The sequence below is a fragment of the Theobroma cacao genome, chromosome 5 (assembly GCF_053813885.1).
Source record: "Theobroma cacao isolate CCN51 chromosome 5, ASM5381388v1, whole genome shotgun sequence".
In the NCBI taxonomy this organism is placed as follows: domain Eukaryota; kingdom Viridiplantae; phylum Streptophyta; class Magnoliopsida; order Malvales; family Malvaceae; genus Theobroma; species Theobroma cacao.
Genome location: NC_142643.1, coordinates 7,202,493 through 7,274,581, shown reverse-complemented (window position 1 = coordinate 7,274,581; position 72,089 = coordinate 7,202,493). Strand labels below are relative to the sequence as shown.

General features: G+C 33.9%; 5 protein-coding genes and 1 non-coding gene across 7 annotated transcripts; all 6 read right to left on the bottom strand.

Annotated features, from left to right (window-relative positions):
- Positions 1–5,489: 5,489 nt before the first annotated feature.
- LOC148762400 (small nucleolar RNA R71) lies at positions 5,490–5,596 on the bottom strand. Its single transcript, XR_016026834.1, has one exon. It is a non-coding gene; the product is annotated as a small nucleolar RNA R71 (small nucleolar RNA).
- Positions 5,597–29,885: 24,289 nt separating this feature from the next.
- Positions 29,886–30,734, bottom strand: LOC18598326 (bric-a-brac protein). The gene has a single exon (XM_018122212.2). It carries the CDS (start codon positions 30,310–30,312, stop codon positions 30,124–30,126), a length of 189 nt encoding a protein of 62 aa, XP_017977701.1. The 5' UTR covers positions 30,313–30,734; the 3' UTR covers positions 29,886–30,123.
- A 136-nt stretch (positions 30,735–30,870) lies between these two features.
- On the bottom strand, positions 30,871–33,271 carry ILR1 (Peptidase M20/M25/M40 family protein). The gene is made up of 5 exons (XM_007027815.3): positions 32,713–33,271; positions 32,390–32,515; positions 31,981–32,295; positions 31,411–31,539; positions 30,871–31,309 (listed from the first exon to the last, which is right to left on the bottom strand). The coding sequence occupies exons 1-5, from the start codon at positions 33,064–33,066 to the stop codon at positions 30,935–30,937; spliced, it is 1,299 nt and encodes a 432-aa protein (XP_007027877.3). The 5' UTR covers positions 33,067–33,271; the 3' UTR covers positions 30,871–30,934.
- Positions 33,272–47,521: 14,250 nt separating this feature from the next.
- LOC18598321 (Pentatricopeptide repeat (PPR-like) superfamily protein) lies at positions 47,522–50,159 on the bottom strand. The gene has a single exon (XM_007027811.3). The coding sequence runs from the start codon at positions 50,123–50,125 to the stop codon at positions 48,476–48,478; it is 1,650 nt and encodes a 549-aa protein (XP_007027873.3). The 5' UTR covers positions 50,126–50,159; the 3' UTR covers positions 47,522–48,475.
- Positions 50,160–51,698: 1,539 nt separating this feature from the next.
- LOC18598320 (golgin family A protein) lies at positions 51,699–56,510 on the bottom strand. 2 transcript variants are annotated; one of them, XM_088806948.1, is made up of 4 exons: positions 56,446–56,510; positions 55,321–55,891; positions 53,897–54,019; positions 51,699–53,510 (listed from the first exon to the last, which is right to left on the bottom strand). In XM_088806948.1, the coding sequence occupies exons 2-4, from the start codon at positions 55,810–55,812 to the stop codon at positions 52,107–52,109; spliced, it is 2,019 nt and encodes a 672-aa protein (XP_088663074.1). In that variant the 5' UTR covers positions 55,813–55,891; positions 56,446–56,510; the 3' UTR covers positions 51,699–52,106. The 2 variants fall into 2 exon arrangements, with proteins under 2 accessions (XP_088663074.1, XP_007027869.3); XM_007027807.3 differs by lacking the exon at positions 56,446–56,510 and adding an exon at positions 56,286–56,439.
- Positions 56,511–68,067: 11,557 nt separating this feature from the next.
- Positions 68,068–70,212, bottom strand: LOC148762399 (uncharacterized). The gene is made up of 5 exons (XM_088806377.1): positions 69,664–70,212; positions 69,195–69,303; positions 68,996–69,091; positions 68,712–68,905; positions 68,068–68,412 (listed from the first exon to the last, which is right to left on the bottom strand). The coding sequence occupies exons 1-5, from the start codon at positions 70,210–70,212 to the stop codon at positions 68,068–68,070; spliced, it is 1,293 nt and encodes a 430-aa protein (XP_088662503.1).
- Positions 70,213–72,089: the final 1,877 nt, after the last annotated feature.

Here is a 72,089-nt window from a genome sequence, read left to right as displayed (position 1 = left end):
TGTTGAAGCTGAAATCAATTTCCACACCAATGAGTCCATCCACCAGACTTGATTTAGATGAACAAGGAAAGGACATTGTTCTTTAAAGAAAAATCACTTAGTTTATTTTTGACACACGAAGAAAACTTGTTTTTCAAAAAAGGGTTATTTTTAATTGAGCTTACAAAGAAAATTTTAAAATACCAATTTACCTCCCTCTTGGTATTTATTGCATTGAGCTTACTATACTAACAATTGGTATTAGAACAAGAGCTCAATTTTGTAGGTCTAACAGCCTTGGGTGATCTGTTATAATATCTTAAATAAAAAAAATGGAGGTTATGTCAACCGTGCTTAATGAAGGTAATCAATCAAACGGCTATCTCTCTTTGTAGGTGTTAACTATCCTTATTGGAAAAAAAACATATGGAAACGTTTATACAATCTATGGACCTAGATGTGAGGAATGTTATATTAGATGGTCTTCATGTTTCATATAAGGAAGTAGAAGGGAAATTAGTGATTAAGTCAAGGAAGAAGTGGAGTGATAGAGATAAAACTTAATTCAAACTAATTGTAAAACATATAATACCCTCTTATGTGCCTTGGGTGCTAGTGAATTTAACATAGTCGCTATGTGTGAAATTGCTAAACAAATATGGTATAATTTAAAGACCACATATGATGGCATAAATCAAGTTAAGGAATCCAAGATTGGATTGCTTCCTCATGACTATGGGTTCTTTAGGATAAGAAATGGTGAATCAATTAATGAAATGTTTGAAAGATTCACCGACATTTTTTGAGGTTTAAAAGCTTTAGGAAAAGAATTTCCCAATGCTCAACTAGTGAAGAAAATTCTTTATAGCTTATCTAAATCTTGGAGACCTAAAGTGTTGCCTATAGAAGAAGCTAGAAACCTCAATGATATAAGCTTAAAGAGCTAGTAGGATTCTTACTCACTAATGAAATGACTTGGAAACATGAAAGTGAGTTAGAGGAACCTAAGAAAAGGGTGTTAAGAAAAGGGAATAGCCCTTAAATCTATAATTGAGGAAGATAAGAAAAGCTCAAAGAGTGAAAGTAAAAATGAAGAGGACATGGCCATGCTAGCTAGAAGGTTTAATAGGTTTATGAGGAAGAACTTTAAAGCCAAAAGACCTACAAAGAATGATGTGCCTAAGGAAGAGCAAACAAGAGATTACTTAATATGCTATGATTGCAAAAAGCACAGTCACACTAAATATGAATGCCTCAACAAGAAAAACACTTTAAGAAACTTCAAAAAGAGAGGAATGATGGCAACTTGGAGTAATAGTGATGATTCACAATATGAGGAAAATGATGAAATTACAAACCCTTGTCTCATGGCACTTGATGGCTACAAGGTATATCCTATTCCTCACAATATTGATTTTTATGCTCATAATGAAAATGATTACACTTTTGATGAATTGCAAGATGCTTATGATGATCTTATATTTGAGTTTGAAGAGAAAATGTTTATATATAAAAGCATCAAAGCAAAGCTTAAGATTGAAAATAAGAACCTAGTTAAAACTAAGATTTAGTTGGAAAATAATGTAAGAAACATGCAACATGAAATGAATGAGATGAAAAAAAAAAAAACAAAAGATTGCATGATACATTCTCTAGATTTCAAGATAGCCAACAAAAATTGAATGGCATGTTGGAGTTGGAAAAGGCTTTCTTTAAAAAAGAAAGGTTAGGTTATGATTTCACACAAAAGAAACCCATCTCAAAAATTCCTTTGTTAAAGATAATGAAAAGTATGATGGTTTTTGAAGATGCATTTGTTGTTTTAAATTTGGACATCTTACTTTATCTTGCCTTTTGAGAGTTGTCTTACAAAAAGATAAAGTTTGTAAAGCATATATGGGTTGCAAAAGGAACTAATCTTACTCATGATGAGATGATAAAAATTGATAAGGTTCCCAAGGGAACCAAGGTTGCTAATCGTAAAGGAACTAAGAAAATTTGGGTACCAAAAATAAAAGTTTGAATTTCCTTTTTGTATGAGGAGCTTACATGCACAAAGTCAATTAGCACCAAAAATGGTAAATTAAATCTTTCGTTGTGCAAGAAGATTATTAAGGTATGGCATGTGCAATATTGATTATCAATGTTCATGTATTTTATTTAGTACGTGTTTTATGAAATTGAAAATATGCTCACCAAGGATACTTAATGATGCTCTTGTTAAAGAAATTTTCTTTTAATTGTCATTCTTATATGGATTAGAGAATTATTTCAAAGTGATTGATTGATAATGCTTAAAACAATGCATGATAAAAATTGAAAATGATAGTTCATGAAGAATGATATTTTGTCTATGCATTGGAACTAATGTGCATACATTCTTGAAACTACGAGTATTTGAAGCACGTATTGAATATTCACTTAAATGCTCATGCCTTTCTAGTTCCATAAATATGAGTATTAAATCAACATGTTGATTATCTATAGCAATACTCATTTATTATAAGCTCATGATTCGTCCCCACATTGGTTACATGATCCATCCAAGGAAAGGTAATATTATGCTATGGTATGATTAACTACTTTATTCCTTCTCATTGTAATGTTGAACTAATGGGTGCTTATGGAGGAGTTTATCATTGACCATGTTCCATGATTCTTAAGTAATTAGAGTTCACAACAATGAGCTAGATGATATATTAACAAATGGTGTTCTTCTTTATTGATAATATCTCTCAAACACCATTTTAATCTTGTGTTTAATGATGCCTCAAACGTGTGCTTGAATAATTGACATATATATATATATAATCACAATGCTCCTCATTATAATTATTATATTTTTGAAATTTGTGCTTAGCATATTTTGTTGATCATTTGATTAAATGTTGATGTGAATATATTTGTATGCATGTGTGTGTGTGTGTATTTGTTGATTATATTGTTTGATAGATCATGTGAATATATGATTGTATGTTTAATTGTGGCATGTTGCATTACACATTGTTCATATCATACATGCAGACACTATGCACTCAAGTCATCCAATCCTAAGTCCTCTCAATTACACATCATGATTTTTCAAAATGATTTTTGAATTTTAAACATAGACCTTTAGTCACACATAATTATGTATCAAACAAGCTTCATTTGTTTTTCAAGCTTTCTCAATAAGCCAAGTTCTATTTATGTGTATTTTAGAAGGCAAAATTTGCATTTTCAAACAACCATAATCGACTACCACATTTAGAAGGTCAACTATACTCGTCTTTAAAGAGCCAAAACGTATTTTTAAGAAAACCATAGTCGACTATGACACAATTGATAACTATATTATATAGAGTTATTTTGTAACATTTTGGGAGTTTAAGTAGCTAAGTCCTTGAGATTTTAAGTTCAGAATTAAGTATTTTAATTGTTTTTCTAAATTAAGTTCAATGCATGTTGAGTAGTTTAGTTTAAGTTATTTTAGTTAAATTTTATGTTATATTACTTTAAATTTCATTAAGTTTAGTTATTGTTGATCTTTTTTATTGCTTTTGTAAAAAAATTTAAAAAAAGGCCTTATTTGGTGATAATCCATGCAAGTATGATGATAGCTTCATTTGAATATGCTACAATATTTTGAGCATAACTTTTTTGTACAAAATTTCAATTAACATGATTGTTAAACCAATGGAAAGATAAAAGATAGGGCTACAACTTTCATATTTACCACTTTGCCCCATTTAGCTTGAAAGAAAGAGAAAATCTCATCACAAAATGAAGTAGTGTAGTAGAGACAACATAAGAGAAGACATCCCATACATTGACCTGAGCCTAGGGTGTCGTGATGCCCAAATGGGAAGGCTGCGACACCAAACATGTTTCCAAACATATGTTTTTATGGGAATTTTGAACCTAGGGTTTTTTAGGTGTATTTAAAGGATCTTTTTCAAAGGTTTCAAAGGGGAAATAGAGAACGACTATTTTGGAGAAAAAGAGCCAAAAACAATGCACAAAAGCAAGAGAATTTAAAGAAGATTTGAGATTTAAAAGCTTAAATTCATAGTTTCTTTCTCTACTTTTGTTTTTCTCTTACTTCCTTTTACTTGGATTAATAGTTAATTTTCTTTGGATAATGTTTTCTTTAGATATTATGAACTAATTTACTTTTTATAAGATTATGATTGAGCTCAACATGTAGTTTGAATACTTTATCTCTCTTTTCCTTATTTTCAATGGGTATGAGTAATTTATCCTAATTCCATGTTTAATGCTTTTAATTGTTCGACCACCAATTAGATTGATTTAGATATCTAAATACAACTTGACAAAGAAAGTTTAGGTTAGGCCAAGAATGGACTAGCATGTGTTCAAATTCACTTAACTGATTAGGTGATTTGATTTGCATATAAGATAGATATATACCTATGTGTCTCATATAGCCAAAATTAGAGCACAAACTTAATGAATCTACTTTCAATTAAATTTACATAGACATATAGCAAATTAAGGGGGAGAGATATTTTTATGTGCACATTGACAAAGACTTATAAATAATGTGGGACTCTAAGTTAGCAACTTAATCCATAGTAGTAAGTTTAGAGAGAGAAAGAGGATTCAGATGAAGTGTTGAGGGATATCATAATCCTAGGCTTTTAATCAACTGTTTTTCTAGTAACTTTTGCTTTACAACTAGAAGGTTTAGTTTGTTAGTTCAACTTTGCTTTTAATTAATCCTTTAAGTTTGATTACTTGGATAAAATTAGTTTCCTACAATATTAGTACTTAGCTTAAGTTGGTGCAATTCCTTGTAGGATTTAACACTCTATTTATCTCTATATTACTTGTTGCAATATGTACACTTGTGTAGAGAAATTCAACAACAAGTTTTTAGCACCGTTGCTGGGGAATTGTTTTCGTACTTCTTGCTAATATTAATACCAAGCAAACTAGTCTTACTTCAAGCTTTTTTTTTTCTTTATTTCAGGTAGTTTAAGTCATTGTATGTGAAAAGTAAGAAGTTTGGAGATTGTACCTTTTGATCTATAAATCGAAAAGAATTTTTGAAAACTTCAGAGAGAAAATTTACGAACTTCAACTCACATAGAACCAATGGTTGACCAATAAGGAAATGAGCAAATTCAACAGCAATTAGTGGACGATAATCAAGCTTTGAGAGATTACACCATTTCGTTTGTGTAAGCTCTTTACTCGAGCATTTGAAGGCAAGCTATCCAAGCTAATAACTTTGAAATCAAGCCAGCAATCATCTAGATGACATAGACTTTAATGCAATTTGGAGGACTACCAAATGATGACCTTAACACTCATATTATGAATTTTTTAGAGATTTGTGAGACATTTAAGCACAATGGAGTCACTATGATGCAATTAGACTCTTTCCTTTTTCATTACAAGATAAGGCAACGAATCGATTAAATTCATTTCCTACTAGTTTTATTGCTTCTTAGGATGATTTGGCTTAAAAGTTTTTAGCTAGGTTCTTTCCACCAGCGAAAACAGTGAAGATGAGGAATGACATCACACTATTCATGCAACTAGATTCAGAGTCACTATATGAGGCTTGGGAGAGATACGAGAACTTACTTAGATGATGTCCTCATCATGGGTTACCTAAGTGGCTGCAAATAGAGAGATTTTAAATGGGTTGATGGGACTGATTAAAACTATTATTGATGTTAAAGCTAGAACTGCATTCATGGCAAAATCTATTGATGAGGCATATGATTTGTTAAAAGAGATGGCATCCAATAACTATTAATGGTCATCTGAGAGATCACTATCTAGGAGAGTTGTTAATATACATGTGCTTGATGCTATTAATGTTTTGAATGCACAAGGAGCTGCATTATCTAAGAAATTTGAAGCTTTAAGGGTTCATTCTGTTCAAAGTCTGTTTGCTACTTGTGATCAGTGTGGAGAGGGCATTTTAGTGATCACTACCCAAATAATTCTAAATCAATCCACTTTGTTGAAAACCCTAATAGACAACAGAAAAATATGTGTTTCAACACTTATAATCTTAGTTGGGGGAATCATCCTAACTTTTCTTGGAATAATAATCAAGGATCTTCATCAGTTCCAAATCCAAATTTTCTTCATGGATTTCCACCTTAAGTTAAAGCTCCAATGTTTGAGAAAAAAGCCATTTCTGGAAGAGTTACTTATGCAATTCATGGCAAAGAATGGTGCCATCATTCAAAGTCATGCAGCATCAATTCAAAATCTTGAAACACAATTAGGTCAACTTGCCAATGCCATCAATAATAGCTCTCATGGGACCTTACCTAATGATACTGAAACCGATTTTAAGAGAAAAAGTAAGGAGCATTGCAATGCAATCACACTCAGAAGTGGGAAAGAGGTAAAAGGTAGTAGTTTGCAATCAAATTCTCCAAGTAATCTTGTTGAAAAAGAAATAGTTGGGAGAAATTTTGAGGAACAAGCTCAAGGTGCGAAAGCTCAATCAAATCCATCACAACCACCACCACCTTTCCCTCAATGTTTTCAGAAGCAGAAACTTGACAAGCAATTCTAGAGATTTCTTGAGGTATTTAAGAAACACCATATTAATATCACTTTTGTATAAGCTTTGGAACAAATGTCAAGCTATGTTAAGTTCCTGAAAGACATTCTAACTAAAAAAAGAAAATTGGAAGATTTTGAGACAGTTCCACTTGCACTTACTAAATAGTGCAATGTTATGATCCAAAATAAGCTTCCACAAAAGCTTAAGAAATTAAGGAGTTTTTCTATCCCTTGTACTATTAATAGTGTTAAATTTTCTAAGCTTTGTGTGATTTGTGTGCTGATGTTTCAATTATGGCTATGTCTATTGCCAAGAAACTTGGACTTAATGAGATACAACCTACTACAGTTTTTTTATAGTTAGTAGACAGAACAATCAGGTACCCTGTTAGGATTATAGAGGATGTGTTGGTTAAAGTTGGGCATTTCTACATTTTAGTGGACTTCATTGTGCTTGAGATGGAAGAGGATGTGGAAATTCCTCTAATCTTGAGAAGACCATTCTTGGCTACTGCAGGAGCAATCATAGATATGAAGAATGGCAAAATCACTTTCAAAGTTGGAGAGGAAGTAGTTGAGTTTAATATATTCAATACAATTAAGTATCTTTCCTCCACAAAAAGTTGCCATAGAGTTGATGCAATTGATGAGTTCGCTCAAGAGGCTTTTGACATGAAATATCCAAAAAAACTCCCCTAAAGTTTTTATAGGGAAAGGTGAGCAGATTCCACCACCTATAACTAATTTTGATTTTAGAGTTGGACAACAAGTGTTACTAATCCAATCAATCATGCTCTTTCCATAGAAACAAAAATCAGGTTGTTCATTCATTAAGTGCATAATTCTTCTTTGAGCATTGTTGAAAATCTTGATTATGTAAAATTGATTTAAATGTGATAATTGTTATAAATTGCATAATCTTGAAAGAAGTATGAGTCCATGAGATTAAAATTATGCACTTATATTTGATATTGAATTTATCACAATTTTACTTTTTTTCTTGAGTTTTATTTTTTAAAACTTGATTGTGGAAATTTGTTTCATAAAATTTCCTCATGATTTGCGAAAGTGTTTTCATGTCATTTCCTTGATGAAAAATGATTCTAAGCATTTAAGCATAAAAGGTTTGATGTTGATAACATGATGGCAATATGAGATTAATTGATAATTTGCATTCTAAACAAGGAAAATTGAGTTTGAGTGGACTTTTTTTATTTACTTGTGTCAAAGACAATTTAACCTTTTAAAAAGTCTTGATTTAAAATCTGCAACTTACTTGAATAGTTCAAATTGGTTAATAATGAGCTTGACATGATGGCCATGAAATGATCCGTGAGGTCGATGTTGTGGTGATGGGTAGATCAACTATGAGGAGTTCATCAAAGTCATGATGGTAGATAACCAAGATCCAAAAATAGGGAAAAAAATGGCAGATAAGTTTTCTAAGATTTCTATTTCTCAATTGAACGTCTATGTTTTATGTTACTAGTTTTTGTTGGGTGGTTGTTTGTTTCTTGTTTGCATTATTTTATGGACAGGACCTTAGTATATTCTACTTGTTTGCTCTGTTTTTTGTTCAGTAGTCTAGGTTGTTAGTGTTTATCTTTTACATTTGGTGTCTTCTTTCTATTCTCGGTGCTATGAACGTAAAACAATTCGAAAGATTTAATGTTTTTCCTTATGGGTGACTAATTTTACCATATTTCAAAAAACAATAAATGAGCTTGACATGACTTGACTACTTGAATTAGTATTTTTAAAACCTTTTATAAGAAATGCTTGCCATCCTTGAACTTATAATGATTTACGAACAAAATTGTTGCATAATGAAAATACTCTTAACTTGTTCTTATTAGATGTGCATAATTGTTTGCAAGCTTAAATGGATATCGAGCTCATTATTTGCATAAAATATGTTCAACTCAAATCTTATATGTTTCAAGAACAAAGTTTTGAAAAGAAAAAATTAAATCCTTATCAAATAATTTTCTTGCAAAATCTTTTTGTTCCTTTTGACTGAAATTAATTTATTAATTCTTTTACATTGATGATCATGATTGGTTGAACACATTACAGATATAATTCTTCAAATGAGCATTTCAACTAGTAATACTTGTAAACATGAGCAATAAGAGTAAAAATTTTGAGTTCACATATTTCTTTTAAAAATCTTAAGGAAACATGTTCAAAATGATTTTTCAAACATGGATGAATTGAAACTCCAACTAGTACTTACAAAATCCATGTTTTGGAATCCTTATACCTTGGCAACATGCATTATGAACACTCTCATTTCATTAGTGCAAATACATGCTCTTGAAATTGCAACTTCTTATACATTGCAATAAATTCTCTTGTGCTTAAATTGAAAATGAGAAATTGTTCATAAATGCTTGAGTTTGTTGATCTTGATGATTTTCATGTGCTTACATTAAAAAAAATCATTTTTTAAGAATTGTAAAGCTCTAATGCTTAGTCTAGGTGTTTGTCCCAAAAGCTCCATTCATTTTAACTGATTAATATATACTTCAACTGATTAAGAAATCTTTAAATTTGAATTTCTTCATTTGGCACCCTTTAACTGCCACTATCACTTTGAATTTGAATTTTGACGCTTCTGGGTACTTTAAGCTTAAGCTTTAACTAATTATCCCATTTGCTTAACAAATTAGCAATCTTCTATGCTTTACTTCCAGCACCCTCTTAATCAGTTAAGCCTTGTGTTAACTTATTAAGGCTTTTCTCTCTTACTTTCATGTGGCACCCAGCTTTACCTTAACTGATTGTGGCTTCACTTTAATCAATTAACAATGTTATGTTTTCACTAAATCCTTTCTTCATTGCTTCTTTAACTAATTAACTCATCTTCTAAGTGAGTAAGCTTCTTGACTTGCCTTTAATAATCAAATTTATTAAGGGAATTAAACCTTATCTTGCACACTGAAGTAGTGAAGTTAGACATCAATGAGTAAGGAATATTTTGTTATCATAAAAAATGCATGGAGTCAACATTCTCTCCCTTTTTTATGATGACAAAACACTCCTAGATTAAGAGTGCAATGTTTATGGGAATTTTACATTTATGTGCAAGTGAGGGATTGCTCCCCCTAAATGTAAACTCCCCCTTTATATATGCATAAAAATGATAAGAAATTTATTTCTTTTTCCTGAAAGTTTTATGTATATCTATGTACAAATATTGCTCAAATGGACACATATGTTCAAATTTCAACATATATAAACATATATAACCATGCAGCATAAGAGCATAAGCATTTAACAATTCATAAAAGGATAGATATAAACATTCAACAATTGTTCACAAACATCCCTCAAATCATTGTTCAAATAAACCAGTAGTAGCACCAACATTGTTTGACCTAATCTGACCTTCTATGTTCTCTCTTTTTTTGTGTCATCAATTAAAAGAGGGTTCTAAACCTTTATTTCCTTTATTTAGAGTCTGATGAAGACTCTTTGACTGATGATTCATTAGTTTCTAGGTGAACAGCTAGAGGATCAACATGGATGGAATGAAAGGATTCAAGTTCTGATAAGGTAGAAGGTCTAAATGATATGATTTCAAGTGATGTAGGTTTAAGGGTTAGCTTGATAGTGGACACAACTATCTTGGTAGACTTCCTTCTTTTGAGAAATTTAGTCTTTGAGGCTATTATCTTTCTGCCTCCACCCAAAGGTTTTCCAAGGGTTAAATCAAATACTACTATTTTGCTTTTATTTTGATTATTTTGTGCTACAATCTCCTCTTCCTTTTTCTGTGCTGGTTCAACTTCTTATTTCTTCCTTATATTTGCATTTGCTTTTACTTGATAAACTGAAGCCTCCTTAAGTATTTCAATAATGAAGTTAGAGAGCAGTATCCCTTTGGATTCTTCAAAGGATTCTACATATGTTTTCGCAACTTCTGGTCCTACTTCATTTTCCTTTTCTTACCTAGTTGCACTAACCCTTTCCTATTTAGCTTCATCATTCTCTTATTTCTCAGTTTATTTATCAACACTTATTTTTATCCTAGCATTATCAGCTATTTTTTCTTTCTCAAGTGTTGGTGCTAGAGTCTCAAGAGGATTCATATTAACATGTTTCTTTGCAACTTCACTTTCAAGGTCAAAGGCATGTATCTCAAACTCCTCTATAGCAATCCTCTCATTTGAGGCTGTAGGATTTTCAACTATGGTTTTTTCTTTGAGGGGTGGGATTTTACCTTCTTTTTCTTAAAGAAGTGAGTTCTCAAGATTTTGAATTCTTTCCTTAATTTTGATAACTCTTTCTGCTTGTTTAGTGAGTTTCCCATTAATTCTCATAAGAAAATTGAGAATCATTTCATTAGGAACAGAAGGTTTATTGGTTCTAGATGGGGGTGTGGAAAGAGTTTCAGCATTTAGTCTTGTTGGTGCACCCTTGAGAAGTTTAATGCATTCCTTAACAACAAGTTTATATCCCATCTTTTGCAGGCTTCCAAGAAAGATGCCCTAATTTTTATTCTTGGTCCAATCAGCTTGGAACCTAATGCTTCAAATTTTCTTATTCTTAATCAATAAGGAGATAATGTTTCCACATGGTAAGTTAGTTTTATCTCCTGTATAGGTTCCACTCATCCTTCCAATCATGTACCTAGCTACATTCAAAAGAATCTCATTTACTGCAAATTCCATCAACCATAGATCCTAAGAGCTAATATAATTGAAACTATTGCTCCTCCCATGCAATATGGAGGCTAAGAAATAATGAAAGGTTCTCATTTGTGCATTTTTTATATCACTTGCATAACTTTTTGAGGGGTATTTTTCTTTTCTCCCTGTGATCATTTCCCACATAAGTGATGCGTCATAGCTTAAAAGGATTGAGCATTCTCCTATTGATACTCTGTTTTTATCAGCTTTCCAATATCAACAGTAGTGATTTTAAATTCTTTCCCACTTAAGAACACATTTAGCCCATCTTTTAAAAAATCACCCGGATTTTCTAACTCATCCCTATCTAAGGCAATGCTATAGTAAAACTCCCTAACTAGGGTGAAGCTATAAAACCTATCTCTAAAGGTACTTAGATCCTTTATTTTAAGCTCATTAAAGAACCCAGATAAGTCAAACTTAATCGAAGGGATTTCATCAAAAATTACCCAATCAACAAATTTTTAACATGATATAGTGGCATTTTCTACTTTCTTAAGCTAATTAGCATGAGCTTTGTTTCAAAACCGTGAGGTTGAAAGGTTACCTTTTTTAGTTGAAATTCCTTTTGTTACTAGTTCTTTCGATTTTGTCCTCTTTTGGTTCAAATTTGAGGTTTTCTTTCTGTATGTTAACTGTCGATCCATCTTACCTTTCTTTAGAGTTTGAAGAATTAGAGACTCCTTTGCAAGTCTTTTGCCCTTTCCTTTCTTAGAAGTTTTACTGATTTGTGATGTTTTTGCCATGGGTATGGGAGATTTCGAGGTTTAAAGTTTCTGGTGCACTCTGAGAGTAGAGAAATACAAAGTGCTAAAGGAAAATCTAGGTTTTAACCTAAAAGGTTTGAAAGAAAATTCGTTTTCTGAAGAGTTGAAAGGTCTTTGATCGTGGGTATAATCGGTTATCCCACATTTTGAATAGTTTTCGCATACCTTTCATTCCTCATTTTTTTATTTTAAAATTAAGAAAAAAAAATCGCGCAACAATTTTCTTTTCTAAGGTGCTTTAATCGGTTAGAAAAGGCGTTAACTTATTAAAGTGTTACTAACTTGGGAGACATTTGACAACCAGAACTACTTTAACTGGTTAAGGAAAATTTTAACTAATTAGAACCTTACTGACTTAGGTTTATCGCTTCAACACATAATTGCTCTTATTGGTTAAAGAATTCCTTGACTAATCAATGCAAGTCTTACCTTTTTTTAGAACTTCTTTAACTAATTAGAACATACTTTTAACCAATAAAAACAAGAAGCAAAGTCAAATAACACTCGATATGTCATCAAAAACATGTTCAATTCAACTCAATCAAAGTTCATTAGCATCAAGCATTCCTAATTCTCTCCTAATTTTACAAAATTGGTCTTCACTTAATGGTTTTGTGAAAACATCAGCTAATTGATGCAAGGCATCCACAAATTCTATTGTAACATCTCCTTTAAGTACTCTAATAAAATGGTGCCTAAACTCATTATGCTGAGTTCTAGAATGTTGAATATGATTCTTCGAGATCTTAATGGCATTAGTGTTGTCACAAAATACAAAAACATTTTGCATGGACAATCCAAAATCATTCAATCGCTACCTAATCAATAAAATTTGTGCACAAAAACTACATAGTGAAATGTATTCAGCTTCAGCTATTGAAAAAGCAACTGAATTTTGTTTTTTGTAAGACCATGACACAAGCATGTTTCCTAGGAATTGACAAGTACCACTAGTGCTCTTCTGATCAATTTTGCTGCCAACAAAATTGGCATCGGAATAGCCAAGAAATTCAAAAGATGACCTTTTTGGAATACCATAGGCCTAAGCTTTGGTTATTCAAGAGGTATCTAAAGATCTTCTTCATAGCAATCAAATGTGATTCTTTGAGGCATGATTGGAATCTTGCACATAAGCATACACTAAACAATATATCAAGTTTATTAGCTATTAAGTAAAGAAATGAACTAATCATACCTTTATAGAATTTCTGGTCCACATCTTTTCCTTACTCATTTGTTTCAAGCTTTGTTGAGGAGCTCATCCGTGATCCAATTAACCTCACATTCATCATACCAACCTTTTCAACATCTCTCTAGTGTATTTAACTTGGTTAATGAATATCCATCCTCACATTGCTTGATTTGTAGACCAAAAAAGAAACTCAATTCTCCCATCATACTCATTTCAAACTCACCTTGCATTTCTTTAGCAAAATTCTCACACAATTTCTCATTAGTAACACTGAAGACTATATCATTAACATAAATTTGAACTACAAGTAAATCATTCTTGCTTTTCTTTATAAAAAAGTGTAGTTTTTACACTCCCCTTTAGAAAATCTGTTTTCTATCAAAAATTTTGAAAGGTTTTTATACCAAGCTCTAAGAGCTTGCTTTAATCCATATATTGCTTTGTGTAATTTATAAACATAATCAATCTTTTCAAAATCTTCAAAACTACGGTTGCTCAACATATACTTCTTCTTGAATAAAACCATTTAGAAATGCACTTTCTTACAAAGTTTAATAAGAGTAGATAATGCATCATCTTTGTGAGAAAAAAAGTATACCCAAGTATATATAGAATAATCATCAACAATAACAAAGCCATATGACTTGCCTCCCAAACTAGTGACATCAATAAGTCCAAACAAGTGCATGTGTAATAGCTCAAGTGGTCTAGAAGTGGAAGTTACATTCCTTGATTTAAAAAAGTTTTTCACTTGTTTTTCATATTGACATGCATCACAAACTTTGTCATTTTCAAAAGAAATCTTTGAAAGTCCAATGAGTAAGTGCTTTCTTAAAAGTTTTGAAATGGTGTGCATGCTAACATGTCCTAACCTTTTATACAACAATCAATTATCACAAACATCATTGGCCATAAGATAAGATTCATTATGAAATTCACCTTTATCAAGATAAATCACATACATATTTTTCACTCTTAAATCAATGAATGCAACGTTGTTAGTGTCAATATCAATTACTTAATATCTATGGGAATCAAAACAAACTCTATCCTTTGTCACAAAGTCAAGTAATGCTTAACAAATTATGTTTTAGACTTTTAACAAATAAAATATGCTTGATTTAAGTTAGAGAAGTATTACCAATGGTTCCAATTTCTTGGATGATATTTTGGAGTCATCAACAAAAGAAACTTGACAAACAAATTTTTATTTACAATTATGTGTTTTGAGCAGCCACTATCCAAGTATCAAGGTTACCTTTCCTTTCGTTGAGCTTTCAAACATTGTTCTTTTTGCTCTTGCTTAACCTACAAAGCAATTTTCATTTCTTTTTCAAAGTACCCACACTTTGATGGCCTTAGGGGTTAGTAAGCACATAAGAATCTTTAAGCACCCAAACCATCTTGGTTTTGAGGAGGTTATTACCCTTATGATAATAATCATAAGAGAGATGACCTCTCTTGCAACAAGCATACCAGTGAAATGAAGATGCATCATTTTTTCTTTTAAAAATAGCATTTTTTTTTTGTTTTTCTTCTTTGTTCAACTTCAACTTTGAGCACTCTTCTATTGAAGCTTTGAGAGCAACATTCTCATCCAATGCCTTTCGCAAAGCTTTATTTTTTATCTCTAGTTCCAACTTCAAAGATTCAAAATCTATTTTGGAACGCTCAAGTTCAATTTGAAAAATATTTCTTTAGTCAAAAACAAAATTGAAATCATGCTTGATTTCCTTTAATTAATTATCTAAAGATAAAGCTTTCTTTTCAAAACCTTACATTTTAAAGCTAATTTTTCAAATTCAGCATATAAGAAATCTTACTTATCTTGAAATTCATCATATGAAATATCACATAAATGAGATGTTACCTCGGATTCATCATCTTTGGTCATCAAGTAGAAATTTGCTCTCTCTTTCATCTTGTTTTTTTCATCCTCCGAGCTAGAGGAGTCACTGTCCAACCAAGTTGCAGCCACCATTTCTTTTTTTGGCTTATTGGTCTTTTGTGACGATTTTTCCTTGGGTAATGGACATTCAGATCTAAAGTGGCCAAGATTTTTACACTTAAAGCATACCATTTCATCTTTCTTGTTGTATTGATTTTTTCCTAAAGAATCTTGATCTTTTCTCTGATTTCTTTTTCTAAATCTTTTAGCAATCATGGCTAGCTCTTCATCATTATCACCTGTAAGATTTTCTAACTCTTCTTGAAGTGAACTCACCTTCAATGCAAGAGTTTTCTTTTTCTCCTTAGCCTCTTTCTTTTCTTCTTCCTTCATTTCCAGCTCATGTGTGAGAAATGAACCACACATCTCATCAAGAGTGATTGCATTGAGGTCTTTTGCTTCTCAAATGGTAGTCACTTTTGGTTTTTGATAACTCTATTATATATAGTTATTTAGCCACATTTTGAATGTTAAAATAGCTAAGTCTTTGTGTTTTAAGTCAATTTATATAGTTTTTTTTTCTTTTAGTAATTAGTTTTAAAGCATGTTAACTTAGTTTAATTTAAGTAATTCTAGTTCATTTGCATGTTAAAAGTCCAATTTTAAGCCAATACTGATTTAGTCCTTGTGTTTGTAGGTTTTCAAATGCAAAAAGTTAAATGGTGATAAATTATGCAATGAAGGCTGAGTGCAGATTTTCACTGAACATGTTTCGGTAATTTGAACATAACTCGAGATACAGAGATTCAATCAATGTGATTCTTAGACCATTGGAAAATTCAGAGTCATACCTACAACTTTTAGGTTTACATCTTTGCCTAGATCAGTCTCGAGGTATGAGAAAATCTCTTTTCAAGATTATGCACTTTAATAGTATGCACCAAAGTAGCACAATGAGGGGCAGTGTCGCGACCTAGTAAAGCTCAAGGCCGCAACACCCAGGAGAAGCAGCATTTTCCATAAAATTTCCTGAGAGTCCAGCACCACAGTTACCCAAGGAAAAGCACCGCGGCTCTAAATGGAAAACAAACAAAAAAAATTATATAAGGCAGAAGCGTCTCTGCGCTCTAACATGGATTACTAATTTGCAACCAATCGGGAAATGAGATTTAAGGGTTTTCTAGAGGCTATAAATAGGTCTTTTTCAAGAGCTAAGAGAGGAGGTTCAAAGTGGCAATGAACAACAGTTTTTGAGAGAAAAGAAAAGGGTCTCCAACGAGAGAAATAAGAAGAAATCGAAGACAATCAGAGATCAAGAATCGAAAGAGGATTTGATATTTCTTGCTTTTCCTTCCTTTCTTATTATTTTGCTGTAGAAATGATCTTTTCTCTTGATTTAATCATGTCTACTGTAAAAATAATGATGAACTAATTTTGTTTTCTAGGATTATAGGTTATTTCATTATGTAGTTTGAATATTTGATTTTTCCTTGCTAGGTATTAATGAAAATTGCATGGTTTATTCAATTCTGCACTTATTGCTTTTCACTGCCTAATCACCAGTTGAAATATATTGAGTTTTTAAATGGAAATCGATAAAGGGAGTTTAAAATAGACCATTGTTTTGGATAGCCTTTGTTCGATTCACTTCAGAGTTAGGTGATAGTTTCGTGTTTAAAATAGACATATACCTAAATACCTTAAGTAGCCAAATTAGAACACGAACGTAATGAACTTTTTCTTATTAATTTGCATAGACATATGGGGTTAATTCGAAAAGGTATGTGTGCATGATCTCGACAGAGACGTGTATATAATGTGGATTCTAGGTTAGCCATGTATTCCATTAATCTAAGTTAAGGAAAATGATTTAATTTAGATGAAGTTTTGAAAAATACCATAATCCTAGGTTTCGAGTAAATATTTTTCTTAGTGATATTTTGTTATTCTTTAATTAATTAATTAGTTTTAGTTTAATTAATCATTTGAAATCGAGTGTTTGGATAAGACGATTTTGTTCTAAATTTGATTTTTAGTGAAAAATAGGTACAAATCTCTGTGGGAAACGATACTCGCTTACCTTTATATTACTTGTGAGACCACATGCCTTTGTGTGTGTTAAACCGACAACAAGTTTTTAGCACCATTGTGTAGACACTATACTCATTACTTTATTGATATGGGCATTTTAAAAAATAACCATTATAGATAAGATGTTTTCAAAAATAACCCTCTTTATAATTTTAATTATTTTTAACCAAGTTGGTCAAAATTACCTTTAATGAAATTACACACCATGATGTTACATGCCATGTATAAAAACATGTTACATGTCATAGTTAGGTTGTTACACACCATGTACAAAAACATATGACACACTATGGTTAGGTTGTTACACGCCATGTACAAAAACATGTGACACATCACGGTTAAGTTGTTACACGTCTTGTACAAAAACATGTAACACGCCATGATTAGGTTGTTACACGTCATGTACAAAAACATGTGACACGCCATGGTTAAGTTGCTACACGCTATATCGAAAAAAAAAATATTGTTGTTACACACCATGTTGAAAAAATATTGTTATTACACGTCACATTAAAAAATATTTTGTTACACTTTAATACTTAAAATGTTGTTATTACTTACGAACCAAAACTTTAAATATTCTCAACTCTCTTCATTTTTTTTTATTTTTTTGACAATTTGGCACAGATTAATGTGTTTCAACATGTTTTCATAAATCAAAACATAAATTTTCTTATTTAAAACACATATTTCGACTAAAAATCAAAAAAAAATTCTTATGAAAACCTAGATTTATAAATTTCAAAATTTTGAGTTTATTGGTGTCTAGGTCCCGAATTGATCCAATTAAAAGCTATTTCAAACATCTGTGATCATTTCTACCATTTTAGTTTTATCCAAAATACCTAAAAATCAAATTTCCCAAATAACCATCCACCCAAGCACATCAAAACCATCACTTGGTATCTTGAAAGCGTAAGAAAGAGAAATCTAAAACATGGGAGAGAGAAATCAGAGTATAGCAAATGAATGCCGAAGAGAGAAATCGATAAAATTAAAGAGAATGGGATAGTGAGAGAGAGAAATCGAAAACATAAATAGAGAGAAATTATGATGAATGGTTTAATTTATTTAAAATATTTTTAAGAGTATTTTTATCAAGTCATGGCTAAATATGACTAAAAATAATTAAATTTATTTTGATGCTTATTTTTAAAATGCTCTTATCAAGAAAGGTTATTCCTCATAATTTCCTTTTATTGATAATATTTGTGTGTTTATTTGTTAATTAAGCATTAAAGTTAATTGGAGATTGAGGACAAAATAATAATAATAAATATAAAAATAAAATAAAATAAAACAAGAAAAGAAAAGCCAGTTGGCATATGGTAGGGTGCGATTGCACTGCACAACAACACGTTGCCAAAATGCTGAAAAATCACGTCTGGCCAAGGTGCTCACGCTACACTCCCAAGCTTGGGAACTGGGTATAAAAACACCACTGTAGCAGCAATAAGGGGAGGAGAAAAAATTTTTGAAAAACCTAGCATCTAACAGCCATTAACCACAAGAGAAAGAAAAGAGGAAAGGAATAAGAAAACAAAAGAAAACAAAATGTCACCGGTTTAGAGTGGGTAAAGGGAGGTAGCTGCTGCCAGTTTAGAGGAAAGGTTGAGGGGTTTATTTGCTGTCGGTATAGAGGTAAGGTTGGGGGGTTTATTTGCTGCCGGTTTAGAGAAGCAAGAGGGGGTAACTATTGCCAGTTTAGAGAAGAAAAGTTTGGGGATATTTGTCACCAATTGGAGAGGAAAGGTGTGGGATATTAGCCGCCAATTGGAGAAGAAAAGCTTGGTTAGATGCCGCCGGTGATTTGAGGAAGAGAGAGCTGGTGAAAGAGCAGAAAAATGGAAGCTTTTAAGCGAGAAGAGAAAGTTGCGGTAGAAGAAAGAGGAAAAGAGAGGGGAAAGTAAAAAGTCAGTAGAAAAAGCAGAAGAAAGAGAACTTCAATGGTGCCATTTCAAAAGGAGGAAAATTACTCCTTTGGGCCTCCCAAGATACATTTGTCAAAGAAGGTCCGGTGGGTTGCAATATTCCACTTGGTTCACCATCTGAGCCCAAGCTAGGTAAAAAAATCACACTTCTTTCTTTGTGGACTTATTATGTTTTGAGTTGATTAGGTTAGATGAGTTATTTGAGAATATAGAATGAAATGAAATTAATTTAGCATTATGTCCTAAATTTTTAGATGATATTTCAAAAGCATGGAAATTAGTATAAGCAGAAAATACAAAGGTGAAAAATAATAGTAAAAATGTCTTTAAATAATTAATTAGATTAAAGAGAACTTAGATTTAAAGGAATATTTATAAGAGATACATAAACTTAGATAAAATAAAACATGTATGTAAAACAAAGGAAAAATGTTTACATAAAATATGCTCATAAGGATAGATCTAGATAGCTAAGAATAAAATAAAAATATAAAAAATATAACAAAAAGTAGGTGAGTGAATAAGGTAAAAAAAATTAAATGGAAGGTTAAAAAGTACTTAGATTTTTTATATAAATAATAATAATAAATAAATAATGGAAATGAATCTTTAAAAAAATGAAAAGAAATAGAGAATGAGAATAAAGTATAGTTATCATAAATGGAAATAGGTTATAAAGGCAAAAAAAATGAAATAATTATAATACAAAATTCATCTTGGTATTTATAAATATATAAAATATACAATATAATATTAAATTATGAATATTTTAAAATCGAGCAGTTAATTTGAGTTAATTCAATGATAGAATTCTACCTAAAAAAGGCAAAGAGTTGCCTCTTTTGAGGGGATTTCTTAGGTGCGGAGTTCGGGAAGGTTTTTCTCTGAAGCACCGAGATAAATCCAAACTCTATACTCCAATACCCATTAACTCAAATAATCGTTCTTTAAAAAATGTTAAAGAAATAAATTTATATAATGTCACACTTAAATTTAAATTGATATAGTAGGTTAATTAGGGTAAACAAACATCACTAAATAAAATTAATTTAATCATTAAAAATTAATTAATTGATTATTTGATAAATCATGTAGAAGTAAAACATATTAATCCATAATGTTAATTAAAGAATATAGATTTAAATAGAAAGCTTTAAGAAATGTATATAATAAAAAATAATAAAAAATAATAGCAATAAATATATAAACAAGGTAATAAATCACCTTAAACTATTAAACATATTTCATGAATTACAAATCAACTATATTAACAAAGGAGTTCATGTAGACGTCATTGATAATTTTATCCTGTCATAACATGCCACATTTATCTTGTTAATGGGGCGAGAATTTCGATGATGGGATTTCCTTAAAGAGCTCATAGAGATGAGTTCTTTCGGGGATATCCCTAGGTAAAGAAAACTTTGAAACTTCATCAACGCGTTAGGATGGTCTACGAATGATTTTTCAATAAAAAATTATCGATCTCATTATCTAAAATTGAACAAATCATGACATTATTTTACGACTGCATCATGTGCATCCGTGAATCTGAATAAAAGATTCAATCTGTTAATATAATAAAGAATTAGTTAATAAACAAGGATTAAGAAAATATAAGAATAAAATCAAGGCTAAAATAGGATAACATAAGGTTAGATGGTGTCGTTCTTGGAACTGGTGCCAGGGGGGTGCTAAACCTTCCCCGTGCATAACCGCACTCCCGAACTCATCTCTAAAAAAAAGTCGTAGACCAGTTTTCATTCTTTCGATGGAACAAAAATTAATTTAAGACTTCATCGATTAGAACCGAGTTAATAGGTGACCAATCGCACCTATAAAAATATGATTAGTGGCGACTCCTAAGTATTTATTTTCATCGACGTCTAGCGGTCAGGTTCCCGAACTCGCGCGTTACGACACATTGTCGGGGATTTGTTTTCCTATTTATATTTGCTGATATTAAATTAAACAAAATTGTCTTAGTTCATGTTTTTGTTTTTCTTTATTTTTTATTTTGATACCTCCACATAATGGATGTTTTAACTACTTTGACTGCTCAGGTGGCTGCTTTGTCCAAAAAGTTTGAAACTCTAGGAGTTCAGGCCGTTCAGAGACCATTTGTGGCATATGAGTTATATGGAAAAGGGCATTTGAGTAACCATTTTTTGGAAATCAATTCAATTTATGGGGAATCTCAATTGGCAATAGAACAACTTGTATGTCAACACTTATAATGTTGAATGGTGGAATCATCCAAACTTTTTTGGGAGCAACAATCAAAGATCTTCATCAACTCCAAAGTCTAATATTCTTACTAGATTTTCACCTCAAGAAAAAGCTCCCATGATTGAGAAAAGGCTATTTGTGGAAGAGATGTTCATTCAATCCATGGCACGGATTGATTCTCTCATTCAAAACCAAGCAACTTCATTGAAAAACCTTGAGACTCAAGTGGGTCAACTTGCGAATTCTATCAACAATATGCCTCAAAGAACCTTGCCTAGTGAAACTGAAGCTAATCACAAGAGAAAAAGTATGGAATCTTTTTTAGCAATGACCCTTTCGAGTGGAAACGAGGTAGTAACTAGTAGCAAACAAGTTGAAACTTAAGTGAAGCATGTGGAGAAAGTAACAGTGGTTGAGAAGCCTGATAAACAAACTTAAAAGAAAAAGGCAAAGGAAAACCCATTACTACTACCATTTCCTCAACTGGCAATCATGGTTGAAAAAGCTAAAATGCAAGCTCAAGTTTATGAAGTTGAGCAAAAAAAGGAAGGAGTGCCTAATCTACTCAATTCAACCAAATACCCTTCCTATACAAATATTTATTATAGAATGGAAGTAGTTGATGTGGATGAAGGAAAGCCACTCCACTACCTCTAGTAAAGCAATCGCCAACTTTAGAGTCATAGCCACCGCCTCCACATCTTACAACTAAGTAGTGGCATGAGGAGCATATTCTACTACCTTCCCTTCATAAGTCACTCCTCAATCTTTTTCGATGGAAACATAAATCAAAGTGGTTTGGTCCTTTCATAGTGACTAATGCCCATCCATGTGATATATTGGAGATTATTAGTGAGAATACTAGAGCAAGCATGGTCAATAGGCAAAACTTCAAACCTTATTTTAGGGGTGAAGAGGTGAAAGAAAGGGTGAATTAGTCCAACTAGTGAATATAAAGAAGCATTTCTTGGGAGGCAACCTAAGTTTCTAAACTTTTAATCTTTTCCTTAAATTTAATTGTTATTTATTTTTGCTATTATTTATATTTTTCTATTAAATTGTTTTCCATCTGTTTCTTATGGGTTTGCCTCACTCTCCCAACAACTTTTACCACAATGATGAGGATGAAGGGGAAGGCTAGAGGATTTCTACTATCCAATGGAGTATGCTTTACTTTTCTTTTTTTCTTTTATAACATTGGGGACAATGTTAATCTTCAGTTTAGGGGGGGGGGGGGGGGTTAAGCTTTTCAATATTGTTTTTTTTTTTTTTTTTTGCCTTTAAATTTCAATCTTAGTTAGATTCTCAGCATGTTTTGAAGAATTGAAGTTCAAGTCAATTCACCATGAAATTAATTTACCTATCCAATGATGAAACTTAGTTATCCTGCTATTCTTGTTACTTTTAGTAAAACATTTTTGATACGTGGCATTATTGTAGGATGAAAGTTCCACAATTGAGCACTTTATCTCTTATATTGAGTCATTATGTACATTTAGAGAATGATTATGTGAATGCAAATTTTTAGACTATGTTTGGAGTTTTAGAATTTGTTTAATCCATTCTTGACGTGAAATCCGAGGCTACATTTAGCTAAGAAATGACTTAGGCCATCTTTGGATCGATTGAGCCTTTCGAGCTAACCTAGTCAAATTTTATCCCTACTATACCCCTTTAAGCTTAGATTTATCTTTTTCTTTGGCAACCATAAATAAATTGGCTTAGCTTGTAAATAAGTTTCCAATTCCACTACCCTCACTCCTAAGCATGTACATTATTTTAGGAATTATATATGGACTAAATGTTGAAAAGAACGGAAAAGATGAAGTAGAGAAAATTTTAAAATTTATTGTAAAGCATTCATCCCACTATCATTGAAAAAAACAAGTTTAGGGGTCTTGATTTGAGAATAAAAGCTTTTAGGGGTGTTGATTTGTGCATAGAAAAAAAGAATAAAAGCTTGATGAATGAAAAGTGAAAAGGAAGAAAAAGGTGTACCTAGTGAAGGAAGATTAGGCTATATAGGTCCTAGAATAATTATATGCCTAGGGTGATTTGAGCTTTATTAGTTCCTATATCCTACCTTTACTTTATCCATATGTTACAAGCTGAATAAAGTCCTAAAGATCCATAGTTAAGTGTTAACCTACATCAGTGGAGAGATAAGTGAAAAGCAAACTTATGAAATTCTAAGCTAGTTTAAAGCTTGTATGAGCATAAACTTATCCAAAGTGCATGACATTCACTTTGAGAGATTTCACACAGACATGGAAAATTCATTTGAAAAATGAGCTTGCATTGGAATGAAATGTAAACTTAAACAATATTTATGCTTTGTTGTGAGTTGGGAAAACAACTTATGAGGAAATAAAAGGTGATTTATAGACTGGTGCAATCTACTAGCACATCAGTTTCTAGCTCTTTGGTAGGCTTCTAATGAGCCTTTTTACTAACTCATGTTCAAGTATAACTTTTCCTAGCTAATAGAACTTATTGACTATGTTGGTGAATCGGTTATACATTGAAGTTATGTTCTCACCAGGTTCCATTTTGAACATTTTATAATTGTGGGTGAAAAGGGTAATTTTAGACTACTTAACTTGAGAAGTCCCCTTATGGATGATCCTAAGCTTTTTCCAAATTTCCTTGGTTGTGGTACAGCTAGAAATTATTTGAATTCAATAAGGGTTGAAGCACCATGAAAAGTGTTGATGGCTTTCAAATTTATTTAGACTTTTCTCATTTCAGCCTTAGTCCATTCTTCCTTAGATTTAGGTATTTTCTCACCCGTGATCAGATTTGTGCTAGTGGGAGTGTAAAGACTATTTGTGATAACATCCCTCATCTCATAGTCTATAGTTTTAATATAAATTGATATTCTAGTGCTTTAATATTAGTAGTTTGATCCATCAAATAGAATATGCTTATTTGTGGGTTGTCCCTTAACCACATTTGTGTTTTATGTAGCCATTGGATCTCCTTTAAGGATGTTAAGCCTTAAATCAAAGGGTTAGGATTTGCAAAAAAAAAATCAAAGGGTTAGTTTGTAATACCACTTGTTGGTCCCAAAAAGAATGCTAGAAGAGGGTAAATAACACTTAAAAATATTTTTTTTGGTAGCTCTTGAAATTTAAAATCCGTTTGGAAGATTTAAGAGTGATGGTTTGAAAACTTGTTGAGGTTAGCAAACACTAAGTAAAGAGAGGTTAAGCTAAGTGGACAAAGCACAATATTTAGAGTGGTTCAGTCCACTTGACCTACATCCACTATCTTAATATTCCCAATCAAGGATTTTCAACCCAATTTCATTAATATCAATGGAATTAACAGCATCCACCAAGCTTTTACAAGGTGAGCTTCTAACTTATGCTCCAACTTATTTACAACAAGTTCTAAGCTTAGCCTAGCTTAGACTACCCCTTAGACTATCTCACACACTCTAAGTAAACAAGAAATAAAAGATAAAAAGAGGTACAAATGATCACCTATCTAATCTAAGTTGTACAAGCTTTAGCCTAACTTATCTAAGTTGTACAAGCTTCAACACAAACCCTTTCACAAAGATAAAAGTGGAATACAAGGGTACAAGAGAAGGTTTTTGCTCTTTTTGGCTCTCTCAAACTCTTTAAAGCTTCTCTTAACCTTTCTTAACCGTTAGAGGGGCTTTTTATACTTGGAAACCTCATTTGGCCATTGGGGATAGATTCTAGCTACTAGCAACAATTTTGGCCCAGTTCTAGCCTTTATTTTAACTTCTAGTGCTTAAATTCAAATGGGCAGAAAGTATTCTATTAACTAGTTAAAGGCAAGCTTTAACCAATTAAGCCTTTTTGTATTTACAATTTTGGCAACTCTTTTAATTGTGTTAATCGGTTAAAAGAAACTCTAACCGATTAAAAACTTTTTGTTTTAAGACACCTTCCTACACTGTTTTTGGCCTAATTTTTCTTAACTGATTAATACTTTTCTTAACTGATAGAAGCCTCTTTCCCTTCATCCTTAACTAATTCAAATATGCTTCAACCGATTAAGAAATCTTTAAATTTGAATTTCTTCATTTGGCACCTTTGAACAGTCACTATCACTTTGAATTTAAATTTTGGCACTTCTAGGTACTTTAAGCTTGAGATTTAACCGATTAGCCCCTTTGCTTAACAGATTAGCAATCTTATGTGTTTCGCTTCCAACACCCTCTTAATCAATTAAGCCTTGTGCTAATTGATTAAGGCTTCTCTGTCTTACTTTTATACAATGCCCAGCTATGCCTTAACTGATTAAAGCTTCATGTTTATCAGTTTAAAATGTTTTGTTTTCACTAAATCCTTTTTTTTTTCTTTTTGCTTCTTTAATTGATTAACTCATCTTCTAAGTGAGCAAGCTTCTTGACTTACCTTTAATAATCAAATTTATTAAGGGAATTAAACTTTATCTTGCACCACTTAAGTAGTGAAGTTAGACATCAATGAGTAAGGAATATTTTTATCATAAAAAACACATGGAGTCAACACTAGGAACAATTCTTGAAATATGCTTAATGTTTGTGCTTAAATGATTGTTTCAAGAGTAACTCTTTGATTATTCATGTGAAATTGATTATGATGAACTCCTTGAACTTCATGAAAAATATTTTTAGTTCATTTATTATTTTGGTCAAGTCACATGCTTACATGAGATTTAATCTTGCTTGGCCTTAATGATTGAAATCTAAAACTTGACTTGAATTATACTTTTGAAGATGGATTTGATTGTCAAGTTTGATCATGAATTGTATTAAATGTTGACATAGTTGAAAAATCTTTTAAATGTGTTTTTAAATGTTGACTATGTCTTCCATAAGCTTGCATGTCTACATGATCTAAAGGCTTTGTGTGCATCCAGCTTGAGCTACAAATTACCAATTGAATGCTTATTTCTTGAAGCTTGATAATAGGTATTCTTTCATGATTGGATGTTTAATTTAAATATATTCATGAGTTGAGTGTTTTATCTTCCATAAGCATTGGTATCACTCATGAATTATAAAGATTATTGAGAAATAGCATTATGCATTGAACTCCAATGATTGCATACTTTTTGGTATATGTCTATATATTAGGAAGAGTAAAATCATGCTTGTATTTCATGGAACGTATTGGAATCATGATTAATGAAGATAGCCAAATTTATTTTTTTTTTTTTTTGTAATCATGATTGTGCTTCCTTGATCATAATATTTTTCTTACATGATTGTAACAAGTGCAAAATGCTTTGGGAATACTTCATTGATAATGATGCTTCTATTGATGTGAATATTCTCTTCGACTTGATAATTTTAGACACTATTTGGAGAATATTTCTTGAAATGCTTTCTTTGGAAGAATGCTTGCCAAAAATACTTGATGATCATATTTCTTTGATATTTGATAATATACCCTTATTGTGAAAATTCTTCTTGAATTATCATTCGTATATGACTTGGAAAATTCTTTTTAAATTGCTTGGTTAATAGTGCTTGATGATGCTTAATGATTATTCTTCATGAAAATTGAAGAATGTTTATTAATGCTTGAAAATGATTAGGAATGATACTTGCTAACTAATGATGCCTTGGACATGTTTAGGAACTTTCCTAACAATTTCTGTTGAGCTTATGATTTATTAAGAGAGAGCTTATCAAAAACGGCATCATTAGCACTCGGTATCTTCAACAGTAAGTTGTGGTGAGAATTCAACAAATTGGTTTTCTTTCTTAATGGTAATATCCTTCTAACACCAAATGTGCTTTAATGTCTCTCACTTATGCTTGAGTGTTGAAATGCACAATTGATATCAAGCTTCTTTCCAATCATTGATATCAAGCTTTAGGTACTGTCAATTGGCATCTAGCTTTAAATTTACATCAAGCTTTATATTGTCACTTCTTCACTTGAGCTTTAAATTGATTATATTTTTCTTAAATGTGCTTAAGCTTTAAAGTTAATATACTTGAACTGCTCAATGATAGGAGGAGCTTCTATTAGTGCCTTACCAATTGATGAAATGTACTTGAAAATGATTATATCCCTCACAACTGATTTTATGCTTACTTGCTTTTAGAAAGGGGGAGCTTTTATATCTATCAATTGGTATTAGCTTTGAATATCAATGGGAGATTAATAAATGTGCTTATTGAATATCTTCTTCTCACAAATTGATGTTCCTCATTGTGAGTATCATGCTTTGCAAATTGTGTTTATTGTATGTTTATCTTCCTTTTTAATATAACAAAAAAAAAAGAGATATTCAAAAGGGAATATTTGATCATCAAAGTTTTGAACCTTGCAACTATGTGGGGGAAGTACTTTACAAGCAAATTTTGCTCAAGATTTTTGTCATATTAAAAAGAAGGAGATTGTTAGCTTTAATAACTTGAAAATGATTAGAGTTTTGACATGACAAAAATGATCAAAATTTCTTGTCTAAGCGATCATTGAATAGCTTGAGTGATCCTTGAATGCTTTTGATATGTTTTTATGTTCCCTTACTCGATTAACATTTGAAGTTGTTTTGTAAAAGAAACATCAATTCTTGCAAGATGGAATACTTAGACAAGTTTTTGAGAGCTTAAGAATCAATTCCAATAGTCAAGAAGTTGATTCTTGCAAGTCTAGGTGCACAAAAAACAAATATCTGGAAAGGAATGAATTGATTCTCAATCAAGAAGAACTGATATCTAAAGAAACAAGAATCAATTCTTAGGCAAAAAGAACTAACTTCTCAGTCAAAAAGAACTAACTTCTTAGACACAAAGAGCTGACTTCTCAAGAATAAAGAATTGATTTGTTAAAAGTAGAAAGCTCTAGACTAAAGAAGAACCGACATCTCAAGAAAAAGAATTGATTCTTAAACTTCAAAAGTAGTCGTTAGACATGAAAAAGATAAGAAAAATGGCTAGTTTCTTTGCCAAATCATCCTTAACAGTTATAAACTTTTTCCAAGTATAAAAGAGACTTTTCCAACACATTTTAAGAGGGAGAAGAGTTGAGAAAAGATCACTTGATTAAGAACCAAATGAGATAAAGAAGAAAAGGAAAAATAGAGAAAAACCAAGCTAGAGCAAGCTATTCATATTCTTTCAAAAAGCTTGTGAGCTACCTTGTGCTTCAAATTCTTTGTGCTTTCACTTACATCATTTATAATCATTCTTTAGCTGTACCAAACTCTTCCTCCATGTACTTACTAAGCAAAACCCACCTTTTAAAGGTATCATTGCTTTTACCTTGTAAGGGAGACAGGTTATGCCTAAGCCTTCAAAAGATAGTGTTGTAAAGAGGTTATGCTTGATCTTTGAAAAGGCAAAAAGGTTATGTCTAACCCTGGAAAAGACAAAGGGTTATGCTTGCTCTCGTGAAAAGGCATTGTGTGGGTTATGTTGCTTTCGTGAAAAGGCATTGGGTGGGTTATACTTGCTCCCGTGAAAAGGCATTGTAAGGATTGTGCTTGAACCCGTGAAAAGGCACTATTGTAAAGGTTATACTTGAACCTTAAAAAGTATTTTTCATAATGGATTACAAACTCCTTGGTGAGCCAAGGGAGAGGATGTAGACGCCTATGGAGAAGGTCAAACCTTTATAAATGATTTATGTCTTTCTCTCTTCTTCTTACCCTTAAACTTATGCATTTTCTCTTTACTCTTCACTACTTCTTACTTGTGCATTTTACTTGGCTATACAAAGATTTGAACAGTTATTTTTGAACTTGTTTTTTCTTCAACTCAATCTTCAAATCACTTTTAACTCACTTTAAAATACTTATGCTTTTTACTTTAATTTGAAGAGTTTTGAAAATCTACACTTACCTTCCTTTATTCTTTGATTTACTCAAGTTACATTCATTTCACTTTGAAGAGTTTTTAGAATCTACACTATCATCATCAACCACTATAAAATCCACTACCATCATCACCTATAATAGAAGAAAATATTTTATGGGATTAAATGGGTCATAATCGAGTTATAAAGATGTTGACAAACACATTTACATAATTAATTAAAAGGCTAATCAACAGATCATGAATTATATAAATATACCATAATAAAATTAACTAAACGTGTGTTAAATGATTTAAACGAATTTGAAACATTTAAGTTACAAAATTTTCGACATGGTTATTTTAAACCCGAACACGTTAATTTCATGTTATGTTTGTCATATGTAAAATTGTCGAGCTTAGACCCAAGTAGCGTATCTTCTTGTTGGTCCAAAAAAAAAAAATGTAGTGTCGTCTTCTACACTTGTTGCAACTCAAACTCCCATCCCCAACCTTAATCAAAGGCAAAATCCAAAAATAATAATACATTATTAATTGATACCGTGATTTGAAAGAGTGTCCTAGAGATATTAATAGCTATTAGGCAGGTGATCTTAATTTGGAATTCAATTATATTTCTTAGATTAAAATTTATTATTTTTAATAAATTTAAATCAAATTTAAAATTTCATAAAAATGATAGATTTTATTAATTAATCAATTACGTCTCCTTTTCTAACTGAAAAATCGTCTGTACTTTGCCACGATCATTGTTTATAAATAAACAGTAAACAAGAAAATTGAACACCAAATTAAGAATGTTAAAAAGAAAAAAAAAAGAGTCAAATGACTCGAAAATATAAATTGATCACCACAGTTCGCAAACACAAGGGCCCAATATTGAAAAAACTTCCAAAGGTTAATTTCTTTTACATGTCAAGCAAAATTCAGAACCAAACCAATCAATACCAACAATCTAAAAAGGGTTGCCTGTTTTTTCCTTACTTTGGTCTTCTTCTTCTTCTTCTTCTGTTTTTTGGGGCGGGGTGGCTAATCGTCAAGCATCTTTCGAAGTCGGTCTTTAACGTATTGGCTACGGGCTTGGGCGCGTTCTTGTTGAGGAGCTATGTTGACAAGGGAGAGGTAAGCTCCGACGGCCATGAGGGAAGTCCCGGTGAGGCAAAACCCGATTGTTACTGCCAGTTGCTTTACCGTTGGTGGGTAGGACCACAGCACCATTTTTGGGTTTCTTGGGTTTTGTTTTACTCTTCACTTGGGTTTGGTTTTGCTTCGATGGGTAACCTCGTAGAATTATAAATGGTTAAGATCTGTATCTTGGACTGGGCCTAGCTCTTGTCAAACCAGGGAATTAGTATCTGTCTGAGTGTGTGTGGGGAGGAAGGTCATCCTCAATTAGTTCTCAGAATTTGTTATTCTTCGTTTTTTTTTTTTTTTTTATTTTGTGTTCTGCTAACAACCCTGGTACCCAAAAAAAAATGAATTGCTAGAAGCCTAGAATCCCTTTCTATTTCAAATATATATATATAAAATCTTAATTGTACTGGTGATTTATGCCTCATGTTAAGTCCACCCTTTTATCACTAGCAAAAACTACAGAAGTTGTTATTTAGTTTTAAACCTTTTATCTCAATCAGCACACGTATCAGTTCATTAAGAGGAGTCTATCGTTACTTTTGCTGACTAATTTGTTAGGATTTCCTCGAACAAAAAGTTTCAATATCATATAGTAACTATTAGAAAGATAAATAGAAATCTCTCCCTTTTTCTTGAATCTGCTTTACAATGCTAACCATAACGCTTCTTATTATGTTTTGCAATGTTCACATTGATGTCAAAGCTCTCAATTAGTTGCAACATGGCTATCCAGGTATGAAATTGCAACGGCAGCATTGAAAGCCGCTCCAATAGGAAGAGCCTCTTCATCAATAAAAAAGTAAGGTGAGTGCAATGGCTGATCTGATTTCAGGGTCTCATTCTTTATCCCAATCACATAAATTGCAGCTGCAGTCCTCTGTGCAAATAAACTGAAGTCTTCTGCTGCCATGGATATGGGGAGGAGATGAACGTTGTTTTCTCCAACAAGACTCTTGCCCACCTTATTTGCATGTTCGAACAATGTTTCGTCATTGACCATTACTGGATGAGGCATAGGTTTGTCTTCCATAAAGTCCACCGTGCCACTGCACTGATGCACAGCTGCTTGCATTTCTATGACCTGTGAGTGGAGCATAGTCATGTTTGAAAAATTGTCGTACTTAACATTGGGTAGTGCTAGAAAATTTGGAGTTCAGGAGATGAGAAGTTTGCATGCCTTACCTCTTTAATCCTTTTTTGGAGGTAAGAAAGACCTTCAGTGGACAAGCTCCTATATGTTCCAGTGAATCTCACAGATTCCGGGATTACATTTTCAGCTCGACCTCCCTCTATTGAACCAACTGTTACCACCTACATCATTCAAAATGAAATTTGGACTTTTGGGTCTTAATTGTTGCTAAAAGGTTAACTATGCTGATCAGGAACTAGGCAGTACGGGCTTATGCAGTCAGTGGATTAATCTAGGATGTGAATCCTATATTGATTTTGGATCAAATCAGTTTTCTACTGCTATGGTAATTTCCAGATTTTTGGTAAATCTCCTTACAGATGGGTGGAATTCGACACTGCAAATAGTGCTAACTTGCAAGCCTAGTCAATTCAATTTCCAATCCAAAGATCCAGCAATAGCATTTGTTCCACATTTAGTATTCTAGGTGATATATAACTCTCAATTGCTGCATACTGATGTTGACAAAATCAATCATGGCATGGCAAACTGATACTTTCGTGAGCAAGGCCTACAAGATTACCATCTTGAAAATATTTTTAACATGGAGGATAGAAAATTACCATGGCCTTGAGGGGATCTGTCTCTCTGGAGACAATCTGTTGGAGAGCAATGACAGCAGAACAAGCTGCAACAATTGGGTCCTTACTCAAATGGGGGCTTGATGCATGTGCTCCTTTTCCCTGAATCGTAGCTGAAAACAGCCCAACACCGGCAAGCATTGGACCAGGCCTTGAAGCAATAGCACCGGTGGGCACTGATGGCAAAACATGTATACTGAGGATCGCATCAATATCATCTAGGACTTCATCTTGCAACATATAGTAAGCACCAGAATAACCCTCTTCACCAGGTTGAAAAACTAGCTTCACCGTTCCCTTCAAGAAAATGTTGCAGCAATACAAAATTAGCCCAACAAGAGAGAAAAAAGATGCTGATATTTTGCAGGTAATTGGAAAGAGTGTAAATTACCTTCAATAAATCTCTTCTGCTCTGAAGTAACTTGGCTGCTCCAAGTAGCATTGCTACATGGGAATCATGACCACAGGCGTGCATCTTCCCATCAACTTTGCTCTTGTGCTTCCATTCCACTAATTCCTTCAAAATTGTAAGGTCGATTACAAGGTATAAGACATTTGTCATATACAGCACACTAAGTAAAGAAAATAACAAGGCTCTAGGGAATCATCCAATAGCCTCAAAAAAGAAATTATATTATAAATTGCAGCAATCTATGAGGGACCTTAGCAAATGGTCCATGAGACAAACCCCCAAGAGAGAGAAAGAGAGATGACCTGTAAAGGAAGGGCATCCATGTCTGCTCTGAGGCCGAAAACTGGATTTGCACCAGACCCAATAGAACCAACCACGCCAGTCTTAGCAACAGGCCATTTGTAACTGATCCCAAGTGAGTCTAACTCATTCCTGATTAGTTCATTGGTCTTGTGCTCTTCAAATCCCAGCTCTGGGTGCTCGTGAATTCTCCTCCTAATCCCTCTCATCCATTCAAAAAACTCAGGCTGTCTTGCAGATTCCAACAATTCTTGACTAAGCAATTCAAGCTCTGATCCAGGACGAGTTTCCAAGGCCATAGCTTGGAATATAATTGTTGAAACCACGAAGCACGAGAAAAACTCCATTGGAATCATGGTTTGGAAAGCCAAAGAACGGTGCTATTTTGATTCACCAGAAATTTTACACTAATGAGAAAGTTTGTTTGTAGGTCCTACTCATAGACTTGGAGTGCTGTGTACATTGAAGGACATTCTGAAAGAGAAGTTTTTGCTCGTTCTGTCCTCTTGACTGATAGGTGCTACCCACCCTTGCTTTGACCGAGTGCCACAAACTCAGCGCAACTTTTTCGCTACTGCAATTAATTTTTGTACCTGCGGCCTGTAAAATTTGGCAAAAACTCTCCGTTTCGAACTCAACTGGCCTAGCGACTCCGAGCCATTAGCTTTTAGGTAACGTTTTATACGAGGGAAATGAGAGTATATTTTTATAATATATTTAATTAAATTATATTATAATATTTATTTTATAATAGATCACTGTAATATAAAATTATAATATAATCACATTATAGTTAAGAGATACAATGTGATTACAGTTCAAAATCAATGTAATTTTATTACATTGTATTCTGTAATGTTATTAAAAATATTTTTATCATTCAACTCTATTAATTTGTTAAAAATATTTTATAATATTATAATTAAAATAAAAAATATTAAAATATAATATAAAAATTAAAAATTAAAATAAAATATAAAAAATTAAAATTTATATAATATAGGTAAAAGAAATTAAAATAAAATATATAATATAAAAAATTATATTAAAGAAATGAAAATAAAATATATAATATTATAATAAAAAATAAAAATAAAATATATGACATTAAAAATATATTTAAGAAATGATATTATATAAAAATTAACAATAAAAAATAAAAACATATTAAACTTGTATTTTAATAAATAGGGGTAGTTTTGAAAATTAATATTACATTCTCAGAAAAGTATTTGTAAACCAAACGCTGCAATGTTATCTTCTCTATATTTTAATCATTATTTTGTTTGTATACCAAACACTATAATGTTATTTTTCCTGCAATACATTGCTTACAATCACATTACCTGTAATCACATTGCATTGTAAAGTACCAAACGCCGCTTTAAATTTTGAGATAACAACCATTATCCAAGTAAATTCCACAAATGTCCTCACATTGTCTTATGTGGCAATAAAATTTCAATGGGACTTTCCCAGGGTTTTCTTCAATATGTTCATAAAAAAATGTCTACATTTTTTATGAAAAAAAATATAAAAGAAAATTGTAAAAAATAACCCTCCTCATAAAGTAATTTCAAAAATAGCCACTCATATAAAGTTATCTGTTTTTACCCAAAAACAAGCATGAGTAGATAAAAATACCCTTAAAAACATCTTGACAAATTAATTAATATCCTGATATCTCTCTTTCGTCATAAAGAAGATAAATGCTCAGCTATTTCAGCTACCTCAACTCGCTCAACTTTCTAAACTATATTGATTTTGTCAACTCTCTGTTGAGCACCATCGTCATCGAGCTGTGGTCTATCTCTCGGCATCTAACCATATCATTGTCAATAAACAGACCCTAGAGTAGAGCTGACCTCAAGGTATGTTATTGGGTTTATTGCTACAACACATTAATTTTTGAAACTTTTTGTGTAAATTAGAGCATTGCGTAGAGTTGTTACACAGCATGCTTGTTAAATATATTAAAATAAAAAAATTACATGTTTTAGTACAGGGCTTGAAAAATTTGTCTATACAGTAGGTGTAATAAACATGGCCTATAGCAAAATCATTAGAACGTTGCCTAGAGTTGTTACATGCCATACATCTCTAATGCACATGGCAAATGAAAAATATATTGAAATAACATGTGTTAGCACATGGAGTCTAACATATTTGTTGAACATGGCATGTAACATTTATTGAACATGACGTATAACAACATGACTGACAAATTTTTAGAACACAGCATGTAATGTGTAAAATGGATGACAAATTTTTTGTTTTCAAAATTTCAGTGGTCCTCCAATATTGCGACTTGTGATAAGACACGGTGGTCAGTGGGTGGATGGGATTTATAAGGGTGGTGAGTCATAAATGCAAAGGGTTAGGAGTGATTTGTCGTTTGCGGGATTGATGAAGCTAGTTGAAGATTTTGTTAGGGTAAACTCAGAAATTCACAAGATTGAGTTACATGCATTGATCAATACACTTAGAGAGCTATCACAAGAATGTTCCGGCAGTGTACATCACCATTAAAGAACGCCATACAAATGTTATGTCACATGACAAAGTTGTACAACATGGTAATCACCTCAATCAAAATAAGATTTACAATGCTTTACATATACCACAACATTCAATCCCTAACCCACAACAATGGCAATTGACGTATGCATAAGAGTTTGTGCAGCTTAGTAGACACACGACATTCACACAACAGTTGATTGCATAATTTAGATCAGCATGTGCATCGAACTAATTATTTACTTTTATGCAACAAATGCAACAATCGGGGTGAAACGGTGGAGGGTGTAATGCCATTTTCAAATGAGATTGCGACACTAGAGGACAACATTGCGACGTTGGAGGATGACACTATGACGCTGGACGATAATACTGCATATGATGAAGGAAAAGAGGATCGATTCCCTGCAGGTGAAGATAGATTTGATGACAATTCAAATTACGAGCCTAATGAATGGCATGATGACAGTTTAGATGATGATTAGCTTTATGATAGTGACATTCCAATTTGCAATGTTGAAGGCAAGACGAAACCTGTTGGAGGTGTTGATGTAGGAAATGTTCAGTGTGATGACCCCATATACAGTAACCCCATCACTGGTGAGTACAAGATTCGTTCGCTTGAGACATTGCTCGATGACAACTAAAAAGAAAGGGGAAATGTAGGGATATCTCGTATGTGGCTAATTCCAAGTGCAAAAAGGTTCTCCCTCCAAACAATTACCACTGAGGAGTCATCATGTGCCAATGATCACTTATACAAAGGAATAATGTTTTCATCGAAGGCCAAGTTTAAATGAGCTTTGAACATGTTGACTCTAAAAGAGTAGTTTGAGATAAGAGTAAATTGGTCATGTAAAAGTCATTTTGAGGTTGTTTGCAAGGACAGGGCATGCAAGTTTGATGTGCATGCAATAAAGTTACCTAAAATAGAATATTAGCAAGTTTGAACATTCCACAAAGTACACACGTGTACTTTCAACGGTTGGCAAGGGCGATTTCAAACTACAAGTGTGAAGATAATAGGTGAACTTATGTCACACAAGCTTCGGGCTAATGGAGTATCATTGAGACCTAAGAACATAATTGGTGAGATAAAGGTTCAGTGAGGATTGAAATGCTTGTATGGTAAGGCCTAGTAAGCGAAAGAGTATATAGAGAGGCTTGTTTTCGATCCATCGGAGGAGTCATTTCAACTAATACCCTCGTATTTTTATATGTTGGAACGAGAAAATCTTGACACAGTCATTACAGTGGCTACTGATGAGGTACAAATATTCAAATATTATTTCTGGTCATATAGGGCTTGTATCTTATGGTTTAGGGATGTAATGCGTCTTAGGGTTGCAATTGATGTGACACATTTGAAAGGCAGGTTTAAAGGTGTTCTCTTTGTCGCTGTATGCAAAGATGCAAATGAGTGAGTATATCCATTGCATTTGGCATAAGGCATGTTGAGGATGAAGACTCGTGGACATGGTTTCTTAGTAAATTACTAGATGCGATTGGTTGTCCTAAAAACACTATATTCATTTCTTATCAACATCTCGGCATTAAGAAAGCAATTCAAAATTCATACCCAGAAGCATACCACGGTTTATGTGGCAACCACTTGAAGAAAACTTCAAAAACAAGTTCAAGCGTGATGATGTTTCTATGATTTTCACCTTTACTCAAGATTACTATAAGGTTTTCGATGTCAATAAACATATGAACCAGCTCAAGCAAATTCACACGAGAGCCCACTCCAACCTTATGATAATAGGCCCTAAAAGATGAGAGCATGCACATTCACCAGTAAGGCGATACCAATTCATGACATCCAATATTGTGGAATGTGTTAACTCATGCTTGAAGCATGCAAGACAAATGCTAATCATTATTCTGATCGAGTTCATCAGATACGTGTTCCAGCGTTGGTTCCATGGCTGGCACGAGGAGGCCATCAAGGTGACCACGCTCTTCAGCCCTTGGGTTGACAGGCAGTTGAGCAAACGTTTCAATGATGCACATTGCTTTGTAGTTAAACCTAGCAATCAAATGGAGTTCAGAGTTAAAGATGCGAAGATTGATGGACTTGTAAACTTGTCCAAGAAAATGTGTTCATGTTGTGAGTTCCAGACAGATTTACTGCCACGTAACCATGCCATTGCGGCAATAAGGTCAGGATATCTTTATTTCTTATCTGAACCCTAATGATCATAGCATTTACATTGTGCTTGAACATTGAGTTCATTGTATTTTTCAGTTGATGCAAACGTGAAGCCGTTGAATTCTGAGTTGACTACTATAAGACAATTTTTTGGGCGAAGGGTTATGTGAGGTCCATTCACTCGGTAAGGCATTTCAGTGACTAGGAAATCCCCTCTCATGTGAAACAAATCGTTGTTTTGCCACAACCTTGGCAAGGCCAAGAGGGAAGACTTAGGAGGAAAAGGATTCTATCGGTTGGTAAAGGCAATCGACCACAAAAATGTTCACAATGTAAAAGGTACGAGCATAATAGATAGAATTGCCTATCCTCGTTTACAGTTTCATCCACAAATCTGGCACCATCTCCAAGTCAATCTGTGCCCCCACGAGTGTGATGACCGAAAACATGTTCAACTTACAGACAAACCGATCACACAGGCAACACTTGTCCAATACGAAGGACAATGTTTAAGAACATAGGGTGTCTTGTATATGAAGACAGCTTGTCAGCCTAACTAATGTGTGAGCCATGTCCAATACCTTTCTCACAATTTCCTCTTACAGTTTGTTACATTCATTCATGTTTTGTGTTTGTTAGTTAATAATGGATTGAGAAAATGTCATCGTTGTATCCATAGGCGGACCCACGTTCGAAGGAATGGTGTAGATATATTATAAGTCTTTATTTTTTTGATTTATTTTGTTGATATATTATTTGATTATTTGAATTTTGTATTTAGTTTTGATTAGTGAATAGAAAATTATCAAATTGTTTATTACTAAACCTGATAATTTGCTATTTAAGATCATATATTATTTAATTCAACTATTTTAATTTAATTTATGTCGATGAGTAGAATTTTTAACAAGTTTTGTAATTAATTTTAAAATAAATAAGTCATGGAAAGATACCGTACCAAAAACTGATTTCACAAGACTTAAATTTCTAGCAACAATGACATTCTATTAAGTCATATTATAGGGTGACATGCCACGCTCTAATTGTTAGATGTCGTTGGCATCTTGTGGTGACACGCTAAGTGGTTATAGTATTATGAGGTGACACGCCACGCTCCAATTATTAGATATTGTTGACATCTTGTGTTGACACGCTGAGTCATTGCAATATCATGGGTTGACACACCACACTCCAATTGTTAAATGTCGTTGCCATCTTGTGGTGGCACGTTAAGTCATTGCAGTATGATGAGGTGACACGCCATGCTCCAATTGTTAGATGTTGTTGACATCTTGTGGTGACACGTTGAGTGGTTACAGTATTATGGGGTGACACGCCACGTTCCAGTTGTTAGATGTTGTTGACATCTTGTGGTGACACGTTGAGTGGTTGCAGTATTATGGGATGACGCGCCACACTCCAATTATTAGATGTCGTTGACATCTTGTAGTGACATGTTAAGTCGTTGCAATATGATGGGGTGACACACCACGCTCCAATTGTTAGATGTTGTTGATATCTTGTGGTGACATGTTGAGTGATTGTAGTATTATGGGGTGACACACCACGCTCCAATTGTTAAATGTCGTTGAAATTTTGTAGTGACAAGCTGAGTCGTTGCAGTATGATGGGGTGACACGCCATGCTCCAATTGTTAAATTTCGTTGACATCTTGTGGTGACACGTTGACTGGTTGTAGTATTATGGGGTGACACGCCACGCTCCAATTGTTATATGCCATTGACATCTTGTGGTGACATGTTGAGTCACTGTAGCATTATGGAGTGACACACCACGCTTTAATTGTTAGATGTCGTTGACATCTTGTGGTGGCACATTGAGTGTTGCAGTATTTTGGAGTGACACACCTCGCTACAATTGTTAGATGTCGTTGACATGTTATGATGACACGCTAAGTCGTTACAGTATAATAGGGTGACATGTCACACTTTAATTATTAGATGTTGTTGACATCTTGTGGTGGCACGCTAAGTGATTGTAGTATTATGGGGTGACATGTCATGCTCCAATTGTCAGATGTCATTGACATCTTATGGTGACACGCTGAGTTGTTGCAGTATGATGGAGTGACACGCCACACTCCAATTGTTAAATGTCATTGACATCTTATGGTGACACGCTGAGTCGTTGCAATATTATAGGGTGACACGTCAAGCTCTAATTGTTAGATATCATTGACATCTTGTGGTGACACACTGAGTTGTTGCAATATTATGGGGTGACACGCCATGCTACATTTGTTCGATGTCGTTGACATCTTGTGGTAACACTCTAAGTTGTTGCAGTATTATGGGGTGACATTCCATGCTCCGATTATTAGATGTCGTTGACATTTTGTGGTGACACACTTAATGATTGTAGTATTATAGGGTGACATGCCAAGCTACAATTGTTAGATGTCGTTGACATCTTCTAGTGACGAGCTAAGTCGTTGTAGTATTATAAGGAGACACGCCACGCTTCAATTATTACATGTCGTTGACATTTTGTGGTGACACGCTGAGTGATTGCAATATTATGGGATGACACGCTACGCTCTAATTATTATATGTCATTGACATCTTATGGTGACACGCTGAGTCGTTGCAGTACTATGGTGACACGCCACGCTTGTTAGTTGTCGTTTAGGGCTTGTTGTGACACACCATCAGTAAAAAACCCATAGGTTGGGAGTAAAACAACCAATTAATTTAATTTACATCAACTTTTGATCATTATAGGCACTGTGTCTGAATTGAAAAATTATTATATAAAATCTACGAATATTAAAATTAATTATATCTATAAAAAAATCTACATACAACTCCCAATATGTTCATGCCGCAGGGTTTAGGGTTTTCTCTCACAACTATTGCTAAAAATTTCTAAAGCATATTGGGGACGCATATTCGCAATCATCTTCTGCTGAACTCTGATTGGTTTTGATTCGTCAATGTACCCTATGGTAAACATATCGCAACTGACACTATCATTCTGGCGATGCACTAATGATTTTGGCAAATGAATTTCCAATGGCATCAAAAATGAATCTCGTCTCTTATGGCACGTTTTGTTAAAATAATTGGATTGGTGGCAAATGATGGGCATCATCGTCATAAAGGATGTCATCTGAGTCGCACACACTCCGTTATCCTTAACAGCTGAAGTTCGTGTAGAGTCCACCACCTTAATCATCCACTTGACCAAGTCAATCTTCACAACCACTCAGTGACCACCCACATTGCAAGGTGTGAGGATGAAATCGACATCTTCTTATTTTTTCCCATATGTCGGCCTATTACCCTAAACGTACCCCCACAACTCATCTGGAATTTTCATAATCGATAGTTCAACTTCAGTTGGATATGCGGTGTAAAGCATACAGATAGTGTCCTATGAAATATGTATACATCAGCTTACACGTCATGCAATCCAAAACTTTAGTATATTCTCACCATGTCATCGTACACATTCTCACCTTGCTGTGTCATAGATTCCCTCCATGACATGTCACAAACTCTAAATCTTGTCATGTCACATATGCTCACCATGCCGTCTCGCATATTCTCACCATGGCATGTCACATTCTCAGACTGACGTGTCACATATTCTCACCATGTCGTCTCACATATTCCTTCCAAGTTGTGTTACATATTCTTGCCTTGCCGTGTCACATATTCCCTACATGGTGTGTCACAGACTCTAAACCCTACCGTGTCATAACCGTGTCACATATTCTCACCATGATGTGTCACACATTTCAACCATGACATTTCACAAACTCTAAACCTTACCGTGTCACAGCCATGTCACATATGGTTTATGCAGCACGACCAGTTCGTGCTTTAGATTCACATTTTCCTTCTTTCGATTCACCACCATATTAGAGATTTCTAGTTTCACATCATTCTCGAGGCTTTGGATTCATCATGACCAGTTCTTCATTTGGTTTAATATTACCCTTCTCGTACTATCTAAAACGCGATGTCCGAAATATCAGAAAAACCATCTCCTGCAACATGATTTTGTTTTATACAAGCTTATCGAAAAAAAATAAATGTTTTGCACAAAATTAGAAGGAACAAATTCTTTACAGATTTATTTTTCCCAATATGCGCATGTATAAGAGTGCATGTCAATGAAAATGTCTCATTAAAGGTATTTTTATCCCTAAATCTCTTCTCTTGACTAAAAATAGTTAAAAGTATCTGAAAGATTATTTCCAAAAACACTTTATATTTTAAGACTAAAACAAATTTTTTACCAAAATATAATTAGCATTATTAAATAAATAATACAAAATTTACAAGCAAAATTTCAAAAAACTTATATTCAAAAGTATTCATCTCACTTGGACATTACGCAACTCTTTAACAAGCCTAACTAAGTCCTTGGCAGAGCCTCCCCCGTTGGTCACAGCTCCTACTGCTTTTTCTTTCAACTCTTCTTTTGCTTGCTCTTTCATTGGTCCCCCATCACTCATTGACTCAATAAAGATGCGACCTAACTCATGTCCTCATGCTTACCTAACTATCCCGAAAGTGCCTACAATCCATAGGCCCCTGGTCCTGTAATCATGTGATGCAAATTCTTAAATGCTTTGTGTAACTTTTGGAAACTTACAAGCATTGAGTTTCAAATTATAAATGAGAAATTTTTGTGTAAAAGAAACTAGCTTAGCTTTCCACAAACTATAGACATTCAAATCTACTAGCAAGAGTCTGGTATAATTCAAGAAGTGATTAGCAATAAAAGGAAGGAAAAAAGAAAGAAAGAAGGTAATACAGCATTCAAACGTTGAAAGGAAACTATTCAAATATGAGGTGATTCAAATAGAGGCCTGCCAGAAAGCCTTATGGGAAAGCCCTCATCTCCAAGAAAAGCACGAGTGATGCAGGCGCATATGGAAATTTATTTAGTATTTTAGTTAGTTTAGGATTTTATTTTATTTATTTAGTTTGAAATTCTTTTTCCTATCTTTATTAGAATTTTAGTACTTTAAGTCTTTATTTAGGATTAGAATTACTATTTGATTAGGATTTATCTTAACTATTATAAATAAGTGTCTTAGGTAGAAGATTATCATTATCATCTTTTGTTATTTTGAATATTTATTCAAGAGATTTCTTTGAAAACCCAATTATCTTTTTATTGTTCCAACACAATCAACCCTATTCTAGCCCTAATTGTTGAGTTCTAATTGCCCTAAACTTTTCGACTACATCAAGTGGTATCAGAGCAAACGATCTTACTATCCTATAAGGATTTGAGTTAGGAGATTATGGTTGGTCAAGCTAGAGGTCGAGGTAGAGGCAATCAGCCCCAACAAGCTGAGTTGGCAGAGATGCGGAGAATGATTGATGACTTGACCCGGGCTGTGCAAGCCTTGCAGCGTCAGGAACCAGTAGAAGCCCGAATGGAGAATCCGGAAGGTGACCACAACCCCCTTGAGATTCACAATCTCGAGGATGATGGTGAATTTGAGAACGAGAACCCCTTTCATGAAGATGGACCCGCAAATCAAGCAGCAAGAGTTGGATTGGAGGGCCGATTATTACATGCTCTTGATTTAAACGGTGGAGGAATCAGGATCGAAGTAACTATTTTCATGAAAAATTTCATGTGGAAGAATATTTGGATTGGGAAGCTAGTTTGGAAAATTACTTTGAATGGAAACCCATGGCAGAAAATCGAAAAATGTTATTTGTAAAGTTGAAATTAAAAGGTACTGCACTTCAATGGTGGAAGAGAGTTGAAGAGCAACGTGCACGACAAGGTAAGCTTAAAATCAGCACTTGGGAGCACATGAAAAGCAAATTACGAAAGTAATTTTTACCTGCTGATTATACTATGGAATTATATGAAAAGTTTCATTGTTTGAAACAAAATAACATGACCGTTGAGGAGTACACATCGGATTTCAATAACTTATCAATTCGGGTTGGGTTAGCTGAGAGTAACGAACAAATTACTTCTCGTTATCTTGCTGGTTTAAATCATTCTATTAGAGACGAGATGGGAGTAGTTCGTTTATACAACATTGAAGATGCTCGTCAATATGCTCTATCAACAGAAAAACGAGTTTTACGCTATGGTGCTAGAAAGCCCTTATATGGCACCCATTGGCAAAATAATTCTAAAGCAAGACGAGGTTATCCAACATCCCAACAAAATTATCAAGGGGCTGCCACAATCAATAAAACTAATAGAGGTGCAACCAATGTTGAAAAGAATGATAAAGGCAAGGGTATAATGCCTTATGGAGGACAAAACAATTCTGGTTCTTCTACAAATAAAGGAGGCAGCAATTCCCATATTCGATGTTTTACTTGTGGGGAAAAGGGGCACACTTCTTTTGCTTGCCCACAACGAAGGGTGAACTTAGCAGAATTAGGGGAAGAGTTAGAGCCTGTTTATGATGAGTATGAGGAAGAGGTAGAGGAAATCGATGTTTATCCTGCACAAGGTGAGTCATTAGTGGTACGAAGAGTAATGACAACAACAGTAAATGAGGAAGCAGAAGATTGGAAGAGGCGAAGTATTTTTCGCACACGAGTTGTTTGTGAAGGTAAAGTGTGTGATCTTGTCATTGATGGAGGAAGCATGGAAAATATTATTTCAAAAGAGGCAGTGAACAAATTAAAGCTTCCTACAAACAAACATCCTTATCCTTACAAGATTGGGTGGCTAAAGAAGGGACACGAAGTACCAGTAACTACTCAATGTTTGGTGAAATTTACTATGGGAGATAACTTGGATGATGAGGCCCTATGTGATGTTGTGCCAATGGATGTTGGTCATATTCTTGTGGGTAGACCTTGGTTGTATGATCATGATATGGTTCATAAGACGAAGCCAAATACCTATTCTTTCTACAAGGATAACAAGAGGTACACTTTATATCCTCTTAAAGAAGAGACTAAGAAATCAGCAAACAGCAAGATCAGCAAGATCACTGGGTATTTATCTGCTGAAAATTTTGAAGCTGAAGGTAGTGAGATGGGTATTATGTATGCTTTGGTAACTAAGCATTTAAAAAGTGATCAGATGGGTAAATCTCCTCAATATCCAACAGAAATTCAGCAGTTATTGAAGGAGTTTGGAGAATTGTTCAATAAGGATTTGCCGAAAAGTCTACCACCTTTACGAAGCATCCAACATGCAATTGATTTGGTACCAGGAGCAGCATTACCAAATCTGCCAGCATATAGAATGCCACCTATGCAGTGAGCTGAGGTACAAAGACAAGTTAAGGAGTTGTTGGAGAAAGGTCTAGTGCGTGAAAGTAAAAGTCCTCGTGCTTGCCCAGCTTTGTTAGCTCCTAAGAAAGATGGTTCATGGAGGATGTGTGTGGACAGTCGTGCCATAAATAAAATTACAATCAAGTATCGTTTTCCCATTCCTCGATTAGATGAGATGATTGATCAATTAGTTGGTTCTAGAGTGTTTTCAAAGATCGATTTGAAGAGCGGATACCATCAAATTAGAATGAGGGATGGAGATGAATGGAAAACAGTTTTCAAAACTCCGGATGGATTATTTGAATGGTTGGTGATGCCATTTGGCCTTTCAAATGCACCAAGCACATTCATGAAAGTCATGGCAGAGGTACTCAAGCCCTTCTTGAAATCATTTATGGTGGTTTACTTTGATGATATTTTGATCTATATCCACACTAAGGAAAAGCACTTAAAACATTTACGACAAGTTTTAGAAGTACTTCAAAAGGAGCAGCTTTATATAAACTTGAAAAAGTGCAGTTTTATGCAACCAGAAGTGGTATATCTTGGTTTCATTGTGTCTGCAGAGGGTTTGAAACCAGATCCAGAGAAGATTCGTGCAATTTCAGAGTGGCCAGCACCTACATCTATCAAAGAAGTAAGGAGTTTTCATGGTTTGGCATCTTTTTATAGGAGATTCATTCGAAATTTTAGTTCTATTATGAGTCCTATAACTGAATCTTTGAAGAAAGATGGATTTGAATGGTCACATTCTGCACAAAAAGCCTTTGAAAGAGTGAAAGCTTTGATGACTAAAGCCCTAGTTCTCACACTACCAGATTTTGAGAAGTTATTTGTTGTTGAGTGTGATGCTTCACATGTAGGAATTGGAGCAGTTCTTAGTCAAGATGGAAGGCCTATAGAGTTTTTTAGTGAAAAGTTGACAGACTCTAGATGACGTTACTCAACTTATGACTTAGAGTTTTATGCTTTGGTAAGGGCCATTCGTCATTGGCAGCACTACTTGGCTTATCGTGAGTTTGCTGTTTATTCTGACCATCAAGCGTTAAGGTATTTGCATTCGCAGAAAAAGCTTAGTAATCAACATGCTAAGTGGAGTTCTTTTCTCAATGAATTTAATTTCTCTTTAAAATATAAATCTAGGCAGTCTAATACTGTAGCTGATGCTTTGAGTAGGCGATGTAAAATGTTATCAGTTATGAGCATTCAAGTCACAGGATTTGAAGAACTTAAAAATCAGTATAGTTCTGATTCTTATTTCAGCAAGATAATAGCTGATTTGCAGGGTTCATTACAAGCTGGAAATTTACCTTATAGGTTGCATGAAGATTATTTATTCAAAGGTAACCAGTTGTGCATTCCAGAAGGATCTTTAAGGGAGCAAATCATTAGAGAACTTCATGGGAATGGTTTAGGAGGACATTTTGGCAGAGACAAGACTTTGGCAATGGTGGCTGATCGTTATTATTGGCCAAAAATGCGCCGAGATGTGGAGAGGTTGGTGAAAAGATGTCCAGCTTGTTTATTTGGTAAAGGCAGTGCTCAAAACACTAGTTTATATGTTCCTTTACCTGAGCCAGATGCACCTTGGATTCATTTGAGTATGGATTTTGTTTTGGGACTTCCAAAGACAGCAAAAGGATTTGATTCTATCTTTGTGGTGGTGGATCGGTTTTAAAAAATGGCACATTTTATTCCGTGTTTTAGGACTTCTGATGCAACTCATATTGCTGAATTATTCTTTCGTGAGGTTGTAAGATTACATGGAATTCCAACTTCCATTGTTTCTGATAGAGATGTGAAGTTTATGGGACATTTTTGGAGAACTTTGTGAAGGAAATTTGGGACAGAGTTGAAGTATTCTAGTACTTGTCATCCGCAAACAGATGGTCAAACAGAAGTTGTGAATCGAAGTTTGGGTAATATGTTAAGATGTCTTATTCAAAATAACCCAAAGACTTGGGATTTAGTCATACCCCAAGCTGAATTTGCTTACAACAATTCTGTCAATCGAAGCATAAAGAAGACACCATTTGAGGCTGCATATGGGTTAAAACCTCAACATGTGCTAGATTTAGTACCCCTACCACAAGAAGCTAGAGTGAGTAATGAAGGAAAGTTATTTGCTGATCATATTCGGAAAATTCATGAAGAGGTAAAGGCTGCTTTAAAGGCCAGCAATGCAGAATATTCTTTTACAGCAAATCAACATCGTCGCAAGCAGGAATTTGAGGAAGGTGATCAAGTATTTGTGCACTTGAGGCAAAAAAGATTTCCTAAGGGTACTTATCACAAACTCAAGTTTAGAAAGTTTGGACCTTGTAAGGTGCTAAAGAAAATCAGTTCAAATGCCTATTTAATTGAGTTACCACCTGAGTTACAAATCAGTCCTATTTTCAATATTTTGGACTTGTATCCATTTGATGGATGTGATGGAACTGCATCTACCATAGACGCTCAAATTCAGCACCTTCCAATTGCTAAGGTTGAAGTTATTGAGGATGTGCTAGATGTAAAAGAGGTTCGATCTAGACGAGGGAACCCGTATAGACGACTTTTAGTGAAATGGCTCGGTAAACCTGCTAATGAAAGCACTTGGATTGCAGAAGAAGAATTGAAATGAGTGAATCCTGACATCTATGAAGAGTATGTCAAGGCTTACTTGTCGGAATCGAGTCTTTTCTGACCCGAGGAGACTGATGTAGACGCATATGAAAATTTATTTAGTATTCTAGTTAGTTTAGGATTTTATTTTATTTATTTAGTTTGGAATTCTTTTTCTTATCTTTATTAGAATTTTAGTACTTTAAGTCTTTATTTAGGATTAGAATTACTATTTGATTAGGATTTATCTTAACTATTATAAATAAGTATCTTAGGTAAAAGATTATCATTATCATCTTTTGTTATTTTGAATATTTATTCAAGAGGTTTCTTTGAAAACCCAATTATCTTTTTATTGTTCCAACACAATCAACCCTATTCTAGCCCTAATTGTTGAGTTCTAATTGCCCTAAACCTTTCGGCTACATCAACGAGTCAGTAATGAATCAAAATGAAGCACTGTACACCACAATTTCATAATCGACCTCGTACCCTCAGCACTATACATCCCCACAAAATTAAGTGCTGCTAAAGCCGGCAACCTTTCCTTTATCATAATGGATTGCATATCGTCACTGTCTTAATACTTGCATATATCATCCACTTCAAAAATCTGATAAGACTATGGAACTGGATATAGTAAAAATCCTCATATTGCAGCCACATGTATCTTGCAAGTAGCATGGTAGTATATAAAGCCAATTGGAAAGTTCACAGAGCAAGAACAGGCCATTGAAAGTGACAACTTATGGAATAACAAGAGTTCTTTCTATTTCAGATTTATGCATCTTCCATTGAGGGAGTGGAAAAGACTAGATTCTATACCGGGGCCTTATTGAATTTGTAGCTGCACTTTGCCAAGACGACATTTAGTACTTGCTGCCAGCACCACCCATGAGAGTCTTGATTGAATGAATTAACCCTTTAATGATGGAACATACAAAATCAAACCCTTTAGTTCAAATGTAATTTCCAAATTCTTTGGTCATTTCCAATCCTGAGGTTTGAAAGGGAGAGAGTATAAATTCCTTCAAACTCTATGCTGCAATTAAAATGCTCGTAGGCTGGGTCAAATTGCAGGACAATTTGTAGTTGACTAGGAACAGAGGGGCCAGCCAACAGCTTTGTTTCTTCAGTGCACTAAGAAATCAAAGTTACATTTCGACTTTTGCAGGTCTGCATCCAAAGTAGAGGAAAAATCTCACTGCCAAAAATTTGAAGATAATGCAGCCACATTGGACACTAAAAAGCTCACTTATTGAAATAAATCCAACTGCAACCAGGTATTTTTCTGACACCTCGCTCCTTCATTTTATTCCTCACAAGAGAAACGTTCAACCACTGCTCTGCAGCAGCATAAATGTTGGACAACAGCACATAATTACCAGCATTTAGAGGCTCAAGGTCAAAGAGCCTAGCAGCAACCAGCTCCCCTAACTCAACATCACAATGCAACTTACAGGCCCCAAGAAGTGCACCCCAGGCACCAGCATGAGGCTCCACAGGCATAGATTTTATAAGCTCATAGGCAGCTTTTAGCCGTCCTTTCCGGCTTAAAAGATCAACCATGCAAGCATAATGATCCGGCGTAGGAACTATAGAGTACTCATTTTTCATGGTTTCAAAATAATGCCAACCTTCCTCAACAAGCCCAGCAGAGCTACAAGCATTCAGAATAATAGTGAAGGCAATTTCATCCGGAATCAGCCCTTCACTGATCATTCTATTGAAAAGCTCAACAGCCTGAGCCTCTTGGCCATGAATAGTCAATCCTTGTATCACAGAGCAATATTGAATAACATCCCGTTTAGGGATCTCCTCAAACAACTTAGCTGCTCTATCCATGTTCCCACACTTTGCATTCATATCTATAAGAGCTGTCATAACATGTGCTTGCCTAATATCAATTTCACTCCGGCTTAAATAACAATCAACCCACTTAGCCAATTCCAAACTACCCACCTGAGAACAGGCCGACATCAAGCTAACCAATATAAATTCATCCGGTTTAACATTTATTTGCCCCAGTCTAATGAATATCTTCACAGCTTCATTAGGTTGACCATTTTGTTCATATCCCGATATCAACGCTGACCAAGCAACGATATCTCTCTCCGGAGCCTGCTCAAACAAAAACCTCGCAGACGCCATATCCCCTGCTTTGGCATACCCATCAATCATCGTCGTATAAGAAACCACATTCCTTTCAGGCATCTCATCAAACACTTTCCTAGCATTCCTCAAATCCCCTGTTTTCACCAACCCACCAATCAAAGCATTCCACGTAGCCACATTCCTCTCCGGCATCAAATTAAACACTCTCTTAGCTTCCACAAAATCACCAACATTTATACACCCAGCAACCAAAGCTGTCCAAGACACAACATTCCTTTCCGACATTTCATCAAACACTTTCCTGGCATTGAAAATTTCCATAATTTTCCCATAGAAGTCAACCAAACTTGTCCCAACAAAAACATCTTCTTTACCTCCACCTTTTAAAGCTAACCCATGAAGCATTTTCCCTTCCCATGCCTTGAACTGAGACGAACAAGCTTTGATCACCAAAGAGTAAGTGTATTTATCAGGAAGCCCACCATCTCTCTTCATACGGATAAAAAGAGAGAGAGTTTGAAGAAAGGAGGAATTTCGAGAGTAGCCTTTGAGGAGAGAGTTCCAAACGCAAGTGCTGGGATGAAAAAGGTAATTGAAAACGGAGGTGGAGTAAGAGAGGGAAGTGGAAAGGGAAAGGAAAAGGGTTATGAGAATATGGTCTTGTTGAAGGCCCTTTTTTATTATGTGGGCGTGGATTTGGTGGAGCTGGTTTTGGGTTTTGCAGGACCGGAGAAGGGTTGGGAGGGAAGGGAGAGTGTTGAGCAAGTGAGGGTGGGGAACTGGCATGAGAGGGAACAGGATTTTCACGTATGCCTTTCCTTTCCTTTCCTTTCCTTTCTTTTCCCTGAATTGTATGGAGCGATGGGCCGGGTCAGAACGTGTTAAAATGATCAGCCCATGTTTTAATAGACCGTATTGGTCCGGCCCTATCATTTAACGAGTCATGCGATGCGAGTGTAACAATTTGAATACGAATCAAGTTAAGCGAATTGGTATTCCACATAATTTATTTTATATTTTAACGGTGATGATACAGTTAAGACATATAAACAGATATTGTCAATTTTAAAGCACAACCCTAAAGATTAAGGGCATGTTCCAACATGACACATGACCCGTCATATCATGCACGGCATGACGTCTCTTATAAGGTGGGTTAAGTACAATCCATTAATAGTTTTCTCAATTTTTTTGTTCAACACCTTTTTTTCTTTGTTGATTATTTTTTAAAATTTTGAAGTCATTAAAAATTAAAAATATAATAAAATAGAACAGACACACAATTTATGTGATTCAATGTGATACTTTCATGAGAGGGAAAAAGAATCGCTAAGGAAAAATATTGAAATTTACAAATAATTCATCTCTAAATTTAAAAAAAAAAAGAAGAAGACAACACTAAAACTTTAAAACTCAACACTACCAATTCTATTGAGAAATCTTTTGAAAATTAAGCAACTTTAAAATAAAATAAGTTTTTTCTATGTAATTTGTTAGGTGATGGCTTTATTACCCTTCTATTAATATTTTAAATTTCAAGAAAAGTTTCCTTTTTCTAAAAAGTGGCAAATAAAAATAAAAATATTATAGTTTCATCCATCAATGATTTGAATATTTCATATGTAGATATATATGGAACAATTCTATTTCTATTAATTATTAATACAAAATACTAACAACAACCTCAGTTTTCGTCTGACTATAAAAATAACATGAAATATAACTGAGGGCCATTGAGCTTGTGTTTGTGTGATGGCATTTAATGTGCAGTAAATGGGCTTGAAAACCCTAACCTAGCACGGCACAAGCATATAAATCATGATCATCTACACCAATTTATAAAGTATTTTACTGTACTTCATAATTTTATCTTTTCATAACTTAAAAATGATAAAAACATTTAAATATTCAATTTCAGTTTAGCATATAATAGATGCAAGATTCATAACTCCCTCTAAGACCATAACACTATATTTGAACCACTAACCATACCAAATTGGACCGTGGCACGAGCTACGTAGCCTGTTTTGCACCTACAAGCGCAACTTTGTACTTAAGCTGATTGCATCACATATTTGTTTTTACTTTTCAGTGAGAGGTGGTTGGAGAGATTTATGCATCTTTATTTGTAAATCATTTTGGGTTCAAAATTTTGGTAGTATTTAAGAAAAATTAAAACCATAAAATATACATGATTGGTAGTCAAAAGAAGGGAAAACACATGAATCACGAGCTTTAACTGTATTATTGGTGTATTTGAGGGGTTAGATTTGTATAGTCAAGATTCAATCTGTATCAAGAGAGACAATCGCTAGTTCCCACGGCCTCGGCTAATTATCAGATCATTCATATACTTAAATGACACAAGGGCTAACTGATAAACTAAAACACAAGGAAAAGCACATACGGCAAGCAAACTTTGAACACTTCTAGCATATTTTACATTTATGTTATACTAGAAGGTTTTGTACAAAGTAAGTTTAAATCAATTAGCACAGCTTCCTTAAAAAGAAAGGGAAAAGCTCTACAAAGATGCTCAATCCTACGGATGGTCCAGATATTGGTGCATATCAAGCAGCGATCATTGCAATTTGAGCACCTCTACAGACATCACACAAAGCACTAAGCAACAAAAAATGAAACTCATCTCCATCCAAATCTTCTTGACAAGCTTGACCTAAAACAACTTCCACATCCGGAGTTGACTTCTGCTAGTCGAGAGGAGCTAGATATAGAGAACGAAGCATACTCAACAAAATTGTATTTCTCACCATCTTGATTTTCTAGCATTATGGGCTTCACCCCTGGATTCTGCCAGCCTAGACTTCAAAACACTACCAGGCACCAAAGGGGGCCTGTCTTGAGCTACATTGCCAACATCTCTTGAAGCGCGTGTTGGACTAGCATAAACTCTACCTGTTCTAGAACCAGATAAAAGATGTTCCCTAAGACCCTTCACTGCTTTATATCCATGCATTTCATCTCCATAACCTTTTGTTTCTACTTGCTTCTCCAGTTCAGCAAATCTACCCCACTCTAAATCATCACCTGAATTTTGAAGCCTTTCATTTTGGATGCCCCAATCAACTCCATCCGATATGCTCCTTTGTAGAGAAGTACTTTTCCTTGGTAATCTGCTGGAGGTAGATTTTCTACCTGTGATGTCTTCTTCATTTATTAGAGGATCTCTTGAATCACGAGTGGCACCAGGAGCATAAGCCCACTTGTAGTTCTTGTTGTTGTTGTCCATATTTAATTCAATGGAGTGAAGATCACTTTCACCTGAGTCTTCTTCGCATTCTACCACATCTTCAACTTCTCCATGCTCTTCGTTTTCCTCACTGGGATGAGGACCAAAATGGGCTCTGTTTAGATAGGCAGCAATCTCCTCACTGTTAGTATTTTGTTCATTTAGAGAAACACGCCCTTTTTCTTTAACTCTTTTTGTACCTAGAAAAGTTTCAAGTTGACTCCTAAGTTTATCAACAGCTGCATTTTTCTCCTCAAGGTGATATTTGGCCTCTGAAAGTTTCATTTGAACTCTCTGTTCACGCAACACATCAGCTAACTGCATCATCTCCCTTTCCTTTTCAACCTCTTCACGAACCTTTGCAGACTCTCGCTTCAGCTCTTCCTTTTCAGCTTTATCTTCACTGATATCCCTGGCTAGTTCATCACATACTTGCTCAATCACCACCCTTGTCCTTTTCTCACTTTCAAGTTCTTTCACTGATTTCAGAAGAGATGTCTTTGTCTCAGCTAGTTCTTTCCCAAGCTTCTTGTTTAAGCCTTCAAAACGTTTCCTCAGCTTTCTCTCCACCTCAAGTTCACCAGCAATGGACTCAATAGCAGCCTTAACAGCTTTCTGCTCCTTGCTTTTCCATGCTGCCTTTTCTTCAGCAAAGCACTTCATCAAATAGTTGATGTCATGTTGGTCTGAGCGCTGCTCTTGGATAAGTTGATTGACTTGCAGACGAGCCCTTTCTAACTCAGCATGTAAGGCTGAAATAAGGGACATGCTTGATGAAGGACGATCTTCATGACCCCACATGCGGTTGATAATTTTTAATAGCTCTTTGGATGTTGTCAAGGCATTACTAACATCCTTCAAACGAGTCTTAAATCCAACTGTGGATCCTGTGGGAGTCTGGGCATGAGATTTAGTTTCAATCTGCATCATAAAAGAAAGATTGTTAAAATCTTTCACATTTCACCAAATACTCAAGTACCATGCAGCTTCGCACACTGTAAAAGTCCTCAAAGGTTTCGAGATTTCAGATATTTGAAACTTTGACCTCAGAATTTGATACAAAAAAATGTTATATTGTGGATTGTTTAACAATATGAGAGAAAGAGAGAGAGAGGCCCAACAAAAGTTACAAATTCTCACCTGAAATAATGACAAGCTCAAGAAGATTAAAACACACAAAGCATGCATAAAATATTCAACTTATACTAAAAGATTTCACTTTTATCTTGTATTTAACACTAACAAAATTTAAGAAAAGCTTGGGAAAGAAAACCAATTTGATCCATTCCAAGAATCATAAGGAATACCTCCATTAAGCTGGCATTGCTAATAGAATCCAGTACGCCAACATTATGGTCTGTAAGCCTTAGCTTGTGGGAAACTGATGACGCTCTTCTCTGGCGACTACCCGTTCCAGATCGATCCATTCTCTGAAGAAGAATAAATATAACATGGTAATCATTTATCCAAGCAAGGGGTATAATGTGCAAAATCAATAGATTAATTCATCAATAACCTACTGACAATGAAAAAATAGTAAAATTTCGCTGCATGTACTTGAGGCTTTTCAGTTGAATGCTCAAAACACAAATTCCACTCCTTGATCACTTTATAACCAGTTTATGATCAAGTTAAAAACGAGTTCCATGTACTCTAATCTATATCAATTCACACATAAACCAACATTTGCAGATTACACAAATTGAGATTCATAGTGTAAAAGATTTAGCTCCAATCAATTTCAAAATCAAACTAGACCCAATATCATCAAGCTACCGAATCTGATTGCTTTTAGGGTTCTAAGAAAATACAATTCAACTTTAATTATCAACTAAGCAAGTCTCAAAAATAGACCACAAGAGTACCCATTTAAGTAAACCTACCTCAACTGTTACTTGTTTCAGAAAACCCCAACAATAATATTCCAATATTATGTCCCAAAAACCTCAACTTACACAAAATTCTAAAATATAAGATCACATCTAGTTCACCCTCCCCAAAATCCCACTAACCAAGTGATGACTTTTCTGATTGAGAATTTCTCTCTCATCTCAAAACTGCTTCATACAAAAAGCAACTAGGCAATAAAATCAACAAGTCTAATATCTAAGAATTGAAATAAAATTACGTAGAAGCTAATAAGCTACATGAAATTCTGACTGAAATCATAATCTAAAATTACAATCTGCTGATTCTAAACACCATTCGCTCATTGAGAAATTTATCATTTAAAAATAATATTTAAACTGGTTGGATCAAGCATTGCCATTAACCTAATATTTCATAGAAATTCACTGTTTCGATGAGCATATCCCAAACCAGTTTTAGTAGTATAAGTTTCTGATCTAAAAGCACATTTCACCTAGAGCAGAGTTTTTAGTGCTTTTCCAAGAAGAAGATGCAGGTAGAGATTTTATGAATCTTTTAAAAGATAAATAAAAATTGCAAACAATACTCACAAGTGACAAAATTCAATGGATTAGTTTCAACTGATCAAATCTAGAATAGACAACAAAAGCAAGCACCCTTTAAACCAAAAATACCCAACTATATGCTCATTCGTTAAAAACAATAAACCATAATATTACAATAAAAACATCCCCTGAGAACGCCACTTTCCTGGTAATGACATTTTTTCTTAATATTTCCCTTCCCATACCAAAAAATAACAAGAAAAAACAATTAAAAAACAATTCTTCTTCTCAAAGAAATTAAAAGAAGAAAAACCCACCTCAGAAACAGGGCTATGAGAGGGATCAGACAAGTGAGGAGGCAAAGAACCCGAATGAACCGATCTAGCCACCCCCCTTTCTCTCCCTTCTTTCCTCCTCCTCCTCTCGTCATTGCCTTCCTTTCTTCTCGGTGACGGTATCTCATTCATTTCCCACAGCGTCGCCGCCAGCTTCCTCGCCGAAATCGGCTGCTGCTGCCCCTGCCCTTGTCCTTTCACTTTACTCCCACTTTGTGATCCGGCATACTTGGGAGACTCCGTAGCTCTCAACATTGACGCCGTTGATGGTGATCTCATCATCAGCTTCCAGGTGGGCACGGGCGTACTGGATCCACCCCTTTTGCTACCAACTAAAATAGCTCTCTTGAATCTGTAGTTTTGGATTACGGATGATGACGATGAAGCTGAAGATGAACACCCTCGTTTCCTGATTTTGCCAGGGAGAAAACTTTCCATGTCAACGTTGTCCAGGTTTTGCATCGGCATCATCATCTTTTTTTTTTTTTTGACTCGCTGAGTTAGCTCGGCCCTTCTTTTTCAGTCTTAATTTTGGTTATTAGATCTTACAAGCCTGTCACAAAACAATGAAGATTAGAACCATAATGCCAAAAAGAAGAAAGAAATTCAAACTTTTTTCCAAAAATGGACTCTCTTATTTTTTTTTTCTATGAGTTATTTATAAATTTAATGTGTTAGTTCTAGATCTCATAAACATGTGTTTGGCGGCTAAGAAAACACAGGAATAAGAAGGGAAATTAAAATGACAGATTAAACTAAAACTATGAAAATGACAGATTCGAGTGTGACGTTGTCTGTTTGCTATTCAGACGAGGGAGCAAAAAAATCAAAATGTTGAAAATTGAGGCCGGATAAAAGAGCAAAAGATGTTAATTTTTTGTTTTACTGCATTGAAAACGAAGGAAAATTACTTGACTGGAAGAAGATTTCGTTTTCCTGGAACTTACCGTCAAGTTCATGGCTCGTTCCAGAGTTGTACCTGGAACTGTTTGGAAGCTGAGAAACAAAAGGGACAGCGAGAGAGAGAGAGAGAGAGAGAGAGAAAAATAAAAGGGAAAGATTGAGATTTCAGATTCAGAAGCAAACCCTAGAAGAAAAAAGAGAGACCTTTTTCGTGATGGCTTTCGCAGCACTAGGAAGAGGAAATGTTATGTACCCCTGATGAATACAGACTGTACACAGGGGCTGAATCGAAAAAGAGAAAGGAGAGTTCTTGTACGGTCAAAATAAGTTTGAAAACGAACGTGGCGAACTCTGATTGGGATGGAAGATTTTGTGTTGGTTTGACCTCGGGTCATCGTGAGATGACGTGGGTGGGAGTATATTATAGATAAGGAGAGTGGAATGTGGTGTAAGAGATGAGCCGCAATTTGAAATATTAGCGAAGATTTGGGATTTGAGTGTAGGTTTAGGACAAGCAAATTCTTCATATTTTGGGCTAAAGAAAAATGCTTTTCTATTTCCATAAATTCAGTTTGTGTGATTTCTTACTGACCAACATGATTATGATCCTCTTAGTCTGTTATATCTTTTGAGTTGTCATAAAATGGGGAAAAACAAAGAAGATAAAGCCTAAACTTAAGTATAATCCAATTTTCCAATCACACCAAGGAAAAGGGAATGAGAGGATTGGTGGTTTATATAACTTTGTGCACCTTGAACAAAAAGGTCCATGCTTTTCATCATGCATTCATGTTACTGGACTTAGTGGAGGGCAACTCCCTTCTTTAAAAAAATAAAAGAAAACACTTATTTTCGGTGTGAGAAAGATGATTTATCAGTAATCACCACAGTTTATGTACTCAATGGTAGGTTGAGTGTGGATATTGTTGGGGAAAAATATGCAATCAAGTTATAAATGTACAGAAACTTTAATTTCTTTTCCTTAAGTAAAATTATACTTTAATTAGTTATTGAGTATGGATTAACCCTAATTACAAGAGAAAAGAGCATTATAACTCTAATTCTTGGAGTCGCAACGATTTTGAGCTCAATAATGTCATAATGCACCAAGTTGAGTTACAGTAAACCACCAATTAATAGTCCAAGTGCATATCCACTAACAATAATCCACACAAACATTTTCTCAAGAACAACTTCAATAAAGATTGGGATTAATTATGCTTGCAAAACCAAGTTCTAACCAGGGGAGACACAACAGGGTCGTTTTTTCCACCATAAGAACTCATTGCACAACCATGATCCACAAGAATACTGATGGACGACAAAAGAACTCATTCTCCAAGCTTGATAATTCGACTTGCAAGTTTTATTCTTCTTTGTGGACATGTAAGGTTTTGGTCAACAATTGCCTCAACCTCGATTAGTAGGAAGAAGAATCACCAAGACTTTCCTAATCCTAGTAGGATGTGCACAACTCCTTGTGTCTCTTTTTAAAATTACCTTTTAATTAGTTAAATGTTTCAGTGAAGTCTCTAAAATTCCTAACTTCATTCAATTAAGTCTAACTTAATTAATCCTTTTTACATTCTCAATGTGTGTGACTCATTAGATACTTTAATATGTTGACAATAAATATATGCTATAATTCAAGATAAACAAGTATTATATGAATCAGAACTTTTGTGCATTTATTTATCAATTCTTTAGTTGATTAGTTGATATTTATAAGTCAAGATTGGTAGTGATTAGGTTTCTTAATATCGTCTCTTTAATAGAGAATTTCTGCAATAAATAATGGCATTAATGAGAACTGAAAATGCCATAAAAACTAAGAACTGAAACTGAAAATTTTTTAAGAGGAAAGCTGCAAATGCATTATCATTTCTCAATTTTAATTACAACTAATATGAGAATAAAACACTTGCTAAACATCATTTCCCTTCTACATTACACTAACCCAATACAGAAGGCAGACATCAAATCCTTGCATGCCTTGGCTGTATGCTTTGACAGGACACAACATGCAAGCTGATGATTCAATACATAACCAGAATAACAAGGAACTTGCACGTACATGCGAGCTGCCATGGTCTTCACTGCAAGTCTCAACTTCAATACATGGGCATGGAGTGCTTGCTTAAGGAAACGACCTCATGCATAAAGGACTTTTCGCTTAAATTCAAGGGGGGAAAGAAAATTGATATATGGTGCACAAAATAGATTCTTGATCTACCTAAGCAGTAATTGAATTATGAACCTGGACCACTGACTAGGAGATTAATTGGTGACATCTCCATAAAATCAATGATGTCATCTCAAAAACGAAGGCCGAGGAAATTAAAAAGGTAAGATGCAATGGAATCAACAGGGCAGACAAGCTGGTATGGAGCTATGAAAAGGAAGATGTTTATTCTACTAAATCAATATATGCAGTAGCGAAAGCATCTAAACCCGATTTACAACAAAGCAGCGCCAACTCTTCCAACTGTCAAGACAAAGAATTGTGGACATCTATTTTGGAGTGTCAAAGCTATGCCCAAAGTGAAGGCCTTTCATGGAAGGTTTGCACTAGGTCGATTCCATCAAGACTAAGTGGACCTTGTATGGTTACAATAAGTTTGTCTAGAAGAAAGGTTGCTAAAGCTCCTCTGTGCCCTATATGCCATAATCTATTAGAGATAGCAAAGCACACCCGCTTACTCAGTCACTGAGTGGACCTTGTATGGTATGGTAATAGCTTGAGATATGAAGTTAATAAGCAGAGAGTCTCTACTTTTGGGTGCATGGTTGTATGGTTGTTGCAAGTAATATCTATTATGAAGGGAGCCAAGAAAGACTTAAATCTACTATAGTTTATCTCTGTTAGGAAATCTGGAAAGCTAGGAATAATTTCTTATTTGGGAAAACTCTCTCAAATCCACTGGCAACCGTTATTAAAGCTATGACAGCAGTAGAGGAGTTCTATGGGTGTAGGGGCTCTAGGTGGTTGAACTTAATCCCCTCTCTGCAAAAACAGGAAGCTGTTATTGTTAATTCACAACAGAAGTATCAACCATGCAGAGAAGAAAGTAAAAACAATGAGAAAACAGAAGAACTTGGTTAATATCAATCATCACATTAACTGAAGAAAGATACATAAATATATACATGAGATGCATGATTAACACTTGTACAACATCACCAAGTGTTTAACATAACATTAAGGTAAGCATGCAATGCTTACACGTTCAAAGGACATGTAGCAGCAACAAGCACTTTAGCTTATCAAACCAGTACAACAAAGCAAAATGGAGACTTGAGTGCATCAAATACATATATTTAACGAGAGATTTAATATCTAATTAGTCTAAGTTAGACTAGATTTAGGATCGGATTTAGGTATTTTTATTTATTTTATTAATTTAGTTTAATTTATGTTTAAATGTTTATTTTAAGTGAATAATGTTAGTTTTATGTTATTTATATTTATTTTTATGTTTTTGTAGGAATAGGATCAAAAATAATTTCAATTGGTGAAGAAAGGTGCGTAATGGACTGGTGCTCTATTTGAATATGTTTCGGTTTTTCAAGCATATCTCCCACTAAAAAAGTCCAAATGATATGATTTTTAAACCATTAGAAAGCTAAGAGGTAGGGCTACAACTTTGGTGTTTACCACTTTGCCCAGTTATGGTCGAAAGTGGTCAAAATCTTTGTCTAAATGAAAGTACTGCACTAGAAGAACAAAATTGAGCAGAACCTTTGAAAGCCGTAGCTTTGGAAAATGAGAGCCACGGCCCTCATCGTATTTTTCAAAAATAACAAGCTTACAAGATTTTGGAAGCTAGGGCTTTTGGAGGGTATTTAATGGGCCTCTTTCAGAAGTTTTTGGGAGGAGGCAGCAAGCAATTTCTTTGGAGAAAAAGTGCCAAAAACAAAGCAAGAAAGCAAGAGAATTTGAGGGAGAATTAAGATCACAAAGCTTCAACTATTAGTTTTCTCTCTCTACTTTTGTGTTTTTCTTATTTTCTTTGACTTAGATTAATGGCTAATTTTCTTTGGATGAAGTTTTTATTAGATATTATGAACTAAACTATTTTTCTAGGATTACAATTGAACTCACATGTAATTTGAATTTTTAATCTCTTTCTTACTTATCTTTAATGGGATTAGAATTGTTTATTCCAATTTGTTCTTAATGCTTTTAATTGCCAGATCACTAACTACATTGATTTAGGAACCTAAACAAACTTGAGAAAGGGAGTTTGTGTAGACTAAAATTGGGATAGCATATGATCATTTAATTGATTTGCGTATAGAATAGGGATATACCTATAGGCCATATGTCGCTAGATTAGAGCCTGAACTTAACGAGTCTATTTTAATTTCAATTCACATAGGAATATAGTGTTTTGGTTAAAATAGATATTTGTATCATATGAGTCGGGAGACCCTTATAAATAATTGAGGACTCTAGGTTAGCAATTCAACCCACTGCAATAAGTTAAGGAAGAGATGTAAGATTTAGATGAAGTGTGAGGGGCATTGCAACCCTAGGCTTGTTTGATTTGATATTTACTCAAGTTGTTATTACTTTGATTTTTCTTTTTAGTTTAAATTTTGGTTAATTAGTTTTAGTTAATCAATTAATTTTGAGTGTTTGGATAGGATTAATTTGTTCTAATTTTATTACTTAGTAAAATGTTAGATCAATTCTCTGTGGGATCGATACTCTGCTTGATAATATACTATCTATTCGATACGTATACTTGCGTAGTAGAATTTTAACTAACAAGTTTTTGGCGTCGTTACTGGGGGATTGTCTCTAGAATTTTTACTAATACTAATACCAAGCAAATTTAGTCTTAATTCAAATTTTAATATTTTATTTTCAGGTACTTTTGGTTGAGGTGATGAATTAATGTAACTATCAATGTACATCTGAACAATTTGTGCCTAGGAGGGTTGTTAGTGATTATGAATTGTCTATCAGTGCTTTGGCAGCCGAAGTAGATGCTTTGTCTTAAAAAATTGACACTTAGGGTGTTAATGTAAAACCCGACCCTATAAACACATGTCATAACATACATGTACTGAGTAGCATATTATTATGCTAGGAAAGCACCTAAGAATAGACGAAACCCGGTATCGTACCTAACGGTACACTTGAGTTGATTTAACCTCGAACTAGTTCAAATAGGAATTGTAGGATGAAATTTAATATTTTATAGTCCAAGAATGACTAAAAATGATTGTTTGGAGTTCGAGGGTTCATTAGGGGTAAAATTAAAAATTTTGATGTTCAATGGTAAAAATCGTCATTTTGCCACCTAAGATAATAATTTGATCATGGAGTGAAATTTTTTACCAAGATTAACTTTTTGGAGTATAATTTAATGATAGGAAGTGAAAATTTTCAATTCCAGCAATTTTTGAAACATAAGGGTAAAACGGTAATTTTATCGTCCTTGGGTAAAAACCGTAATTTTCACCACCCAAAACTTGTCAAAATCATAAGATTTATTTATTTTTGGTATGAACAACTATGGTATGTTAAGTGGTGAAAAATTGAAGTTTAAAAGATGAAATTTTAAAAATGGGCAATGGGAAAGTGACACATGGCACTTTTTAATGATTTAATATTATTTTAATGAAAAGTCAGCCCATTTAAACCCCATTTTAAGTGATGGCCGGCCATAAGGGAGAACAAGAGAGAAAATAGAGAGGAAAGGAAGAAAAAAAGAAAAACCAAAGAGAAACAAGAAAATTCAAAGGGGAATTCGCGTTTTTCACCAGTTTACGTGTCTAACGGTAAGATTTTTCGACTTTAACTTGATTTCTACCTTTCCTACGCCTTTGTTTCCATTTAGCATGCTTGAGGAGAGAGATCTAAAAGTGACATCAAGGGCTGGCCAAATTTCAAGGGGGGAGAAATTGAAATTTTTAGGTTTTGATTTTTAGTTAAATTGATAGTTTTAGTTAGTTAAATGTGTTTAGAAATTAAATTGGGCAAGAAAGCATTAAATTTTCACAATACCCACCCTTGGCTGAATCTACAATGAGGTACAATGATGATGATCTGATTTTTATTCTAAGAGAAATGAAGAGAAAATGATGAAAAATGGTTAAATGTGATAGAAAAACAAAGTAGAAAATTTACCGAGTTAATGTCTCATTTTTGGCCGAATTTTCCAAAGAGGAAAGTGAACTGATTTTGGTGATTTTAGAAGGTTATTGGCTGATATTTAATGGTTAGAAATGTTGGAGAGAGAATGGGACGATTTAGAGCTAAAATGGAGCGCGTTAGCAATTTATCGAGTAAAGTGCTAAAAATAGGTTAATACCTCGTTTAAGTCGTTTTAGACTATTGCATTTCATACCATGCATTAGTATAGGATTTAAGTCAATTATATAGTGATTTAGCATCAATGTGGTGAATTGGGTAAATTTTGCAATGTGTCTAGGAGGAGAGCCTTCAAGTAAAGGCAAGGAAGTCGTACCCAACCAATAGTGATCGGGGCACCTAGGAAGCATTTCATCTGTACAAAAGGTGAGTAAACCTATTATTATTGTAAATTATCTAGAATTTATTTTTAAATGCTCTTTATGTATTTTATGAAACGAAAATGAGATTAAAACGGGATTTTTGATATTTTAGGAATAAATGTGATAAATAAAAATATATTGTGTTGATTATGAAATTGAGTAATTGGAGGTTACCAATTGTCTTGAAAAATATATTTTCTTATGAATGGCTTATGATATATGAGTATATGTGGTTATATTTTATAATTGCATTGGGAATAGAATGTAAACTATCTTTTACTATGCAGGCTGGATAAATAAATAAAAGCCACGTTATATTGTCGAAATTTTATTAAAATTGATGGGTTTAGTCACTGCAGTGACAGGTTTCCGTGGACTGCCTATTAGAGGGGCACGGTAAATCCGGTTTCATAGTTACTCCGATTGAAGAGGCGATAAGGGTAACTCCCGGGGTAGTGTTAGAGTTCACTTCACGTCGAACCCCCACATAAATGTGTAACTCAGCCAACGCCAAGGAACAACTTGTTTTCAAAACTAGAATGTGTTTAACATGTAAATATCTTAACAACCTTGGCGGACTCGGTTAGATGCCTTGACCAAGGTATCCCCGAGGACTAGATTTTGGTTTGAGCCATGTTTTTAATAAAGGTTATAAGCCTTGACAACTGTTTTGGTAAATTACAAATGTTTTATGGTTTAAGAAAGAAATTGAAAACCTTATGAAATGGTTTGTGATTTATTGTTTAAACTTGCCTCCATTTTACTCGCCTTTAGATATTTATGATAATGTATGTTTACTCATTAGGATTTGCAAAATCTCACCCACCTCCTTTCTAAACATTTCAAGCCTGTGGTAGCTTGTAGATATCCGATTTTATCGAGGATTCCAGTTGACCCCTATATCCCGCAGATAGTAGGTTACTATCACCAATACTGGGTGTATTTATGGGCCACTTGTCATTGTAATTATTATTGTATATTATAACTTTATAAATTATTGTATGTATGAATTTATTTTATTCTCACGCTATAAAAATTATTTATGTATAGTTCTATAAAAATTATTTTATAAGAAAATGAAATATATTATCAAATATTTTTATTTAGTTTAATTAGCCAACTTTTCACTCTAAATGAATGATTTAGATTACAAAAATTTATTTTTAATCAGCAGTGGATATTTTTCTACCATACGTTGTATTTTTATCAGGTTTTGAAATTTTTTTGATAAAAATGACCAAAATACCCCTATGTGGCGAAAATTTTATTTTGATTGTTTTCAATCTAAAATAGTTTCTATTCTCTTAAAACTCGATATTTAGTAACTATTGCTCACAAGGAGGTGGAAAACTGATGCAAGAGCCTTGCGAGGTTTCGGTGGATATACCGGGTAATGAAGGTTTACCGAGACTTCGCGACGATTGTCATGGACCCGAGAGAGGTTCCGGGTTGTGATAGTTAATGTTTTGGAAAGTCCTTTTGTGGCATGCGAGCTTTGTGGAGATAGGCATTCAAGTGATTGTTGTCCAACTTATTATGAATCAATGCAATTTAATGGAAACTTCAATGGGCAGCAACACAATTCATAGTTCAATAGTTACAACTCAAGGTGGAATCACCAAAAATTTTCCTAGAGAAATGATGACGGTCTCACATATTCATCATAGCCTATTTTCCATAATGGTTTTCAGTCACAAGTTAGAGTTCTTGTCCCAGAAGAGAAGCCTACCTTAGAATATGTTCTCATGCAATTCATGACAAAGAATGATGCCATCAGCCAAAGTCAAAGAGAATCAATCCGAAATCTTGAGACTCAATTGGGCCAACTTGCTAATTACATCAACAATAGGCTTCAAGAAATTTTACCAAATGACATTGAGCCTAATTCTAAAAGAAAAGAATATGGTAAGCATCTTGATGAGGTAAATGGCAAGAATGTGGTAAATGATGGAGATAAAGTAGATCCAGGAAATACTTCCAGCAATCAAGTTCAAGATGACAAAAATTAAGCAAGAGGAGAAAGTATCTACACCACCACAAGTCAAGCTATACGTGCCTCCCATTCGTTTTCTAGATACAATTGATAAGTTACATAAGGAGGTTGCTAATATGGAAAATCCAAAAAAACTCCTTGAAGCTTGTTTGGTTCACGATGCAATAACAAAGGACCATAATGAAGAACTCATAAATGTTACACATGTTTTGAAGGCTATACCAAAACTGCATTATTGAAGAATAACTCAATTTGAGAAGTTGGGTAAAAGTCAACTTATTCCACCACCTTGGGTTAAGCAAGCACCAAATCTTGAGTTAAAGCCACTATAACCTCATCTTAGGAGGAGACTACTTTCACACCTTAAAACTTTTTTCACGCAAACTCAAACCTCCTTAAAGGGTGAATGAAAACCTCAACCAAAGTCAAGTTAATGACTATAAAGAAGCACTTCTTGTGAGGCAACCCAAGCTATATCCTTTTAGATTTAGTTGTTATTTTAGTTACTTTTTGTTTTTTAATGTAAATAAGTAGTTATAACCTCTCATTAGCTTGTTTTGTTGTGTATGCAGATTTGAAAAGCATGAAGATGAGGAGAAAGAAAATTAAAGCTATCAAGGCATTGTCACCATTGATAAGGGAGTTTAATTTCCTTTTTTTTCTTTTTTAGCTGTTCACATTGAGGACAATGTGAAATTTAAGTTTGGGGGAGGGCTTTATTGTTATTAGTTTTTGTGATATTTTTAGGTTAGTTTATTTTCGTAATTTTTTTTTTGTTTTTAGGATTTATTTTAGGAATGCTTGAGATGAAAATTGCCTATGCCTTGATATTACCAATCCGAGAATGATATTTTGATTATCTTGCTATTTTGATTCTTGGTTTGATATAGACATGAATTGAGTGATTGTGATATTCTTTTGTTAGTTTCATTATAGAATGCGATTTCCAATAATTTGTACACTAAATCTTTTACTTAGAATTATCATGTGATTTAGAGAAAGTTTATGTTGATAAAAAGTATAGTGAAGTCAAGGATTCTAGAATTTGTTTGATTCTTTCTCAAGGCAAAATTCTAGATAACACTTAGGATGGGACATGATTTAGGCTATCTTTGGACCGTTTGATCCTTTTAAGCTAACCTTGTTAAACTTTTATCCCTACTATACCCCTTTGAGCCTAATTTCCCTTTTCTTTGTTTAACCACATGATAATAACCTTAGCCTTAAAACAAAATTCTAATTTTACAACCCTCACTCCTGAGCATATATATTGTTTTAAGAAATATAGATTGAGTTAAATGTTGAAAAAGGTAGAAAGGTGGAGTTGCTAAAAAAAATTTCAAAAATTATTAGAATTCACCCCATTACCTACAATAAAAAAAGAAATAAGTTTGGGGGTGTGGAATTGTGATAACAAAAAAAAAAGAGAAAAAGAAGAAGTGTTGAACAAAAAGAAAAAAAAATTATTGAAAATGGTGTAAAGCTCTATAGGTCTTAAAATAATTACATTCGTAGGGTGATATGAAGTCACATTATATCCTTTATCATACCTAGACCCTAGCTTTATATTATGAGCTTAATAAAGACCTATTGATCTTTGAATAAGTGTTAGTCTACATTAGTGGAGAGAGAGATGAAAAGCAAACTTATGAAATTATAGCACTTAGCTAAATTTTGCATTGGCATAATCTTATCTGGATTGTATGATATTCTTTGTAAAAAGATCATTCAAACACACATAAATATTGTGAAATCCATTTGAGAATGAACTTGCAGTTGAATTGAGCATGGATTTAATGATTATCTATGTTTTACCTTGAGTTAAAATTGTGGGATAATTTTTGAGAAAAAAAATGGGAATTCACGCTTTGGTGAATTGCATCTCTAGCTAGTTGTTTTGTTTTTAGTTCCTCCCTTTTGCTTGGGGACAAGCAAAGATTCAAGTTTGGGGGTATTTGATAAGTGCATCAAATACATATATTTAACGGAAGATTAAATACCTAATTAGTCTAAGTTAGACTTAATTTAGGATCGAATTTAGGTGTTTTTATTTATTTTATTAGTTTAGTTTAACTTATGTTTAAATGTTTATTTTAAGTTAATAATGTTAGTTTTATGTTATTTATATTTATTTTTATGTTTTTGTAGGAATAGAATCAAATATAATTTCAATTGGTGAAAAAATGTGCATAATGGACTGGTGCTCTTTTTGCAATTGAACTAAACTATTTTCTAGGATTGCAATTGAACTCACATGTAATTTGAATGAATTGGATTAATGGCTAATTTTCTTTGGATGAAGCTTTTATTAGATATTATGAACTAAACTATTTTTTCAGGATTGCAATTGAACTCACATGTAATTTGAATTTTTAATTTCTTTCTTGCTTATCTTTAATGGGATTAGAATTGTTTATTCCAATTTGTTCTTAATGCTTTTAATTGCCTGATCACCAATTATATTAATTTAGGAACTTAAACAAACTTGGAAAAAGAAGTTTAGTGTAAACTAAAATTGAGATAGCATATGATCATATTAATTGATTTGCGTATAGGATAGGGGTATACCTATAGGCCATATGTCACCAAATTAGAATCTGAACTTAATGAGTCTGTTTGAATTTCAATTCACATAGGGATATAATGTTTTGGTTAAAATAGATATTTTTATAAGATGAGTCGAGAGACCCTTATAAATAAGGGAGGACTCTAGGTTAGCAATTCAACCCATTGATATAAGTTAAGGAAAAGAGGTAAGATTTAGATGAAGTGTGAGGGACATTGCAATTCTAGGCTTGTTTGATTTGATATTTACTCACATTGTTATTACTTTGATTTTTCTTTTTAGTTTAAATTTTGGTTAATTAGTTTTAGTTAATCAATTAATTTTGAGTGTTTGGATAAGATTAATTTGTTCTAATTTTAGTACTTAGTAAAATTTTAGATCAATTCTCTGTTGGATCGATACTCTGCTTGCTAATATATTATCTATTCGATACGTATACTTGCGTAGTAGAATTTTAACTGACAACTTGTCCAATACTTAGTTAAACAAAAATAACACTCAAGCTAGTTTTTATCTCAACACTCCTCCTAAACACTAGCTTGATGAACATTTAATTTACTTATCAGTTCTTCAAACCTGGACAAGTGCAGAGGTTTAGTTAGAATGTCTGCAAGTTGATCACTGGAACTAGAATGCTGAATGAATATCTTTTGACCAGAATGAACTACATTTTAAACTTGTCCAGAACTTCACCAATATAATTTGATTGAAATATATAAATTCCTGTATTGCCTTGAAGAATCTATAATCCTAGCAAATAGCTCATTTGTCTAAGATCAGTCATTCTGAATCTGTTTTGCATTTCAAACTTGAGTTTTACAATTCTTTGATCATCTCCTTCTATAACTAACATGTCATCAACATATAATGAGATAATCAAACGACTTTGATCACCAGTTTTTTGTATATACAAGGTAGCTTCATTATTGCTCTTCTGAAACCCTAGACTTTTCAGATAGTCATCAAACTTGCAGTACCAAGCACGTGGCGCCTGCTTCAAACCATAGAGAGCCTTATGAAGTTTGTATACCTTGTCTCTGTTAGGCTCAATTTCAAAACCATAAGGTTGATCGATAAAAATTTCTTCCTGCAAATCACCATTTAAGAAAGCACATTTAATGTCTAAATGGAATATTTTCCATTTAAACTTAGCTGACAATGCTATCAGTAATCAAATGGTGTCCATTCTAGCAACTGGTGCAAATGTTTCATAATAGTCTACATTAGGCAATTGAGCAAAGCCTTTGACAACGAGCCTTGCTTTATGCTTGTTCAAAGAACCATCAGAGTTCAATTTCTTTCTAAACACCCATTTCACTCCAAGAACATGATGATGCTTAGGCCTATCTACTAAGCTCCATGTCTTATTGAGATTTATCATTTCACTTCCTCTTTCATAGCTTCTTTCCATTCTGGTAACATAACAACTTTTTCAAGTGTAGCAGGCTCAAAGACTGCTACATTACAACTTTCATAAATCTCCTGTAACAGTCGAGTACCTCTTACAGGAGGTTCATCTACAATATGTTTTGTATCAAGCATCTCATCACTGCTTACAAGTTGAAGATCAACATCTTCATCTAAAATTTTGGTACACTACACTTGATTTTTCTCCTAGTTCCAATATGTTTTTTCATCAAATGGTACATGTCTACTAATAGAGACTTTACCAGACTCAATTTGATAAACTCTGTAAGCTTTAGATTGTTGACTATAACCAATAAAAATTCCCATCTTTGCCTTGGGCTGCAGCTTATCTCTAAGTTCTTCAAGAACATGAAGATAATAAATGGATCCAAAGATCCTTCAATGATCCACAAAAGGTCTGATGTTATGCCAAGCTTCATAGGGAGTTTTATTATTCACAACTTGAGTGATCAAGATATTCTGCCCAAAAGCTTTTAGGAAGCATATTCTCAAACAGAAGGCACCTAGACATCTTAACTATTGTTCTGTTCTTCCTTTCATTGACACCATTCTATTCAGGACAATATAGAGCTATTAATTAATGATGAATACCCTCATTCTCCAAATAACTTGTGAACTTTAAAGAAATATATTCTCCTCTATTATCTGTCCTTAGTGTCTTGATCTTGTAACCAGATTCATTCTCAACTCTAGTTTTAAATTTCTAAAACACTGAGAATACTTCTGACTTATGTTGTATGAAATAAATCCAAGTCATTCTAGACATATCATCAATAAAAATAACAAAAATATTTGCTTCCATTTAGAAAGGGCTCATTCATAGGTCCAGCAACATTAGAATGAACTAAGTCAAATTTGTTCACTGTGCTATTCAAACTTTACTTGGGAAATGACTATCTAGTCAACTTACCATACTGACAGGAGCTACACATAGGACCATTTCCATGCAATTTAGGAAGATCCAACAACAAACTAAAGGCATTTGCTTGCAGTAGAGACTTACAATTGCAATGGCTTCGCCTTTTGTGCACAAATAGATTTGTTCTGATGAAGATTCTATTACAGACAAACACATATTTCCCCAGTTAACAAGAAAACACTTTCTCACCATAGGAACAAACATCATGTAGACACTAGAAGGTTCATAAACTATGCAGGCATTATTTTTGAATATCAGCATATAATCATCTTCAACTAACTGGCCAACACTCAATAAATTTTTAGTTATTTCAAGAACCAGAAGCACATTTAGAACATACCTGGTGCCTGAAGAAGTTTGGATTACAACTGTTCCTTCCCCTATAGCATCCAGTATAAAGCCATTTCCAATTTTAACTGAAGAACAGTGATCAGTATCAAGTTCAGAGAATAACTCAACCTTCGAAGTCATATGATTAGAACATGCACTATCAAGAAGCCACTGGTTTTTATCTATTGAGTTAGAATCTTCAATAGCCATGAACAAGACTTCCTCTGCAACTTCAGCTTTCTTGACTTGTTTTGCAATCTAGGGTTTTTTATCTACAACCTCAACTTTATTCTTGTAAACTTTTTCTACATGTCCTAGCTGCTTACATGCATTACATTTGACCCCAGGTCTGAACTTGCAATAAGCTTCAGAATGACTTCTCTTCTTATAATAAGAATAGATTGAAAACTTGCCTCTTTTATTTTGAAACCTTCCAGTAGCTATACCAACTTTGTCCTTTTCTTTGTTTTCATTTGAATTCTTTTTAAACGAAGAATCAACATGAGCTTTACATTTTGCATGAGCTGCCAATGCATGATCAACTTTTTCATCTCTTTTTGCTACCTTCCTCTGTTCATCAACTTCCAAAGCATTAATTAAGTCTGATATTGAAAGTTTTGAGATGTCCTTTACTTGCTCCAGATAAGTGATTGTGGCATTGTACCTCTCTGATAAGCTTAACATAATCTTCTCTACCACTTTATGTTAGAAAGAGAGTTTCCCATAAGTCTGATCTGGTTTACTAGTTTCATCAGATCTTGAACAAATACACCTACTGTCTAGCTCTTTTTCATTCTCAGAATCTCATATTTCCTTTTGAGATTTTGCAAATGCACCTGTTTGCTTCTTGCAGATCCCAAAAACTCCTTCTTAAGCTTACTCTAAGCTTGGTTTGTAATCTCACATCCCATTATTCTACTAAAAATCGATTCAGACACAGCTGAATGTATGAAAGATAAAGCTCTATATCTCTTTGTAATGTCTTCTTCATGATGATTCACTTTTGCTTGCGTAGCATTCTCCTTCAGCACTGGTAATTCAGTCTCAAACTCAACAACATTCCAAAGATTAACACCTTTGAGAAATGCTTTTATTTTATGGCCCAAACATGATAGTTTGAACCATTAAATGAAAATGGTGACTACTGTGTAACAGTAGAGGTTGAAGTTGACATTGCTTGAAATGAAGTTAGGTTATAGTAGATGAAAGATGAGATTTTAAGATTGTAAATATTTTAAGTGACTTAAGGATCGGTTATGTGCTCTGATACCATGTTATTGTTGATTCACAACAGAAGTATCAAGCATGCAGAGAAGAAAGTAAAAATAATGAAAAAACAGAAGAACTTGGTTAATATCGATCATCACATTAATTGAAAAAAGATACATAAATATATACACGAGATTCATGATTAACACTTGTAGAAAATCACTAAGTGTTTAACATAACATTAAGGTAAGCATGCAATGCTTACACGTTCAAAGGACATGTAGCAGCAACAAGCACTTTAGCTTATCAAGCTAGTACAACAAAGCAAAATGGACACTTGTCCAATACTTCGTTAAACAAAAATAACACTCAAGCTAGTTTTTATCTCAATAGAAGCTTCGAAGAAGTATTTTCTACCAGAGGAGGGAGAAATTTAGGTCGACTGCGACGATGCTTTTAACCTTGAGGTGAGTCTCGTAACTATAGGAGTGAAGGGTAGGGACAATAATGATCAACTAATTTGTGTGAAAAGAAAGATAATTCTCTCTCTCAAAGCGAAGTTGATAAGAAAGGCTCTAATTTTGGCTAACAAGGAAGGATTCTAAAAGCTTGTTATGGAAACAGATGTTGAAGAGTTTTATAATGCAATCCAAGGAAACAACGGAGGCCCTTGGATGGACAATCCTATTTTTGCAAACATCAAAGAGATAATGAAAGCAATCAGAAAAAGTGTAAATGAAGTTAGGAATTGGGTTGTGACTCAGCTGTGGCTGACCTGTTTCCTTGGTCTGTCTGGCTATTGACAGTAGATGGCTTTCTCTGAAATCTTAACCCTTGGTTGTTGACTAAAGAGGGGTTGGCTGCTGTCTTTTGTTCTT

Coding starts and splice junctions, on each gene's coding strand:
- LOC18598320 (XM_088806948.1), bottom strand. CDS start 55,812: ATGATGATGCCGATGCAAAACCTGGACAACGTTGACATGGAAAGTTTT. Junction 54,020..55,320: donor CTCATAGCCCTGTTTCTGAG/GTGGGTTTTTCT, acceptor ATTCTTCTTCAG/AGAATGGATCGATCTGGAAC. Junction 53,511..53,896: donor GCAATGCCAGCTTAATGGAG/GTATTCCTTATG, acceptor TTTATGATGCAG/ATTGAAACTAAATCTCATGC.
- ILR1 (XM_007027815.3), bottom strand. CDS start 33,066: ATGATTCCAATGGAGTTTTTCTCGTGCTTCGTGGTTTCAACAATTATA. Junction 32,516..32,712: donor TGGATGCCCTTCCTTTACAG/GTCATCTCTCTT, acceptor ACAATTTTGAAG/GAATTAGTGGAATGGAAGCA. Junction 31,310..31,410: donor TCCAAAAAAGGATTAAAGAG/GTAAGGCATGCA, acceptor CTCCACTCACAG/GTCATAGAAATGCAAGCAGC.
- LOC18598326 (XM_018122212.2), bottom strand. CDS start 30,312: ATGGTGCTGTGGTCCTACCCACCAACGGTAAAGCAACTGGCAGTAACA.
- LOC148762399 (XM_088806377.1), bottom strand. CDS start 70,212: ATGGCTATTGAAGATTCTAACTCAATAGATAAAAACCAGTGGCTTCTT. Junction 69,304..69,663: donor GTGTAGCTCCTGTCAGTATG/GTAAGTTGACTA, acceptor TGTCCTGAATAG/AATGGTGTCAATGAAAGGAA. Junction 68,906..68,995: donor AGTTTATCAAATTGAGTCTG/GTAAAGTCTCTA, acceptor CCAAAATTTTAG/ATGAAGATGTTGATCTTCAA.
- LOC18598321 (XM_007027811.3), bottom strand. CDS start 50,125: ATGCCAGTTCCCCACCCTCACTTGCTCAACACTCTCCCTTCCCTCCCA.